This window comes from Primulina eburnea, chromosome 3 (assembly GCF_022965805.1).
Source record: "Primulina eburnea isolate SZY01 chromosome 3, ASM2296580v1, whole genome shotgun sequence".
NCBI classification, from domain to species: Eukaryota; Viridiplantae; Streptophyta; class Magnoliopsida; order Lamiales; family Gesneriaceae; genus Primulina; species Primulina eburnea.
Genome location: NC_133103.1, coordinates 45,736,191 through 45,808,279, shown reverse-complemented (window position 1 = coordinate 45,808,279; position 72,089 = coordinate 45,736,191). Strand labels below are relative to the sequence as shown.

The 72,089-nt window shown below is 35.5% G+C and overlaps 4 protein-coding genes across 5 annotated transcripts; 3 read left to right on the top strand and 1 right to left on the bottom strand.

Annotated features, from left to right (window-relative positions):
* The first annotated feature begins 11,216 nt into the window (after positions 1-11,216).
* LOC140828507 (uncharacterized) lies at positions 11,217-13,224 on the top strand. The gene is made up of 3 exons (XM_073191446.1): positions 11,217-11,745; positions 12,177-12,250; positions 12,723-13,224. The coding sequence occupies exons 1-3, from the start codon at positions 11,610-11,612 to the stop codon at positions 12,888-12,890; spliced, it is 378 nt and encodes a 125-aa protein (XP_073047547.1). The 5' UTR covers positions 11,217-11,609; the 3' UTR covers positions 12,891-13,224.
* Positions 13,225-38,634: 25,410 nt separating this feature from the next.
* On the top strand, positions 38,635-48,264 carry LOC140827643 (QWRF motif-containing protein 2-like). Of its 2 annotated transcripts, XM_073190395.1 has the most exons (7): positions 38,635-40,082; positions 46,450-46,569; positions 46,960-47,073; positions 47,187-47,276; positions 47,538-47,648; positions 47,729-47,922; positions 48,124-48,264. In XM_073190395.1, exons 1-6 carry the CDS (start codon positions 38,802-38,804, stop codon positions 47,783-47,785), a joined length of 1,773 nt encoding a protein of 590 aa, XP_073046496.1. In that variant the 5' UTR covers positions 38,635-38,801; the 3' UTR covers positions 47,786-47,922; positions 48,124-48,264. The 2 variants fall into 2 exon arrangements, with proteins under 2 accessions (XP_073046496.1, XP_073046497.1); XM_073190396.1 differs by lacking the exon at positions 48,124-48,264 and having other exon boundaries at positions 46,960-47,098; positions 47,729-47,919.
* A 999-nt stretch (positions 48,265-49,263) lies between these two features.
* On the bottom strand, positions 49,264-50,440 carry LOC140827642 (zinc finger protein ZAT10-like). The gene has a single exon (XM_073190394.1). The coding sequence runs from the start codon at positions 50,166-50,168 to the stop codon at positions 49,305-49,307; it is 864 nt and encodes a 287-aa protein (XP_073046495.1). The 5' UTR covers positions 50,169-50,440; the 3' UTR covers positions 49,264-49,304.
* A 3,070-nt stretch (positions 50,441-53,510) lies between these two features.
* LOC140827641 (adenine phosphoribosyltransferase 1-like) lies at positions 53,511-57,834 on the top strand. The gene is made up of 6 exons (XM_073190393.1): positions 53,511-53,801; positions 53,900-54,010; positions 54,230-54,322; positions 55,410-55,559; positions 55,906-55,964; positions 57,545-57,834. Exons 1-6 carry the CDS (start codon positions 53,552-53,554, stop codon positions 57,590-57,592), a joined length of 711 nt encoding a protein of 236 aa, XP_073046494.1. The 5' UTR covers positions 53,511-53,551; the 3' UTR covers positions 57,593-57,834.
* The last annotated feature ends 14,255 nt before the right edge of the window (positions 57,835-72,089 follow it).

Here is a 72,089-nt window from a genome sequence, read left to right as displayed (position 1 = left end):
TCTTTGAGAAGCTTCTTTGAACTTCTTTTCAATAGTTATCTCGTAACATCCGATCAGATTCATATCAGTCCTTACATGCAAGGTAAAGACAAATAAATACTTTCACTAAATTACGTTTTATGGTATCTTTTATTAAATAAAAATCAAGTATTTTTGTAATAAATAGGTTTCTTATGAGATGGTCTCACAGATCTATATTTATAATACATGTCGACCCGAACATATTTGCAATGAAAATAATATTTTTTCATGAGTTGATTAAGTCGAAGGTTCATATCACAAAATTGATTCGTAAGACTATTTCATAGAAGTTTTTATGTTTTGTAATATGATAAATATAATTTGATAGTTGAAAAATATAATACTAAGTTGACAAACACGGATCCTTGAGAGTTTTACGTATATCTAGATAACTTTGAATTTACGTTATAGTAGTATTCTTCTGAATCTTCGGGATTCTCGTCCTGATTACTCGATAAGTTGCCGATAAAAACATGTAAAATGTACGAAGGATATGCCATCATAGGACGAATGTTTCCTTTCTACAAAGGATATGCCAGCTGGTTTAATATAAAATCTTAATTTTTAAAACTTATTTAAGGTTTAATATAAGATGTCAATAGATAGAGTTATATTTTTTGTAAGCTAATTTTACGTATTTCTACATCTTTTAAAGCAAATTTATAATAAAGTACTCAGTACTTTATGATAATAAAAAATAAGGTCTTAAATAGATAAATTTGCCCGTATAATTTATTGTATGAGTCTTTCTTTGCTTTATCATGTACAAGTAATTCAGGCAAAGATATTATTATTATTATTATAAAAAAATCAGGTCGAATAATTACCTGCCATTCATTTTATAACAAAATTTATAAATCAGATAACTCAAATTAAAATAATAGTTAATTAGGATTCAGTACATTAAATAAAAAGACTTTGGTTTTAGTATGTGGAGAGAGAAAAAATATTTAGTATGCCAAAATTTCCCTTATTCCCTATTTGATTTTAATTGATATCCTCGCCCCCCGAAAATGATAACAGAACCTTAGGTTGATTTATTTCAAACACATGATTTATTATTATAAAGAAACGAAATGTTTGAGTAGGAAAATTTCGAAAAAATTATGAATCCGAACTTAGGTTCGAGAAAAATAATTTACAAGTATTATTCTAATATTTTGGAATATACACAAGAGCATCTAACTATTTTCAGATATAAGGAGCAGAAAAGGACGCCTCAGCACCCTCAAGTAAACTTATGATTCAAACAAATAAGTTTATGGAGATAATACCAAATTCCTCTAAGCTCTCTTTAGCTCTTAGGGAAATCCAGAAGACAGTACAAAATTATGGCAATATGTTATATTTTGTACCGCAACGAGTTGAAAAAATCCTTGAAAACCAGGAAAAATTTCTTGAAATATTAAAGGATTTCAAACAAGAATTCAGAAAGCTAGAACAACAACTAAGTTCTAGTAAAAGAACTCCAGGAGGATGGTTACCACCATCATTTGGTACTGAACTTTTGTTACATCAACAAGGGAAGGCCAGATTGGTGTCAAAATCGTTGAATGAAGAAGAAAATATGATCAATCTAATTAAATCTGTCTCAGGAAAGAAATTAATCTGATTACAACGTTAGAAAAGATTGGTCTGGAGGATCTACAAGAGCATGCGGAATCTTTCGCAAATCTTAAAGTTGTCACTACAAGAAAAGTTTCAATCAACAACACTGATACGACAACGGTTTTTATTAAAACCGTTGTGTTTTTTCTTTTAACAACGGTTTTAACAAAAACCGTTGTCGTAGCCTAAAAAACCCCGCTTATAGACAACGGTTTTTAAAAAACTGTTGTCTTTTATGTGTTTACGACAACGGTTTTTAAAAACCGTTGTCTTTGATTTTGGGCTACACAACGTTTTTCAAAAACCGTTGTCTACAAACCGTTGTCTTTCAGATGGTTTTTTAACTATGACAACGGTTTTTTAAAACGTTGTCGTTTCTAAGTGTTTTATTTGGTTAAAGACAACGGTTTTTGAAAAAACGTTGTCGTAGTTTTTCTAATTTTTTTAAAAAAAAACGGTTAATATTTAGCGATGGTTTTACAAAATACCTTCGTCGCTAAATTTTGCGACGGTTTAATGTACACCGTCGCGATTTACTTTAGCGACAGTTTTTACATTGCTAAATATAGCGACGGTTTTATTTACACCGTCGCCGATTTCCTTTAGCGACGGTATTTACATAAACAGTCGCTAGTAGCAACGGTTTATTCATATACCGTCGCACAAGTGTCTATAAATATCGGACTCTTTAGTCAGTTTATTCACGCCTCTAAGTCATTTCTTAGTTAGTTTTACTTCTCAATTTTTTTTTTCTTCCACGATTTTCCTTAATTAAATTTTAAGTTAAAGATTATAAATATATTAATTTAGTAAGATTTTTACTATATTTTGTTAGGTTTATAAAATTATAACCGTAATTTTTTTTTTTACGAAAACAATAGCGACGAAAATGATAAACAAACCGTCGTTATGTAGAGACGGCAAGTATAATACAAACCTTCGCTAATATGCGACGGATATCAAAAACCGTCGCGATTAGCGACGGAATTGTTTAGAAAAACTGTCGCACAATTTTTGTTTTACAACGATTTTTCAATACTACGACCACGGTTTTTCACCGTCGTATTTAGACTTCTACGACCACAGTTTTTCACCGTTGTCTTTGAGCACACTCTTTTAACCACAGTGCCTTTAACAACGGTTTTACAAGACCTACGAACAGTTTTTCAACGTCGTCTTTGATGTCTACGACAACGGTTTTTCACCGTTGTCTTGTAGTGTGTAGATCTGAAGATGAATACAGCAGGAAGTGAAATACCTGCTATAACTTGGTCATCTTCTCAAGAACCACCAAGGGAAAGTGTGGGATCTCAGAATGTAAACATGAGATAATCTCAATCTGATTTCCATATTGGTGGAGGATCACACCCAACAGGAATAAGGACAAGGAGAAATCAAATTCCATTGCACCAAACACCTTATGAGAAAACTGTTTTAGATCCTATACATCATTACGGGGTTATGCTAAACCTTGATGTATTAGATTTCAAAAATAGAGAAGATCTAATAGATGAATGGACATCTGCTATGAGAATCGCAGCAGGAACACTTGATCTCAAGAAAGAAGGATTTATTAAACTTTTAGAAATGAGTCTTATGAGATAAGTGAAAATTGCTTGGGACATGACTTCATTAGAAATGAAAGAGTCAGTCCTAGCTGGTGAATCTCTCAGTGAGATCGTTGGAAAAATGACTACCCTATTTAAAACACAATTTATAGGAGTAGACTATTTTAACAGTCAAGATACAGAGAAGAGGACGAAATATACTCAAGCTCTGTATAGTCTTGAATTACATGATTGGTGGATAAATATATTATGTTATTTACTAAATATAGATGGAATTCAGGGGTCGAAGAAGATATAGCGATGCAGCTATTCTTCGCCAAAATACCCAGTCTTTGGAGAAAAATGCTCATAATGGAATACGTCCCTAGTAATCCAGATACGTTGGTAAGAAGTGCCTCTTTCCTTAAAGGAAAATTGGCAGAATGATGTCATTTGGCAGCATTACAAAAGAATTACAAACGTTTCAGGGGTATCAACAAACGTACTCCTTTATGTTGTAAGGAAAATGATCTTCCAACTATTATTGGAAGTAAACCACAGAAGCATAAGAGGAAAAGTTTTAGAACTCATCCTTATGCTCGAAATGGAAAAAGTTCTTGGAAACCATGAACAATATGGTCTAAACAAAAAGCCAGATCTTACAAATATGGACAAAGAAATGGACCATCAAGAAGTAGGATATCCTCTCAAGCATCGAGTACATCTTGAAGCACATGAAAAACACCTACGAAGAAAACTTTCAGAAGAGCTCATACTCAAGCCAACGAAAGTTTCAAAGATTGTAATTGTTGGACATGTGGAGCAAGAGGTCATATCTCGACCAAATATCCAGAAAATGAAAAACGAGATATTAAACGCTTTGATCCTACCCTGGATATTGAAGAAACAATTTATTACCAAGATCTTATTCAGGTATATCGATTCGAGGATATTGCCTCAGATGAAAGTATATATGAAGAAGAAGATGCATTAAGTCAGGAAGAATCTGATGGAACAAAATCGGAATCTGGCTGAGCAAGAGATTTTTCGGCACGAAACACGTGAGGATTTATCTGGTTTTTTTTAGCCAGACAACAATATCTCATAACATGGTCCAAAGGATCATGAGAGAAAATCATAGTTTACAGAAATATCAAGGTTTTTCTGCAGGACAGGTAGAAAAACTCTTAGGAAGTTTTGGCCTAAGAAACTGAAAGTATCATCTAATCTATAAAGTTTCTAGAAGAGAAATGGCAATCCCAATGGAACTTACAGGAAATAGAATGGAGATGCATTTAATTCCTTCTGAAGAAATTAAGGAGGAATTACAAAAACTCAAGATAGAAGTAGCAAGGACTATGTCCTGGATTCATATTGGAGCAATCTAGATCATGATAAAAGCTCATTTCAAAGAAGAAATTGATTCACCCATTGATATTGCTATATGCGATAAAAGAATGGGGAACCTTCAAGATTCAGTACTGGGAACGATCTCAGGAAATCTCTGTGCATGAAAGATTGTAGGAGTAATTTATCCAAGAATAGCCTACAACCTGGCAGATCGAGATTTAGCCGAGCCTTGACAATACATCAAAATTTCAAGGAAAAAAGACTGATGAAAGAAGGTAATAGACCATATTCTATTACCTATCATATTGCATATGCTCTATCTAATACACATCATTCATAGTTGTTTATTAGAAATGAGTTCATTGAAATACCTGAAATATTTGGAAAATTTGCTCAGGCAATTTATCGAGAAAGAATTGAGTTTCCTTTAATACAGAAAACAGATATCTAAATACAAGACAAACCGATTCTACAGAGGAATCAAAGTCTTAGATTATAATCAAATAGACTATCTTTTCAAGGAGATAGATTTAAAGTTACAGGTGGGGAAAACGCCTGTCATAGAAACCCAACAGGAGCTAAAAAAAATTTCTACAATGGGAAAGCTTAGATGTCCAGAATGGTGGAAGGAAGTAGAAATAGTATTTGATATTACAAAAGAAAGGAATCAATTTCCTTATAATATCATATACTATTTGTAAGAATCTACGATAGGAACTTACCAAGGACTGATTAATATCGGAGAATTGGAAGTCCATATCCAAGGAATTCCAGGGAAAGAATCAGACCGACTGATTCTTGGACTAGAGTTTCTCGAGGAACACAAACCTTGGAAACGTCTAGAGTATGGAATGGAGTTTATGACAGAGGATAGGATGTGGAAAATCCAATGACCACAAGTACATTCTCCATATACATTCCAGTAGGAATGTTATATGAACAATATAAGGCAGAATATTTTGCTGCTTATATTGATTCAGGTGCTGGAATCTGTACAGCAAAGCGAGGAGTTTTTCCGAATAATTTGGAAGAAGAATTACCAAAGATTGTTGGAAGGGATTTTTCAAGAAGAATCTTAATCTTATGCAAAGGGATTAAGATGACTGAAATAATGATTGACGGTGCTGGACAAACACCTTGGTACAAAGTAAAAACACCATCAATTTATTTTCATGATACAGGAGCTGACATTTTGCTAAGAAATAATTTTCGACAAATGTTCAAGTCCTATATTCAAGAAAATAAGACTAGACGATTAGTGTTCACAACACCCTCTGATCATATAATCATAGTCCAGCGATTAAGAGAGGCATTTTACAGAAAATTTCCCATCCAATTTCGCAGCAAGCGTGATGATGAAGGAAAACTTCTGAACCAAAAAATGAAGGATTCAAGACGGTTTGGAGAAACAATGCTCCAGTTAAGAGCAGATAAAGAACTCCAACCAGAATATATAGAATGCCTTAAGATAACTCTACATAAGAATGAAGTAGAGTGTGAATCTTAGGTATCACTGAAAGATGTCAAGAAGATGATCAAAGAAAATTATAATGAAGATCCCTTGGCATGGTGAGACAGAAATCAACTCAAAGCTTGTCTTAAAATTAAGAATGGCAAAGAGTATGAATTTGTCCGTTACAAGCCTATCTTAATGAATATAATTGATCAGAAGGATATGCATGTTATAATCAAGGAACATTTGGACATTGGCTTAATCAAAGCAGGAATGTCACCATATAGCAGTCCAGGTTTTCTGGTAAGAAATCATGGTGAAATAAAACGAGAAAAACCCAGATTGGTTATTAATGATCAAGAGATTAATAAAATTCTGGAGTTTGATGTGTATTTTATACCTAGTAAAGAACATCAAATTAGTTGCATACGCAATGCCAATATGTTTTCTAAATTTGATTGTAAGTCCGGATTTTATCAAATACGGATGCATGAAGAAAGCAAGAAATTTATAGCTTTCTCCACACCACAAGGACATTATATCTGGGAAGTATTACCAATGGGATTGGCTAATTCACCTCAGATATTTCAAAGAAAGATGGATAATCTTTTTAAAGATTATTTTAAATTTATGTTTGTCTATATTGATGATGTTTTAATAACGTCTAAAAATATGGAAGAACATGTCAAACATATAGAATTGTTCTCGAATATTTGTAAAAAAGAATGACTGGTTCTATCAGAAAATAAAGCAGTCTTTGCCACAAGGAAGATCGAATTTCTAGGAATAGAAACGATGAGTCTGGAATAATTTTGCAAGATCATATAGTAGAAAAAGTGAAAAATTTTCCAAATGAATTAAAAGAAAAGAAACAACTTCAAAATTTTCTAGGAATTGTTAATTTTTCTGGGATGTTTATTAAAAACCTAGCAAAACAAAAGAATGTGTTCAGTCCATTATTGAAAAAAGAAGCAAGATTTATATGGACAAAAGAATACACCGAAGGACTTATACATTTAAAGGTGGTTTGTAAAATTCTTCCGAAAATGGCTATTTCTTAAGATTAAGATGATCTGGTATTATATATTGATGACAGTGATCATTGGTGGGAAGCATTTATTACTAAGCTCACACAAGAGGGAGAACAACTATGCAGATATTGTAGTGGATTATTCTCAGATGCAGAAGCCATAAGATGACATATTAACGAAAAAGAATTCTACGCAGTAAAAAGGACTTTTGAAAAATGACAATTATTTTTACTTGCAAAGAAATTTACTTTGAAAGTTGATAACACACAGGTGAAAGCTTTCTTAAGGAATATAATTGAATCTAAACCCGAGAAGGCCAGATTATTAAGATGGCAAGCCTTATGTCAAAATTATATTTTTGATATAATTATTATTAAATCTCACGAGAATATTCTTGTAGATTTTTTAACAAGACATGGACAGCACATAGATGCTATCATCAAGATGCAAAGACATTTAAGGGAACACCTTGAAATACTTCAAACCGAGTTCAACAAGTTGGCTTTGAATGCAGAAGTTGCGGGAAGGCTACAACAAGCCGATAAGAGAATTTTTTCTGATCGAATCAAAGAATGTTTACAGGCATATACTCAGTTATGGTCTGTAATGCAAAGGCCTATCCTCCAAGGCATTGAGAAGCCACTGGTTTCCCAAATAGAGAGTTTTCGAGTACATGACTCTATACCTGGAGCATGGGTTCAAGTACCCCTAGCACAAGTGTTAAGACGGGATCATCTTCTGATGATTCGTCCAAAACAAAAATTGAAACTCCAGATTTTAATCTCGAGTCTTCAAGTCAACGCTGAACCTCGGGAATTGAAGAGGGAGAGATCAACTTTAGACCCAATATTGACAGGGACAAAACTAAGGTTGGTACTAATGAAGCTGCAATTTCTCCATTTCAGGTTTACCAACAGAATTGGGAGAAATAAAAAAAAAGAATTGGCATTAACCCACCTACCAATAGGGTTGATGTTTCAAGAAAATATCTTAGGATATGGATGAAACCTAATTCATATCCCAAGGAGGTCAAAGCCTGGTATGAATTCGGGGCCCTTGCCTCAGTTTATACCACATCACCCAGCTTTCCAGAAATTTCAGGACTATCTAAATGGATTCAGGAACCTGTTCACAAAACGTGGGCAAATAACGATTATTTGTCTAGAGGAGATATTCTGGAGCTATACTTCTTCAGTACAGCACCAAAACCAGCAGGAAAACTCTCTCGCGAAGCCTTTCATTTTATCAAGTTAAGGAGGCCATATTCAAATGTCAAAAATATATTAATGATCCTCCATCAGAAGAAACACCCCTTGTTGCTTCAATAACTGAAGACGACATTTCTACTAGAAGAGTATTGGGTTTATGGGTCTGTCTCCGTGAGATAATAAAGTCAAGTTTTCGTTTAAATTTTATCAAAATTCAGTAAACGGATCATTCCTATTAAATACTATGACAGGAAAAACCACAAGTTTTGCAGAAGAGCTATTCGAAAAGAAAAGAAATCTTCTGTGGAATAGTTAGCTTCCGGGGAGTAAAGAAAAACTCGTCGGAAATTCTGTAATATGGCACATGTGGGAAGATGGTCAAAAAACATCTGCCCAGAGTGCATAAACCAGAAAGAACCAGAATTTGGCAAGGGCTTCAAACCTCGAGCAGACAAGAATCATCTTGCAGAAACAAGACCAAGTGGGAAAGGACCAAAATCACGATTTCTTCGGGGATACAGAAAGACATTTCAAAAATCAATGAAAAAAGCTATTGAATTAACTGAACAAGCAGATACAAAGATTCCCCGACAAAGTTAAAAGTAGACATGTGACCAACCCACTAACCAAAAGAAAACCCACCATGTGAGTGGAAGGCAAGGACCACCAATAGTCGGTAGAAAATGACAAAGAACATTGGATTCCCTATCTTTAAAGATAAAGAAAATCTGATAAAAACGGACAAGAAAACTGGACCCAAAATTCATACTATAAATAAGGGTAAATGAGAACCAGTAAACCACCCCAGAAAGAAACCTAAAGAAAATGTATTTCACATATCTAAAGGTTTTAAAGAGAATAATCAAGAAAAATAGAGATCAGCTGGAAGATCTTAGATAGTTAGTTCAACATTTCAAAGAAAATGGAAATGAGATTCAGCAGATTTCTTACAACCTCATCTCTACTGGTATTACGGATAGATAAAAGAAGATGAGAAATTGATTTTTAGATTAATAATCTAAAAAAAAGACATTTCAAGAATATGGAAGGACCTTCTCAAGGGACCACTCAACCACTACATGGTCCATGTGCAAGCTGTAAATGCTTATCATGATTTGGAATCCGAATTTCAAATCCGAAGAAGCTTATCTAAATAAGGCAGGAAGAAAGAAGTGAAGATCATCGAACATTTTCCTCATTTCTTTCAATAAACAAATTGTAATATTTATTTTTCTAGTTTATGTGTTTTTCAAGTTTGGCTACTATAAGTAGCTAAACAAGTTTCTCTTCCTCTACAGGAGGTTTCAATGCAATAATAAATGTTTGTGTTTGAATAAAGAGATCTTTGCTCTAAGCCCCTCTCCTGTATTATTTTCAAAATTTTATTTTCTACTGTACACCCTAAGGTAATAAACGAATTAGAGTTGTGCCAAGTGCTGTTAAAATAATCTGTGTCGGTAACCATCGGTTGCGATTTTGTGGTTGGACTGTGAGGAGCAGTTCGTAAAATACGGTAGATATAACCCGGTGGCACTCCGATTAATGATGCATAAGATTTAATTTATTTTATGGAAACATGATGGACTATTATTTAAAAAAATATTTTTTATTAAAATATAGGTTTGAGGGGTATTTTGGAAAATTGGGTATTAGAACACAAAATGAAAAGATTCATGTACTGAATCGTAAGCTGCCCTTAAAATAACAGATTCTTTTTTTTTGAAAAAAAATCCCAATACGGTTATCACTTTGAAATAAGACAAAAATATGTGTGAGACGGTCTTACTGGTCGTATTTTGTGATACAAATATTTTATTAGGTCATTCATGAAAAAATATTATTTTTTATGTCAATAATATCATTTCTTATTGTAAATATCGGTAGAGTTGATGTATCACACAGATAAAAATTTGTGAGATCGTGCCACAATAGAACTATTCTTGAAATAATTTAATATAATAATATAGCAGCTCTGATTTCGAAATTGTGCATTGCAGTGAATTCCAGCATATATGTACAAAACAGTTTTTTGCTTAATTAATAATAATAAAATAAATACTTTGGTCTTTGGAATTTGATTGCATGCATGGCCTCCCCTCTGTAATTTTATAATATTATTGTGGTGCACTGGTGCTGGCTCATCATTACAAAATTTGTTATATTCACCGCCTAACTTTAAAATAAGTATTAAAATTTAATGCTTCTTGAATAAATATTTTGGAAATTCTTTAAGCATGGTGTATGTGTATATATATATATTATTTCACGTTTGAAAGTTCAAATCTTCGATCTCACGAGCCACAAAAAATTTTTTTCCACTCTATATAATCTATTTTATTATGAAGAATATATATTTATAATATAAACAAATTTGGTATCTTGATACGAGCTTTTTTTTTATTATTATTATTATTTAATCGTTTCAAATCGCAGAAGTTTTAGAATTATGATATCATATTTATTTGTATATAAATCAAATTAATTAAAAAAAATATTATAACAGCTTATATAATATATATTGTTAAAATCAAGTACCTCTGGACCAAAAATTATAGATGTTAGTGATACGTAACTTTATTTCTTTATACTCGTGGCAATACAGAATGCACTTATTTTGGTACTCATAGTTCGGGATGTTTAGTCCATGAATTTAGAGGAGTGCATGTCTATCTACTTGTGTTGTCTTATATCTATTAAAGACCAGTTTTATTATTTTCCTATCGTTAGTCTTATCCCTGCAGATACAGTATTACTCGTTAAGATCTGTACGTCATTCTTTTGCGGCTCATCTAACCAATTCGATAAACCCAAACATGCATCAGCAAATTAACGGATGAAAACTTTTTATCACTCATACATGTTTTACCTAACATATGTATATGTTTGTGTATTACTGGATGAGATCGACGTTAGAGTGAAAATTACTTATAATATATACGATGATAAAAAAAAAAACACGCGATAAACACAAATTTTCAGATATAAAACGAACAAAACAAATAGCAAAGTGGAAAGTGTTTCAGGCTCATAAATTTGAATCCTGAAAAAGGGCTCGAATTCCACCGCCTCCGCAGCACAGCATTCATTCCTCTGAGCAACTGAACCAAAACTTGAATGTCATGAAAACCCTTTTCTATCTTTTCAGTTCCTGCTATCATACTTCATCAATCAATCAATAAAAATATATATAACCGGGAATGGGCATTCGGCCATTATTCCTTCTCGCCACTGCGGATTTTATGGGGTCGAGTCTCTTAAGCAAGATGACGAATTAAAGGCTAGCTGTTCTGTTTGAACAAGACTCAGTTAGTTCGTCTGTTGTGTTCTTCGATCTCTCTATATATACTTCGGTTTTTCTTGGAAATTTCTGCAGTTTCTTGGATCATAATATATGTACAATATCGATCTGTGGGTCAAAACAATGAAGGGATTTGGAATCTTGTTTTGGTTCTTGATGGTGATTGGGGCAGCCGCTTCTTGCGTTTATCTTGGATTTGGAAGCACCTCCTCGGCTACTAGTACTCATGGTAAAAGTAATTTCTTCATTATCAATAATATTCAATTTTACGGCGAAATATTTGACCGAACTCCCATTGATTCTACATTGACAGTTGAGTCGAAATTATTTTGTAATTCGAGTCATGTTTTATTTTATTCTTCATTTTGCATGCGATCTATTGTAAAAAAAAATTTAAATTTATGGTTAATATAAACGAATATTAAGAATATAATTTTATTTTTATTATGTTAATTTTAAAATAATTTTATTTATAGGAGAAAAAAGAGCCACTATACTCTGAAAAAACTTCAGAAGAGGGCTTGTCGTCGTCCCATACAAAATTTTAAAAATTCAATTATTTTTATATAATCGATATTTTTTTATATGAAATTATATATTTAAAATTTATTATCAAAACCCATATTTTTAGCTAAAAACAATTGTGATTAATTAATGCAGGTCCGACCTCCATAACCAAAAAGCTCGTAGTGAAGAATGCGATGGCCTCGAGTATAAAAAGCAGAAAACTTAAGGTACAATCACTCGTACTTATTTAGTATTAATTATAATTATTACTAAGAGAGGAGGAATTAATATTCAAAAGGAAAAAATGAGAGGAGGAAATTATATATATATATATATATATATATATATATATATATATATATATATATATATATATATCCAAATTAACCTTAAATATTCCTCCAAAAAACCACAAGTCACCAAACAGCAAAACACTACTAGTCACTCCTTCTGTGATAGGCTCGATCGAAAAAATATTGATATAAGTGTAGAAGGCTCGATCGAAAAGGTGTTGATAAGAGAATAAGTGAACTTGTGGCTATTTGTCATTCTCTTTTACTTCATCAACTCGGAAGGACGGATATATAAAATTGATTATTTGGCAGATAATTTTCTACCATTACTTCAAGATTTTAAATTATCTTCCTTGTGGATTTTATTTAAAATGAGCTATATATTAAACAAAATTTTTCATTACAGGAAGAAATGGCTCCATCTACTGGGCGAGTTAACTTGAATGACTATGGACTTATCGATCCCGTTCCGAGTTCAATCGCCTCCATAAGGCCGGGACCGATACAGCACGGCACGCCTTTGATGCCATATATCCCGAGATCTACTCCGCCTCCTCCGACCGATCGAGATTAAATTGTATCGTGTCGTGGTTTCTTGGAGACTTGGTTAAGTTAAATTATGATGAATGTGTTATTATACGTTTTATATGTGTAACTATTGTAATGCTTAGGGAGTGTTTGGTTTGAGTGATTAGGCGGGATTATTTTTTTTTATCCTGTCTAGTCAGCTGTTTGGTACGCATGATTATTTAACCAAGTCAATCCCTCCTATGAATGATTAGGTTATATTAGGTAGGTTAAAATAATACCTCCTCACCTCCTAGGATTATTTATCCAACTCTTAATACCTCATATTTTTTCAATTTTACCCTTCTCTTATATTCAAACTCACCACCACTTCCCGCCACCGACCGCCGCCGTCGCCGCCGCCACGACCGCCGCCGGCCGACGGACCGCCGACCGAGCGCCCGCGCCGACCATTTCCGACGCCGGCCGATTTTTCCGGCCGCCGCCCCCGTCAGCCGTTTCCGGTCGGCCGGCCGCCGCAAAGGGGAAGGGCAATTTTGTCTTTTCATCAAAAAATTCAAAATTATCCTACACTTAAAAATCTTACCAAACATAATATTATTTTACACCATATATTACAATTCTACCACAATCATTTTCTTTATCATTTACATATTAATCATTAGTTTATCCTATCCTTCCAACCAAACGTAGCCTTACAATATTATCATGGATCGAACTTGCTCGTGCTTTTGATATATCATGATGTTAGAAAAAATGATCAGTTGGAGTGGACATTCGGGTCCAGTATTTTGGTTTGCGGGTCAACCCGCTCGGATTGTGTTTAATTATTTATCACGTTATAAATCGGGTTTGGGCTTTGTCCAAACACGATACATTTCATTTGCGTTAGGTTTTATGTGGCTAAATCCCACTTGAAAAATTCAAAATATTTGAACATGTATTTAATGATTGGCAAAAACTTGTGTGAGGCGGTCTCACGGATCGTATTTTATGAGACGAGTCTCTATTTGGGTAATCTATGAAAAAGTATTACATTTTATGCTAAGGGTATTACATTTTATTGTGAATATGGGTAGGGTTGACCCGTCTCACAGATTAAGATCCGTGAGACGGTCTCACATAAGACCCATTCTTAATGATTTTACGCAGGGGCGGAGCCAGGATTCAAAATTACCTGGGGCTGATTCCGTCTCATGATGTATTTAATAAAATAAATAATTAACTAAAAATTCAAAATAAAAATATGTAAACATTGAATTCATGAAAACATAGAACAAGAGTATTTAATATTTAATACCTTCAAAAACATGGAGCTAAAACACTACTGAAGTTGTGCTCTTCGATTCTTCTTAGAATAAAACTCATTAATTAATAAATCATTATCAATATTTTCAACCAAATCTCATTCGATGTAGATTAACATAGAATCTCCGAAAAACTCTGCTTTCATCTTGTTACGAAGAGCTGTTTTAACAAGTTTCATTGCTGAAAATGCTCGTTCCGTTGTTGATGTAGAAACGGGGAGAGTTAAAACAAGACGAATCAACCTGTCAGTTAAATAAATATATCAGATTTGATAAATAAGTAAACGAAGTAGATAAAAATATATAAAATCACCTGTCATTCAAATCGTAGGTTCCTGACTTATTTGTCTCAAATAATCTTCGACATAATTCAGAAATAGTTGATAAATTCTTAAATCTTTCATGGCCAACAACATCAAGTTTATAGTGATCCAATTGCATTCTCAAGTGATGCAAATCTTGTGAATCAAAATCAAGATAATAGAATTTCTCAGCAAGTCGATAGATATGATCAACATTAAAAAGCTTAAAAAGCACAACTAAGTTTAAGAAGTTCAACTGCCTCATCCTTGAATCTATTATTAAGCTCTTCAACTTGAAAATCTATTGCAGCTGTAAATACATCAAATCGATAGTGGTGCTCAACTGTGATTGAATCAATATGTTGACAAGAACGGCATGTACCAGATTTATAACGAGCTTCCATGTGAGGCATCTCAATGTCATACTTGACACAAACTTCTTTCACATGACTAAGTAGGAGATCAAATCCTTCTTCTCTCAAAGTACGAAGCAAAGTTTTAGTCGTTGAAACATAATCCATTGCACTTAAAATATCTAGAGATTTCTCTTGCAATGCTCGACAAAGCAGATTTGTCATCCCCATTATCTTATGCATCGAGTGTAATATGAATATGAAATCAAAAGACTTCATCGCAATCAATGCACCACTAGCTTCACTACGATGGAATTAGAAGCTCCATCATTCACCATATTTTCTAACACGGTAGTCACAGAGCTATACATATAAATCATGCTACAAAGTGAGTCGAAATTAAAACTCCAACGAGTCTTTCCTGGGCGTAATAAATTTCCAATTTGTTTACATCCTCTACCTGTATCACGTTCACCAGTAGCTACCATATGTGCAACTTCAATTCTTTGAGCAGAATGTAATTCACCGTGCCGTTTAGAAGATGCATTGATGAGATTACAAATGGAATTCAATTTTGAAAAGAATAACCAAATGGATATCTCTTTTTCAGCAGCTGCAGTTAATGCTAGTTGAAGTCGATGAGCAAAACAATGTACATAATATGCACACGAGCAATCTTTCAAGAAAAGAGCCTGCAATCCATTCCAAGAACCGCGCATATTGCTAGCACCATCATATCCCTGTCCACGCATGTTGTGGATATACAAGTAATAACGACCAAGTGCATCAGATATTTCTTTCTTAAGTATTGCAGCAGTTGTATCTGTAACATGAACAATGGCAAAAAACCGCTCACGTAAAAAGCCTTCAGTATCCACAAATCTTAATACAATAGCCATATGCTCCTTGTTAGATGCATCTCTCGCTTCATCAACTAAAATGCAGAATTTTGCATCCCCAATTTCTTTACGGATCTTGGCTCTCACTTGGTTGGAAATGATATTCAAGACATCTTTCTGTATATCTGATGAAGTATACTTTTCATTCTTAGGAGCTTTCTCTAAGACGATGTCCCCAATACTCTTATTCATTTTTCCTATAAAATTTATCAACTCGATAAAATTTCCACGATTATTAGAAGATGGAGATTCATCATGCCCTCTAAATGCGCATGCTTGCAAAGTGAGACATCGAATGCTTTCAATAGTTGTTGTAAGCCGCAATCTGTTCTTCTGTTTTTCTTCTGAAGATTTTGCATTTATCACTTTGTCAATATGACGAGGTATATTCATCAAATTATCAAGATATTCCACAGCATTGTTATGTGGTGAAAAACTGCATCCTATATGCATAAAAAATGCACATCTATCGCCATCATTAACTCGCTTCCAATATTTGAATCCATCCATTGTAAATGCAGTATTACGAGGATGTTTATGTTCAAACAAGAAGTACGGAAAACAAAATGCAGCATCATTCGAAGAAGAGTACTCTAACCAAGTAAATTTTTTAAACCAGTGACTTTGGAATTGTCGATCTTGACTTCCAAATTTGGTTGGTGGATACTCTTTCTTAATTGTTTGATATGGCCCCATCTTGATATAAGCTCGTCTAATTTCATCCATTTGATTAACAGGATATTTTCATATTGGAGTACGTAATGACGGATCAGGTTCAAGAGAACTCACGTCAACATCAATTCTATATATATATATATATATATATATATATATATATATATATATATATATATATATATATATATATTTATATGGATTAATGCATAATATTTAAAAGATGCATTGTTGACAATTAATTCATTAACTGGGGCATATACAATTATGACTCTTAAACAAAATCTCATCAAACACTATAAACAAAAGATAGTTTCCATTGAGTATTGAGAAACACAAACATCAGATATAATTAGCAGTATCATGAGTTGAGTGGCAGAAATATTATATTTTCTATTTAAATTAGCATATTTATTATATAATGTAAAAGCTTAATCATTGATAAATACTTTTCTTATGTTGGTTGGCCCTTGAGAATCGAGAGTGGAACTGGAGAATGGATTATCAGACCACTGGAGCCTGGAGGCGTGAATTGTGAATGGGAGAATGGGATTTCGGAATTGAGGAGTTAGGACTGGAGGCGTGAATTGTGAATCGGAGAACTGAGAATGGGATTTGGGAATTGAGGGGTTAGGACGTTAGGTTAGAATATTTTTTTTTATTTTGTATATTATTATTATTATTATTATTATTATTATTATTATTATTATTCCAACCATTTATCATGTTCGTTCTCTTTCTTTTTGATAACTATGTAGCCAAAATTTTGATAACTATGTAGCCAAAAATGAAAAATAGAGAAAATGTAACGGAGCTAATCAACAAAATTTTAAAATAAAACATATTTATTTTATTTTTTTTTTTAAATTAGGTGGGGCTGGACCCACATATACCTCCGCCCCTGATTTTACGGTTTAGTTATTAAGCATTGAATCTAAATATATATAAATGAAGAATTTATTATTATATATTGTTGGGCTATATTTTACTTAAGCTGAAAGTTAGACAGACCCAAAACTTAATCAAAGTCAAGAAGAGAAATAGAATAAGCGGATCAGACAAGAAAGTCCATTAATTCAAAATTGGTTCAAATAGTTCAAATGACGTGTAAATAAGAGGAGACTGTGTGAAAGAAACATGGGTAGACTATGAGTCATGGAAAGAGTGAACAAAATCGTATAGTACAAACAAGAAAATGAGTGCATCGGGTCAAAACAAGGTGCACACACATTTTCTTGCACAATTTTAGCAAACTCCCCGCCGAATTTTCCTTGCATTAGTTAAGTATTTTTTTAGTTTTCATTCCAAATTCCAGTAGTATGAGTCATTTTCTTTAATATTTCAGCAACGTTCTTTTGTTATATGTTAATATTTTGTAAATTCATATAATGTATTAAAAATATAAATCATGTTAGGACTTTATCTATCAATTTCTAATAGTTTTCTTTAGTTTTCTTTGTTTACAGCGTCATATTTGTTTATGAGATCATAACGGACAGTCAAATTTAGTATCTACAAACGTTGTGTTCCTAAATATTATATTTTTATCAGTTTTTATACAAATCGGTGCATCTTTACACCTAACACGTCCGCAAATCAAAATAAAAATATTGTGCAAACATATATCTTAACAGATTGTTAACCAAAATCATTTCTGCAACTATATAAAAAGTTTTGGATGGGTAAATATTTTTTTCGGGGCGTATTACTTGTACTCGTTATCTTTTCTTGGTTGTGGACATACGAGTCCACGGTAACATTCATATTGAATCTTATAAAAAAAAATTATGCGTATTAGCTACACATATTTTTGTATATCAAATAATATTATATGCACTTTTTTTATTAAAGAGCTTATAATAAACGTTTTTTTAATAAATTTGGCGAAACATTATCAAATTTACAATTAAATCTTGAGTGAGTCTCATGTGAGACCGTCTCACGGATTATAATCTGTGAGACGGGTCAACCCTACCCATATTCACAATAAAAAGTAATACTCTTAGCATAAAAAGTAATACTTTTTCATGGGTGACCCAAATAAGAGATCCGTCTCACAAATACGACCCGTGAGACCGTCTCACACAAGTTTTTGCCTTAAATCTTTTTTCCTTATATATATATATAAGCATTTCCTATGTTTTCTATGTTTTCTCCGAACTTTCAACTTCCGACCAGCATTTTATCTCAATGCAATTGCATCTCATTCGCACACACGCAACGCGTGTGCGACGGCTGGAACATATACAGAACCATAATCGGGAAGAAATCGAAGGAAGTAGGGGACCAATGTTCCAACTTAAATTTCCATAACCCTCTGTTTTACTTTTGATGGTGGGAAAGTGGGCACTCTACTCGAAATTGAATGACTCTTTGCTATCAATTGCTATTAAGTGTCTTGCAGCTACTTTTTACCTTTTTCTCTGTAGTTGAAGTAATGGGCCTATTCCACTTCGACAATAAACTTTTGCTAACCATGAGAATTTAAGGGTGTTAATTCGGGTAAGTTGGGTCGGATTGAGCAATAGTATTATTTAAAAATTGCTCAACTCGAACACAACCCGAACTCGAGTCAACCGGAAAACTCTCAATCTGATTCTGAACCTGAATCAACCCGGTCAACCCGATTTTAAATTTTTTATAATTTTTTTAAAAGAAAATTAAAAAATATACTTATATTTTAATCTAAACACATAATAATAAAATCTATCATATATATGATTTAAATTTGAAAATCTAATTGTAGAAAAATAAATTATATTTACTAAATCAAATAAAAAAAAATGATCGAAATAAATATTAAATTATGAAAATTTATAATATAAATATACAATAAATATTTTTTTAGACATACAATATATAAATATAGAGAATATTTATTAATTATATTTTTTTTAAAAAAATTAAAATTTTCGGGCAGCTATCGGGTCCAACCCAAACATCATCTATCGGGTTGACCCGAACCCAATCCAACCCAGCCCAATCATATTATTTTCGGGTCAGCTATCGAGTCCAATCCGATCTGACCCAAACCCGAAAACCTGATTTTTTTTTTGTGTTGAACCGTGTCGGATTGATAGGCCGTGTCTGATTTTGACACCCCTATAAGAAATTATGTTTATGCCCCCATATTTAAGTAAAAGACTCGATAGCTATATATTAGGCAAGTACTCCTGGTTTGGTGATACATCGGCGTTGATGTTTCATGATGAGAAATACACTCTACATTCAAGTTTTTTTAATCGTGAGATTTCTTGTTGTCAAATTTTGGGTGTTGGTCTCATTTTCTGGTTTGGCATTTGGTCCATAAAGTACTGAAAATGGTGCCGAACACGTCCGTGTTTTTCGATGTCACGCCGAATTTTTTTTGGAGTCGTGTATTAACTTTGACATAAAAAGAACCGAGAACCAAAACATAATCTAACTTATAGGACCAAAATATAAATAGGCAAATCTAGAGGACTATTTTGACTATTATCCCAAAAATTTATCCGACTTTCAAAAACCAACCACAAATTTGACTATTATCCCAAAAATTTATCCAAAACAAACCACAAATTAGGGAGTGTGACTTAATTGGATGTTTAGTAGAGTCTGCAAATATTTTAAAAAAAAATTATGAACTTTTCATTTACGAAATTACTTACAAACAAATACTATCTTAGTGATTTCAACTTATGAATGGAGGAAGCTGGCGGGGCCCAAACTAACCTTGGGATGAAAGAATTAAAGAAAAGCATAAAAACAATAGTGATGGTAGAGCATAGAGCAGCACTATTAATTAAAGGGTTGGCATGTGATTTATTTCTCTTTTATGCTGGAAAGTGGAGGTTCCATTTCTTGCATTTTGTCAATGGAATAATATGGGGAAAATCCTATTTTACGAGTTTTTTCGGGGTCAGATTCGACTAAGATTAAAAACTCTAACAACTAGGATTAAAGGAGGATGAGTTTATGTTACATCAGGAGTAGATATCTCGGTTTTTGTTTTGTATTTACGAGTTTTTTTGGGTCAGATTCGACTAAGATTACAAACTCTAACAACTATGATTAAAGGATGGTGAGTTTATGTTACATCAGGAGTAGATCTCTCGGTTTTTGTTTTGCATAAGATGATTGGTCGATCATCTCACTTGAAAACAAAAAATGTAGAGTTCATCGATATTTTTTTTATTTTACAATGAAATGATTGACCGACTATATTATACAAACACACCGAAAACTCCCGATGTAACACTGACGCACCTGTTAAAAGGTGTGCCCATACACATCCTATCTTTCCTTTGGCTGCTGTGGTCTTGATATAAATATTTTTAGGTAGTTAGATTAGACAGATGATAACTTGAAGTGTAATATGCTTTGCATTTAGACAAAATCATGGCAACTTAAGTTGTTTCATCATAATAACACTTCCTTTCCCTTAGTTGTCTTTTCAAATGTTTAATGACTTTTGATAACTAAAACCTTTTGTTCTAGACTTTTATGTATATAATAAATATAATATATTGATGAGTATGTTTCTTTTGATACGATCTCACGGATTTTTATTCATGAGATAAGTCAGTCTTATTCATATTTACAATAAAAAGTAATATTTTTAACATAAAATATAATATTTTTTCATGAATGAATCAAATAAATATATGTCTCACAAAATTGAGCTTTAAGATCGTTGACCGACGAATTCGGTTGGGATTAATTCTAGCAAGCGGACTAGGTCAAATTATAGTAAATGGACATATCGATCCCACAGAGACTATTATTTAATTACTAAGATTCAATTATTTTATTTAATCTAGGCAAATAATAGTGAATGATTTGATTATTATTGCAACTACGTAAATTTTAAACTAATTTATGCTAATTAAATGACGGAATCAAATATCAGAGAAGCTTGGGACTTGGGGGTTATTTCAAATTTAAATAGAATGACCGGGACACACGACGGTAACAGACTTTTGATTAATATCATGCAAGGGAATTATTTAACTATAGATCATTTGATGTTACGATGCGATTCTCTATATTAATTATAAATCTAGTTCTAGAATTTATAATCCTATTTTCATTTAACAGTCCAACTATTTCTAATTGAATTTAATTAACCAAAAACGCATTCATCAACGAAAGAATCACAGCTGTCGCCCAAAATCGCACACTGAAACCGAATACTATTTCTAGTCGGTTTAACCGCATGTTGATTAATATTTTTGAAGCTAAATTTAATCAATTCTCTTTCGAGTCAAGATTAAACAACAAACATGCAAATAATTGGCCAAATTAAAAGCACGAAATTTATGCAAACATTAATCAATAACATAAAACAATTTTATAAATCAAACACTTCAATGAATAACAAAAATCAATCGTTTGTTCATATCGTGGTCCCGATCACAAAGGAAAACTACTCCATAAATTCAAAACTAAAATCAAATTTAATAATTGAATTCATGAATAAAACTAGGAAATTAAAAGAGACGAGAAAATCTCAGCGATGGCGCGCAGATCTGCGTGTGAAGCGCGTTGTTTCCTCCCTCGATTTTCTCTCCGAGCCGTTGCCTTCTTCAACAAATCTGAAATCTCCTCTCTTTTCTTAGAAGTCGGCTGCCCTCTCAGTTTTCTGAACAACCCTATTCTATCTTCGAATTTCTCTTTTATTTTTCCTTCAGATTACGCGCAAATCTTTTCCAAAATCTCGATCTGATATTACGCACACGGACCCCGTGCTTGCATCCGGGCAAGGGTCCGTGTAGACTCTGCCTCAAAATTCTTCCGGAATGGTGGACACGGACCCCGTGTCTGGGTCCGTCCTGGGGTCCGTGTACATACTGTATTTTTCTTCTTCCGGATGCAAGCGACACGGACCCCGGATACAGGTCCGGCAAGGGGTCCGTGTAGACTCTGTGATTGTCTTCCTTTGGCTTCAGATGCACGGACCCTTACACGGGGTTCGTGTATGGGTCCGGATTTCCACTTTTGCTATTTTTCCGGCATTTTTGACGTGGCATTGCGGAGTTTGACTTTTCTTTCATTTCTTTGGCTTTCATCCTCTTTTGGTCAAACCTACAATTTGCCATAATGGTACGAATTAAGCGCAAAACTCGGAATAGAACATGCCAGATAAGCACGAAAACGACAAAATAAAGACCCTAAAACACTATATAATTCGTGCTTATCAACTCCCCCACACTTAACCTTTGTTCGTCCTCGAACAAATCAGACAAAAATAAGGATGAGAAATATTTCAGATTCAGAACTCAAGTGACATAATCAAACCTTCTCAATTTGTCAAACTCTTTCACCCCCGGTCAAAAGATCACGCTTCGCATATCACAAGATTCGTTTTCGTCACAATTCAAAATTCAAACATTTACCCAGTAAAGATCAACAGAACAAAATGTGTGTAGTGTGTAGGTCAGACTCGTACTCATCTCCAGCTACTTGGTTTCATGATCACTTATTTTCATTTGTTATCGAAACGCCCCATATGCTTGACTTTCATACCCCTCTCTACTAAATATTGAACGACAGTGACTTGGTTAATAGGTCTTTTTAAGCTTATAACGTAAGGCCAAGGCTCACGGCTACAATAAAAGATAGGGAATCAAAAGTGAGATACAATAAATATTATTCCTGTAGCACATTCATTCAACTTTCGACTCGTCAACAGTTATTGTCTTTTCATCAATTCCAGAGCTCTAGCGTCTCCTTTTCTTTCTCATTGTCCACCAACTTTTACCCACAAAATTTTGTTTCGGGTGCTTTCAACACTATACATTTTCCTCCTTTTTCTTTTTCTTTCCACTTTTTTTTTTTTCTTCATGAATAAAAATTCATCGACTCCTTCACACATATCTCTTCAATCTATTGGAGTATTTCAAACATTTCAATGTGCACAGGAGTTTTATTTCTCTCACATGTAGGTGGGAAAAAGTGTATAGGCTATGATTCAGGTAGTTGATGTGGGACATTGAATAACTGACGAATGGGGGCTAACTGTGTGTCATTGACACACACCATTCGATTTTTTTCAGGCTCAAAAGGGGTCGCTAGGGGCAATGAATGATGTGTCGGTCAGGCTTGAAAGGCTCAAACGGTCTCTCCTTGAAACTACGACTCCTCTCACTCAATACTAGGCATGAAGCAATTTTCCGGGTGATCCCAAAATCTAACAAATTAATCCGATTATCAAGTGAAACACGAGTTCTTAGTCTACAAATAGTTCCATCCTACGTGAAAAGTGCTGTTAAGTGTTGTGCAACGATGTGTAACAAAACTGACTCACCCCCACACTTTGACAACGACACTGCCCTCAGTGTAAAGCAACATAAAAAGAACGATAAAGATAGTTATATCAAATGAAAGAAAACACTTCCCTGGACAAATGTCGAGTTGGTGGTGAGAATGTGAGACAAATCAGCGACTCCTGAAAAAAAAAACGACATCGAGTACACCAGGAAACGTAAAAAGGAAAAGACAATAACACACAAGCGCTCCAATAAAGTCCAAAAGATAATAAACATAAATAGCATGTCCCAAAACATCAATAACAGCGAACGAAATGTCTAAGTGAAACAAAACGAATACAATCCTCCACATAGTCCAAAATAAAGCTATGCCTCATCGTCTGACCCCAGCTCTAAGTCATCTAAGGCATCCAGTGTAGATCTGTCCCAAGGTGGTGCAGAGGCGTCGGGGGACTGTTGCTCGAGTCGAGCCAAGCGGGTGCGAATGTCGTCCATACAATCAAAAATGGCCGAGAAGACCTGACGGGTACCTCTCGGCGCGCTCTGTCGTGGTGGCACATGATGCTGAGGGCCGGCTCCGGCATCTTATGCTGCTTCTTCCTCCCCACGGGCATTCCAGCGCGGTCATCGATGGCAGGGGGAGGCACCGGTGGGTCACGGGGATGATGGTCGATATGTCGACTCTCAGGATTTCGATACCACGCACCCTGCCTGAAAATGAAATACATCCCCTGCATAGCCTGAGGGGTGAGCATCTGTGTAGAAGTGGGGGTGAGGGACGTCTCGCTGGTGAGATCGACGCCGTGGGCTGCTAAAATCCTGGAGATGATGATCGGAAAAGGTGCATATGGGCGCTTGTTCTTGGTGGGGTTAATATGTGCGACAGAGCGCATATGTGCGAGTATGATCGAAGCCACCGGAATCCCAGGAATAGCCCCCAACCCATTCAACATTTTGTCGATAATGTATAAATCTATAATTCTGACCTCGTTGTTCCCTGGTTTCCTTGGTACAATGTTGGCTCCCGTGAAATAACAGATTAAGCTATCAAGCAACGGGAGGGAAGTGGGCAGGACGCTCCAGCGAGACCCGGTCGGAGAAGTAGAGTAGTCGAGACGTTGTCTGGCCTCGGGGATCCGAAAGGAGACGTCAGAGAAGAACAAGTCTAGCTGATTATGACTCACCGGGGGGCCCTCATTCGGTACATTCAACAGAGCGGCCAGATAGGCAGTATCAAACTCAATAGGCACCCCCTTTACGAAAGTGCGGATGCGCTGCAGCCCAGTAGTACTCTTGTCGTCAAAGTTGGCATAAAATTGCCATACCAACTCGGGGAAGTAGGGACCGGTGATGTCCAACAGTGATCCCCACCCAAATTTATCGAATTCAGCTCTCAGTGGTACCTCGTTATCAATCCGGGGGTGGATAGACTTTTCAACAATCATAGCGTTCTCGTGCATGGCCGAGTACCATTCAGAGTTCTCGAGGGATGTGAATCTGGAGGCATCAAACTCTACTCTGGCGCGGCGAGATGATGAGGAAGCCTCGCCTCGTGCACGCTTACTAGTAATACGACGGGGCGGCATTTCTAGAACAAGAGACTGTATCCGAATACCCCACAAAATGAAGTGCAACAATCGCCAGACGACACAACCCAATCACTGATCACCACTCACCAAATGAAACGAACAAAGCACAATATCCCAGCAATTCAATATCGATAATCCAATCAACCAATCCGAAATACCCCAACAAACAGAGCACACCAATATGAATCGATCCAACGAATCTGAATTCAATGAAATAGAGCAACACCCAAGCAACCAAAGAATACACAAATCCACACCAATTCAAGAATTAGAAAATAACGCCCCAATCGACGGTCAATAGCCTCCAATAAACAATCAATCCCAAAACTAAACCACAATGAAGATATAACAGGCCGCCAACAAGCTTAATCCGGTACTCTAATAACCGATGAATGAGACCCACACAATAAGCGAATCGATGGCACGAAATCCCAATGTGGACAACCACTAATGGCGAAAAGGTTTAGCCACTCTTACCAGAAACTTGAAGACGATGGTGACGAAAACTCGGCGAAGGGCTGTGCTCCGGCGGTGGTCGGCGACGGCGTCGGGAGGAGGTGGCCCCGGTGTGTGTGTTGTAGGAAAGTGAAAGTGGAGTGGTGAGGTGCTCAAAAGGATGATAGAGTAGGTGATAATGTGGGAGAGGACGACGGAGGGGTGTGGCGGTGGTGCGGCAGTGGTGCGGCGGTGGTGCGGCGGGAGCGATTGAAAGTTCGATTTTTGGGGATTTAGGGATTTGGGTAGCAGAAATCGCGATTTTATTCTGATATGATGCGGAAATAAGAGACACGGACCCCGTGCTGGGGTCCGTGTAGAGGACCGTGTACACACTGGGTTCGGCTGTTTTGGAAGTGACATACACGGACCCCGTGTATGGGTCCGGGTCAGGGTCCGTGCACCTACTGGATTTGCGAGAGTCTGAGAATAGAAGGAAACGGACCCCGTGCATGGGTCCGTGATAGCATCCGTGTAGGTTCTGGAACTCGACTATTTTGAAAGTAAAGAACACGGACCCCGTGCTGGGATCCGTCCCATGGTCCGTGTATCCACGGTATCAGAATGTATGAAATAAACCCAAATGTGTTGTGTGCATGTACAATTCTATAAATCTAAAGATCAAATTTGACACTCAATAAAGCACACTAGATGCAAGAATTGTACAGAAACTCCCCTGGTCAAAATGGAGGTTTTGAAGATAGATCGCCTTGATAAATTCTCCCACACTGTAGAAATCCCACCGTCAGTAGATAAATTACCTGCACTACCATTCACTGAGATTAACTTACGAATAATGCGAGAAAAACAAAAAGAAAGTAAACTATAACAAATAAAAGAAACCAAAGCAAGAACGAAAAAAATAAAATTAAACACTGGGTTGCCTCCCAGTAAGCGCTAAATTTAGAGTCGATAGCCTGACTGTACTCCCTTGATTTAGTTGGGATCCTGCAGATCCTACTGTGGTCGGCTCATCGGGTATGGCACCACCATGATAGACTTTCAGCCTATGTCCATTCACTTTGAAAAATCCAGTTGCCTCACTAGTGATCTCCACTGTCCCATATGGAAAAACTTGCGTGATGGTGTAAGGACCGGACCACCGAGAACGCAACTTACCTGGCATCAATTTCAGTCGAGAATTATATAATAATACCTGTTGACCCACCACAAATTCTCGACCGACAATGTTCTGGTCATGCCAGCGTTTGGTTTTCTCCTTGTAAAGCTTGGCATTCTCGTACGCCTCCAACCTAAACTCATGCAATTCGTTTAGCTGCAGCACTCTATCATCACCTGTGGCTTTAACATCAAAATTCAGAAATTTAGTTGCCCAATAAGCCTTATGTTCAAGTTCTACAGGTAGGTGACATGACTTTCCATACAGCAATTTAAAAGGGGACATGCCGATGGGGGTTTTAAAAGCAGTGCGGTATGCCCACAGTGCATCGTCAAGTTTGCTAGACCATTCTTTCCTTGAAGTACCGACAGTCTTCTCAAGAATGCGCTTAATCTCTCGATTTGATACCTCGACTTGGCCACTAGTCTGGGGATGGTAAGGTGTAGCCACCTTATGTCGGACCCCATACTTTGCCAACAGACTGTCGAATTGACGATTGCAGAAATGAGTACCCCCATCGCTAATAATGGCTCTAGGTGTTCCGAAACGTGAAAAAATATTTTTCTTTAAAAATTGAACAACCACCTTAGAGTCATTAGTTTTGCATGCTAGTGCTTCCACCCACTTAGATACATAGTCTACAGCCACCAATATATACTTGTTCCCAAAAGAAACCGGGAACGGACCCATGAAATCTATACCCCAAACATCAAATATCTCACATACCAGAATATTATTAAGAGGCATTTCATGTCTTCTAGAGATATTACCTGTGCGCTGACAATTTGAACATTTTGTAACATACTCATGCGCATCCTTAAACAAAGTAGGCCAATAAAAACAAGACTGGAGGACTTTGGACGCAGTTCTAGTTGCCCCAAAGTGGCCTCCAGCCGGACCAGCATGACAATGAAACAAAATTTCGCTTACCTCTTCTTGGGGAACACATCTACGGATTATACCGTCTGCACATATTCTAAACAAATAAGGATCCTCTCACAAATAATACTTCAAATCTGAGAAAAATTTCTTCTTTTGCTGGTATGTAAAATGGGGAGGAATGAACTTACTTGATAGATAATTAACGAAATCGGCATACCATGGTAGACTGTTGATCGCAAACAGTTGCTCATCTGGGAAATCATCGCGAATAATTTCATTACATGTACTTGGATTCTCCAGTCGCGAGAGATGGTCTGCAACTTGGTTCTCTGTTCCCTTCCTATCGATGATCTTCAAGTCAAATTCCTGCAACAGAAGAACCCAACGAATTAGTCTTGGCTTTGCGTCCTTTTTAGCCATCAAATATTTTAAGGCTGAATGATCAGTATGCACGACAACTTTGCTCCCTATCAGATACGATCTAAACTTATCAAGAGCAAAAACCACGGCAAGAAGCTCCTTTTCTGTAGTGGCATAATTCAGTTGGGCCGCGGAAAGTGTCATACTAGCATAGTAGATGACATGAATACATTTATCCCTCTTTTGGCCCAACACTGCCCCTAGAGCGGTGTCGCTTGCGTCACACATCACCTCAAATGGCGACCCCCAATCAGGTGCTATCATCACTGGTGCGGTGATCAATTTCTCCTTCAGGACCTGAAATGCCTGCACACACTCATCAGAAAAATCAAATGGCACATCTTTTATTAGCAAATTGGTCAGTGGCTTAGAAATGCAGGAAAAATCTTTGATAAAACGTCTATAAAACCCTGCATGTCCTAAAAAACTACGCACTCCTCTGATATTTGTTGGGGCAGGGAGTTTCTCTATCACTTCAATCTTAGCCTTATCGACCTCAATCCCATTTTCAGAAATTTTGTGCCCCAACACTATCCCCTCTCTCACCATAAAGTGGCATTTTTCCCAGTTCAGCACCAAATTTGACTCCTCACATCTCTCCAAAACTTTAGACAAATTAATCAAACAAGTATCGAATGAAGAGCCAAATACAGAAAAATCGTCCATAAATATTTCAATGAAATCCTCAATCATATCATGGAAAATTGCCATCATGCACCGTTGGAAAGTTGCTGGTGTATTACATAGACCGAATGGCATTCGTTTATATGCAAATGTCCCATAGGGACAAGTAAAAGTGGTTTTCTCCTGATCTTCAGGGTCAATAGGAATTTGCATATAACCTGAATAACCATCCAGGAAACAGTAAAAAGGATGCCCAGCTAACCTTTCCAACATTTGGTCAATAAAAGGGAGGGGGAAGTGGTCTTTACGGGTGGCGTCATTAAGTTTCCTATAATCAATGCAAACACGCCACCCTGTAACAGTTCTAGTAGGGATTAATTCATTATTCTCATTCTTGACAACAGTGATCCCACCCTTTTTCAGAACTACTTGCACTGGACTAACCCACCTACTATCAGAAATCGGGTAAATAATACCTGCGTCCAGTAGTTTAATCACCTCTTTCTTTACCACCTCTTGCATAGCTGGGTTCAGTCGTCTTTGAGGTTGGGTAGAAGTCTTGTGGTCAGCCTCCATCAGAATTTTGTGCATGCACATGGATGAACTGATCCCCTTGATGTCTGCAATGCTCCAACCAATTGCTTTGATATTATCCCTCAGAACTCGCAGCAGCTTTTCTTCCTCCAAACCTGTCAAAATAGATGAGACAATTACTGGCAGTTTATCATTGTCAAGCAAAAATAGATATTTCAAATGAGAAGGGAGAGGTTTCATCTCTAAGATTGGGGCTTCTTCAATGGATGACCTTAAAGGTCTTGGGACATGCCCAAGTTCCCCAATCCTAGAGTTTACCGTTCTCGAGATCGGTCTGCCTGCTTCCAGATAAAGCATGTATTCCTTAACATCCCCATTCTCCAACTCTCCTGAACATGAATCAGTCAAACAAACCTCCAAAGGATCTTCACCGATCAATTCCTGCAAACTGCACTCAACAAGCTCGTCAGTAGCATCAATTCTAAAACAATCAGATTTATCATTAGGAAATTTGATGGACTGAAAAACATTAAACACGACACTCTCATCATTCAGTCTCAACACCAACTCACCCTTTTGTACATCTATCAGAGCTTTCCCAGTGGCTAAAAATGGTCTTCCTAAAATTAGAGGAATCTCACGATCCTCTTCCATGTCTAACACAACAAAATCCACTGGAAAAATAAACTTGTCAACTTTCACCAACACATCCTCTACAACTCCCCTAGGAAATTTAATTGATCTATCAGCTAACTGTAGAGAAATTGTAGTTGGTTTCACTTCACCTATTCCTAGTTTCTCAAAACATGAATAAGGCATCAAATTAATGCTTGCACCTAAATCACACAAGGCTTTAGCAAAAAATGAAGTTCCTATGGTACAAGGAATAGAGAAACTACCTGGATCCTTAAGCTTTGGAGGTAATTTATTTTGTAAAATAGCAGAACATTCCTCCGAAAGCTTAACTGTCTCAAAGTCAACCAATTTCCTCTTGTTTGATAAGATTTCTTTAAGAAATTTTGCATATGAGGGCATTTGAGCTAAAGCTTCTGCAAATGGGATATTTATGTGCAGCTTTTTGAAAATCTCAAGAAATTTTGAAAATTGAGTATCCAATTGCAGTTGCTTAGCTCTTTGGGGGAAGGGGAGCGAATTTATATCAATATGAGAGTTCGAGTTTAGGGACTTACCTTTCTCCTTCGTGTCATTGGATCCTTGCTTTGATGACTCCTTCTCCTTCACATACTTATCGACATCAACCACCTCTTGCTTTATGGGAGACGTCACCGTGACTGCATTGACACCTTTAGGATTCTTTTCCGTGTCACTAGGTAGTGAACCCGGAGCTCGTGTAGCCATCTGTGTTCGCTAACTGCCCTAGTTGAGTCTCCACTCTTTGCATCATGGCATCATGGTTTTGCCATCTCATCTCATTCCCTGCTATGTACTTTGCAAGCATGTCCTCGAGGTTTGACTTGCCATCTTGTGGCTTGAAACCGGGTGGCATAGAGGGTCCAGCACCTTGTGGAGGCTTAGGTGGTTGTTGAGGAGGCTTTTGCTGCATAGGATGTTGTGGAGGATTAAACTGTAATGGCATAACAGCATTTTCTGATTGTCTCCACCCGAAATTTGGATGATTCCTCCAGCCTGGATTATACGAGAAACTGTATGGATTGTTTTGCTGACGCCCCTGGTTTCCCAAATAATTTACTGAATCCCCTCCAAAACACTGTATCTCCTCACAAGGCATATCTGGCATGAATGGTATGTCACAAGATGGACCACCAACTATTTCAGCATTTCCTTGGATCTGATTCACTGACTTGACTGGTATTGACTTCTGCGCTTGTAACTGTGACATCTGATGTGTCAATCCATCAAGTTTTGCTGTAATCGCTGTCAAAGCATCCATCTCAAGGAATCCTACTTTCTTCTCCCTGCGGTTGTCTTGCCAACCCACATTGCTCTCGGCCATATTAGATATGATTTCGAGCGCTGCAGTTGGCGTTTTCCTGTATAGACTCCCATTTGCTGCCGCATCAAGCATAGATCTCACAGAAGGATCTACCCCATAGTAAAATGTCTCCACCTGCTGGCCTACTGAAAAACCATGTCTCGGGCACATCCTCAACATCTTTTTAAACCTTGCCCACGCTGAATTCAGGGATTCCCCATCTCTCTGTCTAAATGAAGTGATTTCATTTCGCAGTTGTGTAATCTTAGTAGGGGGAAAATACCTGTGCATGAAGAACTCAACTAGCCCATCCCAAGTAGTGATAGAACCAGCTGGAAGGTCGCGAAGCCACTCCATAGCTTCTCCTTGCAAGGAGAATGGAAATAGTCTGAGTCGAATGGCATCAGTACTCACCCCATTGCACTTGATCGTATCACAGATTGACAGAAAATTCTCCAGATGTGCATTGGGGTCTTCAGATGGTGCTCCACCGAACTTTACTTGCATTTGGATCATCTGGATGATGCCTGGCTTCAGCTCGAATGTATTTGCCTGAATCGTAGGGCGGATTATACTAGACCCATAACCTTCGAAGGCTGGTCGATGAAGCTCCATCAATGTACGGTTATCCTCTTCTCCGGCCATTTCCTCAACTTCTGGTTTACGGTCTATTTCGGATTCTGCTTCAGATTCGAATTCCAGAGTCAAGTTGTTGTTCCTTCGGGCTCTGCGGATACTGCGGAGAGTGCTTTCAATCTCAAGATCAAGTGGCACTAGATTCCTGACGTCTTGAGCACGGCTCATATAACACGAGCTAGCCCCTGAAATCAAAAATTTAAGTGCACGATTTAAGCTCCAAGAGAGAATAAGTAGAATAAATAAAGGTAATTAAAATGCTAAAGAAAGAATAAAAACAATTTTAAACTAAGAGTAAAAGCCTAGTCTCAAACAAATAATTTATCCTAATATCAAATAAATAGTCCCCGGCAACGGCGCCAAAAACTTGACCGACGAATTCGGTTGGGATTAATTCTAGCAAGCGGACTAGGTCAAATTATAGTAAATGGACAGACGTCCAAGTATCGATCCCACAGAGACTATTATTTAATTACTAAGATTCAATTATTTTATTTAATCTAGGCAAATAATAGTGAATGATTTGATTATTATTGCAACTACGTAAATTTTAAACTAATTTATGCTAATTAAATGACGGAATCAAATATCAGAGAAGCTTGGGACTTGGGGGTTATTTCAAATTTAAATAGAATGACCGGGACACACGACGGTAACAGACTTTTGATTAATATCATGCAAGGGAATTATTTAACTATAGATCATTTGATGTTACGATGCGATTCTCTATATTAATTATAAATCTAGTTCTAGAATTTATAATCCTATTTTCATTTAACAGTCCAATTATTTCTAATTGAATTTAATTAACCAAAAACGCATTCATCAACGAAAGAATCACAGCTGTCGCCCAAAATCGCACACTGAAACCGAATACTATTTCTAGTCGGTTTAACCGCATGTTGATTAATATTTTTGAAGCTAAATTTAATCAATTCTCTTTCGAGTCAAGATTAAACAACAAACATGCAAATAATTGGCCAAATTAAAAGCACGAAATTTATGCAAACATTAATCAATAACATAAAACAATTTTATAAATCAAACACTTCAATGAATAACAAAAATCAATCGTTTGTTCCTATCGTGGTCCCGATCACAAAGGAAAACTACTCCATAAATTCAAAACTAAAATCAAATTTAATAATTGAATTCATGAATAAAACTAGGAAATTAAAAGAGACGAGAAAATCTCAGCGATGGCGCGCAGATCTGCGTGTGAAGCGCGTTGTTTCCTCCCTCGATTTTCTCTCCGAGCCGTTGCCTTCTTCAACAAATCTGAAATCTCCTCTCTTTTCTTAGAAGTCGGCTGGCTGCCCTCTCAGTTTTCTGAACAACCCTATTCTATCTTCGAATTTCTCTTTTATTTTTCCTTCAGATTACGCGCAAATCTTTTCCAAAATCTCGATCTGATATTACGCACACGGACCCCGTGCTTGCATCCGGGCAAGGGTCCGTGTAGACTCTGCCTCAAAATTCTTCCGGAATGGTGGACACGGACCCCGTGTCTGGGTCCGTCCTGGGGTCCGTGTACATACTGTATTTTTCTTCTTCCGGATGCAAGCGACACGGACCCCGGATACAGGTCCGGCAAGGGGTCCGTGTAGACTCTGTGATTGTCTTCCTTTGGCTTCAGATGCACGGACCCTTACACGGGGTCCGTGTATGGGTCCGGATTTCCACTTTTGCTATTTTTCCGGCATTTTTGACGTGGCATTGCGGAGTTTGACTTTTCTTTCATTTCTTTGGCTTTCATCCTCTTTTGGTCAAACCTACAATTTGCCATAATGGTACGAATTAAGCGCAAAACTCGGAATAAAACATGTCAGATAAGCACGAGAACGACAAAATAAAGACCCTAAAACACTATATAATTCGTGCTTATCAATCGTCTAAGGTAAGTTTTTGTGTAAATTGATAACGATGATTATTATTATTATTATTAAAAGACGAAGTGAATTAACTAAAGTGGATGGGAATTATGACGCATTGTAATGGACCTAATTGCAGTGGAGCGTGGTCCTCTCAGCCTCAACTAGTTAACTAGCTAAATGCTATAAATTTAATTTTTTAAGAAAAATTGGACATAACTTTTAAAATGCCACAATCGCCCACATAATATCACGGAAAATGTTGAATTTACCGAATTTTCGGTACGGTATGGTAACAATACCAAATTTTTTGATACGGTGATGGTATGTAATTTGAAAATTTCGGTATATACAGAATACCGAAATACCGAAAAAATATATAATATTTTAAAACAATAAATTTATAAAATTTAAAAAATGTAAGGTTTTTTCGGTATAAAATGGTATATACCAATATTGTACCGAAATTTCGATATACCGTAAAATTTCAATATAATCGGTATGGTAGTTATATATAACGAAACTTCGATATACCGATTTTCGATATGGTACGGTATATCACCCCTACATCATATAATATATATTACATCATATAACATATATACATTTCATTTTCATCCACTATTTTGACAAAAATGATTAAAATTCATATAACAAAAGCCATCATTTGACCTCGACTCGTTGGCTAGTATAATTTAACAGATTGATATTGGTGTCTTAATGCTAAAAGAAAACATTTAGGCCAGGAATTACTCTTCCCCTTTAGTTTAAGAGTGAGTTTCATGTGAGACCGTCTCACGGATACTAATATGTGAGACGGGTCAACTCTACTCATATTTACAATAAAAAGTAATACTCTTAGCACAAAAGATTATACTTTTTCATGGATAACCCAAATAAGAGATCCGTCTCACAAAGTCGACCCATGAGACCGTTTCACACAAGTTTTTGCTTTAGTTTAAAAAGTAAAAACTTAAAAATAAAAAAAAAGGTGGATATACTTTATTATTTTCTTAAAATGTATGGATAAGTTCGCTTGTCTTTAGAATATGGTTTGCCTTTAGTTAAGAGTGACGCAAACTCTTGTATAATTAGTTGTTAAAATAATGTGCATCGGGTCCGATCACTTTACTTGTTTCTCAATTCCGTCATTTCAACGGTGGCCCTTAGAAATTCTACTTGTTCGAAGGTAGTTTCTTTTTCTTTACTATGGTGCACAATCATCTTTTCGAAATCGGATCAACCGATCTTTTTAATTGAGAATCGATCAGGGTTCGATTCTGATATCGATTAAAAACAGTTTGATTGGTACAATCGATAAAATAACGGTCAAGAACCATTCAGATTGGTATGAACCTGAAAATCGGTTTTGATTTTTTTTTAAGAAAAAATAATTTAATTATTTTTAAAATCTTAAAGGAAACAAAATATCTAGTAAACGAAATACGACGAATACTTAATTACTCGTTCTCGAGTGAAAAATTCCTCAAGTTAATTAATGTTTGTTTTTTCACAAGCCCATTTTCATTGTTAAAATATCCTTGGATTAATGATGGATGACTAATGTTATGACGATGAGAAAGTAAGTATATAGTAAGATAGTCTAACATATTTTTATTGTGAAAGAAGTTGATCTGACTCATAATTATCATGAAAAATAATATTTTTTTATATAAAAGTGATAATTTTTCATAATTTGGGTCGGGTCAAATATTCGTTTAACAGAATTGATCCATGAAACAGTAGCACGAGATTTTTTATATATGATATATTAAATAAATCAACAAAACCTTGACACCAACACCGCGGGTTCCCCACCATCCAAAGTATTTGCATGTCTCCGTCAAAAACTCTACATTACACACGTGAACACCAAAAAAACTTTGGATTTTTGTTTCTTATTTGAGGTATTTAGACTTTTAATTTTGTCCGTGGGATGAGATTATGTTTGTGTTGTATGATATAAGGGTTACAAATTTATGTAGGCAAAAATTTGTGTGAGACGGTCTCACGGGTCATATTTGTGAGACGGATCTCTTATTTGGGTCATCCATGAAAAAGTATTACTTTTTATACTAAGAGTATTACTTTTTATTGTGAATATGAATAGGGTTGACCCGTCTCACAGATTAAGATCCGTGAGACGGTCTCACATGAGATTCACTCATTTATGTGTATGGATTTCACGTGATATATGACTTTAATCATTTGTACAACGAGAGTCAAATGTTGAATAAAACAAATATATAATCTCATATTTTTCACATCAAACGAGCGCGTTCATGAAATCAAAGGAGAATATTATGAATAAAATCATCTTCTTTGTTTTGTACTGAATTTTAGGGGTGGGATTGGGTCAAGACCCGTCCCGTAATCTTCATACCCAATTCTAGTCCCGATAAGAATTGAATTTTTTTTTCTTCCGATCCGTTACCTGACAAGTGTCGGGAACCGATATTCGGGATCCCATCTGGTTAGGAAAAGTTTTCCCGATAAATATTTTTTTAAAAAATTATTTATGGAGACTCTCAAACAACTTCTTGGTGTATTACAAATAAATTAAAACAACTTCTTGTCTCGTAATCATTTAAAACTAAAATATATTCTTAGTATATTACAAATAAACTAAAATAAGTTCTTGGTTAGATAAAGCAAATCTAAAACAAAAAATAACATATCAAAGCATTGTATCATTAATGATTAAAACACCAAATCAACGAGCTATTCTTCCCACCATGAAGCCATTGGAGCTTACACTTGAGGATGATACGTTACTTTTCCTTTGTGCATGAGGATATCTACATATAACAAATATCATATAATCATAATATAAAACAAGTAACAAGATTAAAATTTACAAATGAAAACTAAAACAAAATTTACCCAACCAACGATTAGCTTGAAATGCAACCATCACATAAAACTATAAATATATACGAAGCACCAACTCCAACTTATTGAGTCACATTCTTCTTCATGAACATTAATGACTAAAATAAATAAATGCATTTCGATTCAAACAATTTCTCATTTTGTAAAATTTAATTTAACTTTTGATTGATAAATAATGATAAACAAAAATTCAAGTTAAATTACAAAACAAATTAAATATTGATATATTTATGACCACTTCTTCACAATCCTTATAAAAGTTGAATTCTTCTTATGTTGGATCCTTGTATAAATTAATTTCATCTTTAAGCTAGTCACTAGTACACGCAAGTACTTTCATCATTTGGGATGGAATGTTGCACTAAATGGATCCACAACTCTCATCCCAAAACTAAAAGCATTCTCATTTGCAACAATATATACATGGATTGAATAAACCTTGGCAATCTTTGAAAAGACTAGAAAAATTTCGTTGTATTCCCTTCCACTACTCCAAAACATTGAAGCTTGAGCTTCATTTCACAAAAGGATGTGACAAGTACTTGTCCATTTCATTGGTTATTTAAACTTGATTTTGAGCTTTTCTTAGTTGAGCCATTTTCAGATATTAGTTCAATTTAACCGGATCATTCGTATATATTTCCATCAACTCTTTATCCACATCAACATCATCAATCTTGTGTTTGGTCCCCAAAGTTGAATTCTCTTTATGTGCATGATACAACTCCATTAGACAATTCTTTAAATCGTCGATACATGATTGTATTTTATAGCATCCAATCTCGTATCTCCCAAATGGATCACAATCATTTGGAGTTTATAACGAAGATCTATAATATGACCTAGGAAAACAAGTTTGTTCACCTTCTCAAGATCACGCCAATTTGTCTTAAATTTACTTTCCATTCTATAAGCAACTTCTTGCAATGAAAGATCTGTAGAGTCGAGTATTGTCTCATCAATAATTGTCCTCATTGAAACTATTTCTTCCCAAATCAAGGTTGATGTAGTTGTCTTGCTAGCACTAATTTGCAATGTAGTATAATGTGAAACCTCTTGAGAAAATTGTCAAAGACTCGTGCTTTCTACAAGTCCTTTTCTATAGGAGTCCCTGCACTCTTTTTTCTCCGAACCATCAACCTTCTCAAAGTATTCAGCAAACTGTGCATTCTCTGTCATCCTACCAAATACTTTCTTAAACTTGCATGCAACATAAAACATTGTATAGGTGGAATTCCATCTCGTAAGCACATCCACCAGAACAATTGATATTTTATCCATCTTCAATAGGATAACATACTCCTAAATTGGCCCAACCTTGCCCCAGAAGAGTGAACATGATTCACACAGTTTTTAATAGACTCAGTTGACTCATTAAGAAACTTCAACCAACTCTTGACAATTAAATTATAATACGACAACAACATCTCAAATGCAAGTACTTACCATCAAATAATAGAGAGCTCATTTCCTTTAACCTATTTCCCATATACTCCACTACTTTATCTTTCATGTTAGTCTTATCAACCGTTATAGTGAAAACTTTATTTATCCCCCAGTCGCTCAAATAAAGATAATATTATTAATATAATTGGGCAGGGTCGGGTGTAAATTATTTACCTGTTTCCTCTCCCGACATTGATCAGGTCGGGATCAAGCAATACAAAAATGAATTGTATAACAATTTTAATTGTTAAAAGCTTATTTTCCAAAAAAAAAAAAATGAATGGCATATCATGAAATATAAAGCACGAAGTGATGATGCAAAGCATTTTATGTTTAAAATCTAAATCGTTGTTTTGAAAAATACATTTATATCTTCAATTCAAGATTTAAATCTGCCAAACAATTAATGTTTCTAAATAAATAATTTCGAATGTACAAATTAGTAATTATAACAAATATTCAAGCTCCCACAGTACACGACAGTTATGCTCCAATCCTTGCCCTCCAACACTCTCCAGCGTATAAATATCGTGGCCAGTTTCGTAACGGTCATATTCCCGATCTCTCTCCCCAAAACCACTCATCAATCCTACTCTACTTTCTCTCTCTACTCAATTCCTCCTCTCACACACGCTTCCTGCACCAGAATCAGCTGGATTTGGGTTGAAACTAGGGTTTCAGGGGAGTGTGAGATTCTCCGGACGACGTGTTATGGTTACTGCCGTGGCATCGAATCCTAAGCTGCGTTCATCGCAGAACGAGAAGTGGCCGCCGTTGCTTCCGTCGGATTCCGACAATGAGCCGCCGCGTCGTCCCAAAGGACGCGAAGTTGGCTCCCGCTACCTGTCTCTCTCGGTTTCGTCTTCCAACTCCTCGAACACGACTTCTTCATCTAACACGTCGGGGTCATGGTCTTCTTCCATCTCTTCGAGGAGGTCGCACTCTCCCATGGTCATCAGCAGAGCTGCGGTCACAACTCCGAAGAGCTTCGTTAAGGACAGGGCGGTGTCTGCGGAGAGGCGGCGACCGGTGGTTGCGGCAGCGGCAATACCATCTAATGCGGAGAGGATGTTAACGACGTCTAGGCGGAGCTTATCGGTTTCATTCCAGGGTGAGTCGTATTCATTGCCTGTGAGTAAGGTGAAGCCTCCTCCAACCTCGGTGGGAACCACCGGTAGTTTGAAGAAAGGTACTCCGGAACGGAGGAAAGCGGGACTCACACCAGTTAGAGATAAACGAGCGAGTGACGTAGAGAATTCGAGGCCAAGTGAAAAGCCGAAGCAGCTGTGGCCGGGGAGATTACGTGGGGAGAATTCGAGTTTTTTAAGTAGGAGTTTAGACTACGGTTCTGATAGGGCGAAGGTTAGTGAATCGGGTGCTAGGTTCAAGGAATCGAGACCATCTGTGGCTGATCCATTGAATTCAGATTGTGAGAGTGTCTCATCGGAGAGTACTGCTAGTGGCAGTACGATTCGTTTGAGAAGAGAGCGGCCTGGGATTGTTGTCCCAGCAAATTTTTGGCAAGAGGCAAATATGTTGTGCCATAAAGTACAAGAATCTGCATCACCTGTATCAATTAATGCTTTGAATAGAACAGCTGGTTCCTCAAAACTAAGCGTCGCAAAGAAACTTCTAAATGATAGTCCTGTGTCATCCCCTCGGGGTGTTTTTGCGGGTAAGGGAATGTCACCTCTTCGAGGGGGCGCAAGGGCGGCATCACCAAGCAAGGGTTTGGGTTCATCCACTTGTGTTCTACTGAGGGGTATGGCTAGTCCTACAAGAAGTAGAAGCGGAATGGATAATTCAGTAAATGATTGCAAACCGTGCACATGGATGTTGAGCTCTGCTGCTGATCTCGGGAGAGGGAAGTCTGGGGAGAATCGAATTGCTGATGCACACGAGCTGAGACTACTGTACAACCGCCAGTTACAGTGGCGATTAGCAAATGCAAGGGTAGAGAACACCCTGTTGGGGCAAAAACATACGGCGGAGGTACCAATTTGTCCCCAATTTTTTGACTTTTGATTGAGTTACTAGTGTAACAAATTAGTGATCAACTAGTCTGATGAAAGCAAGCCAAATTCGATTTATAGATGTGCCATCACATCGTGCTTAAGAAATAAATATAACCACTCACGTGTTACTTGGTAACTCAAACAGAAGTTTATCATGTTGCTAACAGCAAATTCATCTTTGATTACCTTTGAGTCAACATTCATATTATGATTCTTTGAAGAAATCATACAAAAGTTTAACTCATATTGTTTTTAGTGATACGAGTTCGAAAAAAAATGTGTAGTTTGTTGTTCCAAAACTGGAATCTGTACGGGTGAAATAAAGGATGAAAGGATTAAAAGATGTTGGGCAGTGGATATTAGACAGTTTTTGTCTTAATGTCGAAGTTTAGGTATATTGATTTTAATAAAAAGAGCTTGTTTTCTGAAAATATATTTATCCTCGTGTAAATTGCTTTTACATTCATCCTTATTATTAATGAGCAGCCGAACTCAAGCTCATGATGCCTAAAGTTTGTGAAAGTTCTTTTTAACCTTTTACTTTAATAATTCACTTTTGTGCATAAGACTAATTGCACACTCTAATTTGCTTTTGATTATGATATGGAGTGAGGTATCCAGTGCAAAACGCTATAAGAAAGATTAATTTGCTTTCTAATGTACAACACACAAGACACATATTAGGTAAGAAGATGCGTTTTTTATTTGTGTTTTTTCTATTAGCATCGTGATGCCTCGCCCTACTAAAATCCCGAACACTGTTACCACTCTGTAAGAGCCTGCGCAATGGCCAATGAAGCCGCGCAAGCTTCGTCACGCATAGCAAATCCTCGGCCTCCAGAGGAAAGGACCAAGACCTCTCACACGGATGTTTCTCAGTGTGAGGATACGAATGGGCCCCACGTGGAGGCTAGGTTTGTAAACAAACCGAATCGAGCTGAATATGACGAAAATTTGAATGCTCGAATTCGGCTCAAATTAGTTCCATTCGAGTTCAAGCTCGATTCGAAGTTCGAAAAATGTAAAATTTTTGGCTCTAATTCGGTTCGAATTAAAGTTCGAGTTCGGCTCGAAATATTTGAACATGTTTGCCAAGTATTTGAATTATTAATTGAAAACAAGTACTCTAAAGGCTCGAAATTTATTTGTCTAATATATAATTATATCATATTAATAATAAAATACTAAAGATCGCAGGCGGCTCGCGAATTATCAAACAAAATTATTTGGTTTCGAGTTTGGCTCGAATTCGATAAACTCGAATATGAATCAAGTATTTTTCATTCATTTACACCCCTAGCGGAGACCCTCTGTGCGGTGAAGAGCCCACCTTTTATTTTATTTATAAAATTTGGCCATTATTAATTTTTAATAGTTAAAAAAATTATTTTTAATTTTAAAAAATATTAAAAAGTAATAAATCAGAAAAAATATAGAAAAATTATAAAAAAAAATCCTAATTGTTTGTACTTTTTAAATATGTGTACTTTTTTTAATTATGTATATTTTTAATCATATAAAAAAACGATTCATCCATTTTTTTATCGTGTTTAATTTTTAATTAAGTGTGTTTTTGTTTTTTTAATTATGTGTAATTTTTAATTATGTTTGAAAATTTAATTATGTGTAATTATATTTATTTAATTATCCGTTTTTTAAATACAAAGTTATTTAATGGAATAAAAAATTCAAATTTCAACTTCATCTCACCATGGCACCACTGCTACACACTTTGAATTTTGTGAAACTAGGTCTCCTTGCCTTTAATGGCAAGTGTTAAATAAATAGAACAATTGTATAAATGATTGTAAAATAGCTTATTGGTCACAAACCAAGAGGTGCACTGAGACATAGTTTATGAACATAAATGAAATAAATAGCACCAAAGGAAAAACTGAATTTTTTATTCCTTTGAAAACTGTTAAATTGTGGTAATCATACAAATTTCAAGTTCTAGCTGAACTCTCGAGCTCTAGTCTTTAGAATTCCCAACACTTATTTATCTCTTCCCAGGATCCTTAACTAAATTTGCCTTCTCGGCGCCTCACCTGAAATACAAAACATATATTTCATGGCAATGGTGTGTCACCAACTCTGCAACCACAATTATCAAACAATCATAGATATCATGGAGACGTTTGAAAATATATGTAGTACGATTTGCATAAATGAGCTGAACAAAAAATGGTATAGAGCTCTAGCACATATGATTGTTGTTTCCAAACACATTATTTATGTTATAGTGATTGAATCATACATAACCTAGATTTTGGTTAAGAGAACAAAGGAGAAAAAAATTCGAAATCTTATTCAATGACCGAAGATTGAACCATTCATTTATACATATCCTGTTAAAATAGAACGTTATCTAATATAAATAATTTAGAATTTAAAATTGCAATAGATAGACTCTTATTGAACTAACAAGTAGTTCGAATAATATCATTATCTAATCTTCAGATTTCAACTACTCCTCAAGTTGGGCAAAATATGTTGGTCATACTCAACTTGGAAATCAAGTCTTCAAAGTTGGGTCTATAAAGTGACTTGGTTAGGATGTCTGCAACTCCTAACCCAGTAGGTAGGTAATTGAGGTTCACTATTATCTTCTCAGTCTTCTCACTTATAAAGTGACGATCAATTTCAACGTACTTGGTTCATTCATAGTGAACTGGGTTCTTGGTAATACTTAAGCAGCTTGATTATCACACATTAGTTCCATTGATTGATGACCTTCTCGATGCAATTCCTTCAATAATCTTTGGAGCCATATCCCTTCGCAAATCTCGTGGGCTAGAGCTTGAAATTCAGCTTCTTTCTACTAGAGACGGCTGCTTGCTTTGCCAAGTTACTAACGTGGAGCGTCTGTCATGAGGAGAACCTTCCTAGTCAGCATCACTGTAGTCTTTGACATTCATAGTGGAGTTCTTGCAAAAAAGTAGTTCTTTTCCGGGGAACCCTTTTAGGAGGTATCTCAACACCTGATACAGTGTCTCTATGTGGTCTTTTGTGGGATTATTAATGAATGAACTGACCGATGATACTTACAATAAATCAAATGTATATCAGTTTGCCTACCAATCTTTGATATCTTCTTTTATCAGCTAGTGGGCTATTCTCTTTCATTCCTACTTTCACATTTGGATCCATAGATGTATTTGCAGGTTTACATCCCAACATCTATTTCTTTCAAAAGATCCAAGACATACTTTCTTTGGGAGATTGAGATTCCACGTGTTGATCTAGCTACTTTCATTTCAAGAAAGTACTTTAAATTTCCTAAATCTTTTATCTCAAATTCTTTTGAGAGCAACAATTTTACATGAGGCATTTCATTCTCATGATTCCCGGTAAGAACAATATCATCAACTTATACTACGATCACAGTGATCTTTCCCTCTTTTGAGTGTTTGACAAACAACGTATGATCAGATTGACATTGTGCGTATCCATATTCTTTCAGAACATTGATGAATTTGTGAAACCAGGCTCGAGGTGATTGTTTCAGATTATAGAGTGACTTCCTCACCTTACGTACTTTGTTGATAGTAGTTTCTGATTCAAATCCTGGAGGTATATCCATGTACATTTCTTCCAATTCTCTTTTCAGAAATGCATTTTTTACATCTAGTTGATATAGCGGTCAATCTAGATTTGCAGCAATTGTCAAGAGTACACATACGGTATTGAGTCCATCATTGCTTTCAATCGTTCAATGCTTCCATCAGCTTTATGTTTAAATGTAAAATCCACTTGCACCCACAAGTCTTTTTCCCAGATGAAAGTTTAGTGATCTGCCAAGTATTATTATTTTCAAGTGCCCGTATTTCATCAAAGGCGTTATTCTTCCACTTAGGATCTGCCTCAGTAATGTTTGCTGGAACTTGTACCTGGTCTAAGTTAGACACAAAGGCTTGATATGCATGTGATAAATAATCAAGAGATACAAAATGACTTATGGGGTGCTGAGTGCAAGATCTGACTCCTTTCCTTTATACAATGGGCCTATCATCGAGATCATTATGTTCAAATGTGGGCGAGTCAGAACTATTCGTGCCTTGATCATTTCCATGGAATCTGGTTGTGAATAAGTGTTATTGGTTGACTGATCTTGTACAAAATCTTTTTGTCCCTCTTTTTTTTCTTTTTCTCTTCAGTGTCTTGTACAAAATCTTGATGACTCCTCATTTGAAGTGGTCTTCTACGAGAATACAAATGGAAAAAGGTCCAATGGCAGGGTAGAATGCTCATGACTAGAATGGGAGTTACTCGGTTGGTTGGTGTGAGTTGGTTTGAGGAATGGTATGGCTGCTGGGGTTTATGAGTTCCCAATTTTGAGGTTCATGCATATGCTCCCCGTAATTGAGGAATTGGGAAAGAATGGTTCGCTCTAAATAAATGTGACATCCATTGAAGTATAAAACTTTCTCGTGACCAGGGAATAACATTTGTTCCCTTTTTGATTTGGAGAATAACCAAGAAAGATGCATTTGATGGATCGTGGGCTTGGATCGGAGTTCGGAAAGTGATGACATGAGAGGACATCGTATTAATGAGGTAAGTTGAAGTGAGAATGACATCACCCTCGAAATGACGACGGACATTTTTAGTGAATAAAAGAGAGTGAGCAACATAAAATAAATGACGGTTTTTTTGTTAATCGACACCATTTTGTTGGGGGGTGAGCTTTGGTGAACAATGCCTTGAATGCTTAGGAAATCACTCAAGACAAAGTTTAGGAAATCTCGCGCTCGGTTAGTTCTTAGGATCTGAATTTTGGTGGAAAATTGCGTTTAAATCATAGTGTTGAAGTTTTTTAAGATTTGTGATGTTTCAGACTATCTTTAATGAGAAATACCTAGGAAAGACGAGTATGGTCATCACAAACAATGAAAACCAGCGAATATCCATAATGTTTTTTGCATGTGATGCCTTGTATGGTTGTGATTTAATGTATTACGTGCATGCTTGGACAATTGACATATATAACAATGAGGACCTTGCATGTTTTAATTACTGAATAAAAGAGAGAACAATTTCTGGAGGTACAAAGAATTCGGATGTCCTAATATATAGTGTCGTAACAACAAATACCATCTTTATTCGAAATGCATCGAATACGTGTCACTTGCTGCGTCCCAGATACCTTTGGCTGTGGAGTAGAGTAGAAAATTCTCACCAATGTCCGGAGTCATGGAATTGATCAACCATGAGATGACCATAAGGAGGTTATCCTTTCCTGAATTTTGGATTGTCGGAAGGAGGACGGGTCACTGTGCCCGAAAGGAGGTCATCCTTTCCTCGCCGGCAGATGTACATCATTACAGATTATGAGTGAGATAAACAGAAATAGGTTTGTTGTCTTAGGTCAGAACATGCATTAACCTGTCATTGGAGCTCAGAGCTCCTTTGTCACATAATTCTTTTTGCTTGGTTACCACAATGTTTCTTGTAATGAGAATCAGAGTTTAAAACATAACAATACTTAAAAATATGTACATTCTGTGCTAGATTTTGTGGCTGTGATAATAAATAAATACACATTTTGAAACTTATTTTACAGCTCTTGATTGAAAAGAAACTAAAACATCAACTAGTACTCTCCTTATTTGGGTAAAGTATGCTCCGTCAGCTAGTATTCCTTATTTGGGTAAAGTATATGTTCATCTCACCATATCATTCATCGTCGAAATGGAAAAATATGATTTTAAAGCCTCCGTGATGAGCAATAATCTTCGTACTTCAATTGCCAGTTTAAGAAGTGCTTACTAGAAAATCTTTTACCATTTTCCTTCGAATGTAGACATATGTCTAGTATTAAATTCAAATATGACCTCTATATTTGACTGATGTATTAAATGAAAGATGGTAATTTGTTGAAGGGAATCACTGGAATATTTTGTGAAATGCCAACTAGAAATTGACTATTTTTTTAACTTACTATACCTGCTTGATGTCAATTTGAATTTAAAAAAATGATGTGTAACACGTTTGGTGTCTTAAGTAGTTATGGTTATCTGACATGCTGGTCTGTGAGCTGTGGATTCAAGTTGATTTGAAGTGCCTCTCAAGTAAAATTTTGCTATGAATGACATTTAGTTGATATTTAACTTTATTCTTGATGATTGATGATGGCACAAGTTTGTAAATTGCTCCGTCTGCAGACATGTGGCCTTTTATTTGAATGATTGATTGTCCCACCCAGTTAACTGATGCTTAACTTTACAAGCATTATCCCATTTACCTAACACAAGATCTTGTATGTTTTATTTGTCCATATTGCTTTCTTTTATTAGATTATGAAAAAAATTGTTTTCACTTGTATCCTTTTTTTACTTCCCTAGAGAAACATTTACAATGCTTGGGTGAGTATCTCAAAATTGCGGCACTCTGTTAAGTCCAAGAGAATTGAGCTGCTGCTATTGAGACATAATCTAAAGATTTATTCGATCTTAAGGGAACAGGTGAGACTTTTTTCTTTTCTTTAGTTACTTTGTTCCGGTACTATTTCAGAGGTTGATTTTAGAATGTGTATTCGCTATTCAGATTCTTTTTGGCGGATTATCTTTCCCTTTCTATGAATTTTGACTAAGCTAAAATGTTAATCACATTTGCAAATCAGTTTCCATGAGATGATTCTTGGAGTCAAATTTATATTTTGATCGTGTTGAAGACATCATCTTTCAGTCCTTTCGTTGTTTGAAACGAATGTGCATGTATTCTTTTTATGTTGTGATGAGTATTCAAGAGTAGTTGTGGTTTTCCAGTACCTTATATACATGCACATGAATTAGATACGAGATTAGTTGACTTCCCAGGACCATGTTTTGTATTCATGAATTTGTTGATGGCAGGAGCCACGTTTGGAGAACTGGTGTCTGTTCGATAGAGAGCACCTGGATTCTTTGTCTGGTGTTATCGTTGCCTTGGAAGCGAATACTATTCGTCTCCCTGTTGTTGGAGCGAGGGTCTGGTGTTTTCTTTACCCAATGAGTAACAATGAATTTGGTGCCTTTGGAAAATTTATCATTATAGAACTTTGCGGACCTTATCACTCCTTTGTTGTTTTTAACATGTTCAGGCAGATGTTCACAAGGTGCGAGAAGCTATCGCTTCAGCTGTTGACCTAATGCAAGCATTGGCATCTTCAATTCAGCCTTCACCACCAAAAGTAATTTATTTATTTTGAAACCATACAGTTACATTAATTTTTCAGCCATATTCTTAGCTTAGGCTTCTTTTGAAAGTTATGAACGGGTCTCCAAATTATTTTCGTAGTGTGTAGTTTTCGAAATTTTTACCTATATCAATTTGATTACTGTGGTAATTTGTGATGGCACCCTATATAAACCACAGTCGTGCTTTTAAAGTTTTTGTGGACTGTGTTCTCTGGAAACGCCTTTTGACCGGAGATAACCTTTGGCATCCACAGGTGGAGCAGATGAACTTACTGGTGTCAGAACTTTCTAATCTAAGCGCAAGGGAACGCAAGCTGCTCCAGGAATGCAAAGAATTTTTGACAACGACCTTCATACCCCTGCAGGTGAACAAAAATCCCCTTTCACTTCGACAATCACTGAAAGAAATTGTATTGTTGCATTTTAACATGAGTTATCATCCCAGGTGATGCATTGTCACCTGAAGACCCATGCATTACAAGTTCAACGTCGACAAACTTGACAAATATGAGAAGATTGACCTCTTTTTAATCGCTCACACGAAGCGCTAACTCAGAAATGGTGACCAACAAGTATGGTATACAATCTAGAGCAATCTTTAACAAAAATAACAACACATTATATACATGTAAATGTTTCGGGGATGGATCCTCTGATGTGCTGAAAACACAGCACCAAGTGCTGTGCATTTTTTACACGAGATGATCATGTGATCATCTCGTTTAATCTGACAACTTTTTAAATTTCCACAAGATGATCACGTGATTATCTTGTGTAAAAAGTGCACAGCACCTGGTGCTGTGTTTTCAGCACAGCAGAGGATCCATCCCCAAATGTTTCTAGTTTAAATTTCTATCATACAGTAGCCACTTTCTCGAATACCATGTCTCGAGATTCTATAGATGAAGCAATCCAATAAATTTGAATCATACGTGGGTTGTGTGTTTCATCTGATATAATATAAAACCATGTTATCCGCCATTTGTTTTTTTATAAACATGTCTTCATGGTTAAACAATCATCATAAAAAAGACCTTACACAATGGTGGAACGATGCAAGTGTGACACATGCATGCATTTAAACAGAAATGGGATATTGCTGCCGCAAATATTATTTATAAATTATGAAGAAGAGAGAGGCGACCATTTGTCCTACGCCAGGACGGTAACATATTTTAGTATCTATCCTCTTATCCACCCACATCAAGATTATGTGTATATGTCGTTACAAGATGCTCCATGTTGGATTATATTGATAAATTCTAACATAGAATAAAATAAGGTAACAAAGACGTGTCTTCCTATGACACAAGAGGTTTATGTAATTTGGTGGCAACATTGATTTGTAGTTATTAATTTTATATCCGAATCTAAATACACAATTTATGGAGAATGATTCATTCATCTACCATGTTAATGGGAAAACGATCATGGGTTGGTTATCCATGCCTGGTAGTGAATAGAGCAAGTTACTGAAATATTGAATGTCTAAGCTCATAAAAATAGCAAACACTTGTGTAAGATAGTCTCACGGGTGATATTTTGTGAGACGGATTTTTTGTTTTGATCATCCATGAAAAAATATTATTTTTATTGTGAAAATCGATAAAGATTCGTTAGACCGTCTCACAATAGACCTACTCCATAAATAAGACCGTCTCACAATAGACATACTCCATAAATATTGTGTCTTTTCACATATAACACGTTGGATTTCCAAGTAATTCGTTCTAAATTCTATCATAATTGCTATTTTCCTTTCCATTATATCCGTCTAAAGCAGCGTTAGTGCGTTACTAGTTCTGAACAATTGTATACATATTTCTTTATTTTATTTTATATTACACGACCTATTCTAACTAAAATATTTTTCCTGCAGAAATTATTAAAGTACCATAAATATTTTTCATCGGATCGTGAAATGTATGTAGTAAATCAATGAATTATTGTAATAATCATCAACATGAATATGACTATTAATGAAGCAAAACCATTAAATAATGAATATTAAATACCATCGATTACAAAGTCTTATGTACAACAATGAATTTCCACCAACCAAAATGTTTTTTAAAAAAACAAATAAAAACAATGAATTTCCCAATATTAATTAATTTCCTAATTCTGCAGCTGTGCTGATTTTCTTCAGAATATTTCCGATTTGTTGCCAGCGAGAGACGCGATTTCTTGGCAGGGTGTGGGCTTTCAACTTCATCTTCAACGCCGGAGCCAAATCCCGACCAGAAATTCGGCAAAGCTGGCAGATTCAAGTCGAAGTCTCTGTGTGTAACGGTGGATCCCGCACCCTCCGAAGACGTCACCGCGCTGTTCCCTGCACCGACGTTGCCTTCGTAGTGGCGGCGTTTGTGGCCTCCCAAGGCCTGCCCTGTGGGGAAGCGCTTGTGACAGATGGAACATTCGTGGGTCTTCCCGCTCACTGCTGTAGCAGAACTAGTTGAGGTCGTGGCGGCGGAGGTGGAGGTAGCAGAGTTCTCATCCCCGCCGTTAAGCTTGCGGTGGCTGGCTTTGTGTCCACCCAAAGCTTGGTAGGATCCAAACGCCTTGTTACAAACAGAACACTTGTAAATTAACTTAGCCGAGTCCACCGCAACTGGAGGAGGCGGTGGAGTTCTGGTCCGAGTTTGTGAATCCTTATCCATCATCACTGGGACAGAGCTACAAGTGGCACCGCGAGCGAGCATGATAAGACAAAGAGCCAAGTACTCTTCCTCAGTGGGTTCCTGCGTTTCCACGCTTCGTGGACGCTTGGATCTCTTGCCTTTGGTCCATGAATCAAGTTGATACATCAGACTGGCATGATCATTCTCGTATAGAAACGAGGGAGGCGCAGGAGTAGTCGGAGAATTCAAAGCTTCAAGCGCCATGTTCAAGTTATCAAGAAAACGTAGAGAGAAGACCAGAAAGATACTGAATGAATTCGATATCCGAATGTGAAGTGCAATTGGGTTTTATATAAAGAAGAAGAAGAATAGCCACGGTGGGAAAGGGGAGAGGAAGCTGCGTGACAAGTGTGAGGAAAAGAAGAGCTCCACTCAACCTTGCAGCCGAAGTACAAGAAGAATCCATGGATTCCACAACACGTTTTATATATATTTAATTAAAAGAATAAATATAACAAAATCTGGAAGCCAAGTGGGTTAGTTGCGTGGGAGCAAACAGGGTAAGTGACGAGTAGTCGGGGCCTGCGGCAGTACTATCGACTCAGTCCAAGTCAAACCTTGTACGCGGCTGCCGCGTTCATATCACGTATGTGCGTTGAATGAGGATATTGTGATCAAATTTTACTTGAATTCTCTTTGGATATATCCGTAGAATACCGACGCACTATCGGGCTACTATTTTTTAGAACGAAGAATATGCTAATATACAACAAATTAAGAGCACCTAAACTTAGAAATTTCAGAAGTTGATCTCTTCACTCGTCATTTCGGTGTAATAATGCAGTAATTTTTTTATTTTGACTATGTTGGGATCCTCAAATCTGACTTCTATCAATCTGACTTTGACTTCTCAGGATCACACCATCCTAGAGCTTGCCACAACTTTTTCAATACTTTTTTTTCTTCCCCTTGTGAATCTTCCAATTTTTAAAAGAACATGTATTTTGTGAGACGGTCTCACGAATCTTTATCCGTGAGACGGGTCAATCCTACTGATATTTACAATAAAAAATAATATTCTTAACATAAAAAGTAATATTCTTAACATAAAAAGTAAGGATATATCTCTTGTTAGACAATCTTACGAATCTTTATCTGTGATATTGGTCAACCCTACTGATATTCACAATAAAAATTAATACTATTAGCATAAAAAGTAATATTTTTTCATGAATGACCCAAATAAGAAATTCGTCTAAAAAATACGACCCGTGAAACCGTCTCACACAAGTTTTTACATTCTTAAAAAACTATTTTATAAATAGTTTTTTTCTTCCGCTGATAAATTCATAGATATTATCATTATTATTATTATTATTCATGTTGTATGAGGTCGATTTTTTTGGTTATCAGCTTGAATCCAAGTTTCTCCTCTGTCAATGCCACTATACTAGTAGTGGAGTGACAAATATGATATTCTTTTAAAAACTCGACTATACAGAAGGCAATCTATAATAAGTAGGTCTCTTATGAGACGATCTCACGGATCTTTATTTATGAGATGAGTCAACTATGATCTTATTTATAATAAATATTCTATTTTTGTGACTTTTTTATGGGTGACCCAAATAAAATATACGTCTTACAAAATTGACTCATTAGATACTCCCATATGAGTTTTTGTGGCATAGTTTTGTGCTTGAGTACATCATAATGAAGTCTGATCTAACTTGTTTGGTTTGAATATTGATAATGGTGGTCAAAACCCAAATTTTTATGGCGCATAAGGTAATAGGAGTTGAATTAAGACAGGGTTGGTTGTTGTATGGACTTTGATGTCTTACGAATATCGATTTGGTTAATAATTCTGATAAGATTTGATTATCAAAATTTCAGAGTTAAATTAAACTAATATATAATTTGATGGGCATTTAAGATTTATTTATGTTTCTAAAAATAAAATTCATCAAGGGACAGAGTGTGTGTGACATAGAAAATTGATATTGATTAGATTTAGATACTTTCAATTCATAAGTTCTTTCATAATTTTTTTTTTTTGGTTTTAGGATTGCGTTTGGGCCAAGTTGACCCGAACAGGTAATGTGACATTAAAATAGCCCAAGTTTTCAATGGAAATTGGACAATGAGATCCAACAACCGAGTATGAAAACAAAAAGCCATTTGCAACTAATTAATTTACGCAACGATTCTCTAGTCATGTAACATGCATATGTCATTGACATCTTAACACACACACACACACACATATACACGAGTCAATTTTGTGAGATTGTCCCACGAGTCAATTTTGTGAGACAAATTTTATATTTGGATAACAAATAAAAATTATTACTTTTATAATAACAATATATTATTAAAAATATGGACATTGTTACACGTCTCACAGATACATATCCTATTTTACGTACTATGCATGAATCACGAATAAGAGGTCGATACTGATACAAGCATGAAAGTATACAGGGACGGACCTATGCTTGGTCCGTCCTAGGCTGTAGCCCAGCCCAATTTTTTTTACAAGGAGTTATATAGATTCGAGCCAATTCTATTTTTTTTTGTAAATATATATAGAGATTTAAGCAAATCTAATTTTTTTAAATGATATCACAGTGCAAATAACTCATAAAAGTTAATATCTAGAATACCTATTTAACTTTCATAGTGAATAAATGTAGATTTTCGATGTTTCTAAGAGGGTTTGGTACAAATAATTCATAAAAGTAGTAAATTTATTTTATCAATTATTTTATTTAATAGAATTTAATTTCGAAAGTAAATTTAAAATATATTAAAAATAGTTTTAAATGTAAATTTTGAATCTAGGTGAAACTTATCTTATATTACACGGGTTAAATATTAATTTAAATAATATATAAATTTTTAAAAATGATATTGATTAAATTTATTTTTTTGAAAATTAACTCTCTTATTTCGAATACGATAAGAACAATAAGTTTTTTTTATAAAAAAAAAAATACCAAGGTCATTTTGCTAACTATTTTCATATTAATATCTCATATTTGATATATATATATATATATATATAATAATAATAATAATAATAATAATAATAACTTATTATATTAAGTTAAAGTTCATTTCAACTTTAATTTATGAATCCGTCATGTAAAATAACCTGGCCAGGTAAATCTTACCAACTCTCTTGATGATATTTGTTTTCTTATATTAAAATCCAATTGTGGTAACATTTCCTCTATCCCCACGTTTTTAATATGAAAAGAGAAAAGAAATTTGTGCATAAAATGAAGAGCCTCTCTCTCTCCTCAAACAAGATGTGAAATTGTGAATAGCTGAGTGCAAGATATAATCAATAATTGATAGCATTTTCTATCCATATGAATATGTTTTATGGTTTCTTGTGAGACGGTCACGAATATTTATCTGTGAGACATGTCAATCATACCGATATTCATAATAAAAAATAATACTCTTAGCATAAAAAGTAATATTTCTTTATGTATGACCAAAATAACAAATCCGTCACAAAATACAACTCGTAAGACCATGTCAAGAACCTTAGTAATTATTTCTTCCGTGTACCCTTAGCTTCCCCAACTATTTTCATTTCACGCATTTACCCCCAACACCTATTTAAATCCCTCGGCATGTATTGCCTACCGAGTCCCACTCCCCTCAGCGCAACCGGCGATAAATTCGTCAAATCAAATTGCTTTTTACCTAACACTAGCTTCTCCACCGCCGCAAGGGGTACTCAGCTGACCTACTGCGCGTCGACTGGCGGAGCATCCTTGGATAGCGCCGCGCGGATGGCTTCCTTAAGTGTTGATGCTAAAGATGATCGGATCCTGCGAATCTCCTCAACCATTCGGGTCATACCCGACTTCCCAAAGCCAGGTGATGGATGCTCTTGCATTTGTTGAATTTATGAGTATTTGAAGATCTTGCTGTTGTTGAATGGGAATTGATTTTTTTTTTTTTTTTTTTTATGTTAGGGATTTTGTTTCAAGATATAACTACGCTGCTCCTTGATCCGAAGGCGTTTAAGGATACGATTGATTTGTTTGTTGAGAGGTACAAAGACAAAAACATCAGTGTCATTGCAGGTGAATTATCCTCTCTGTTGAATATTTTTTGAAACTTCCGTTTCTACTTGACTAATTTTTTTGTTATTTGTGGGATTATTTGCTGCAGTTTTGCGGTTTGAGTTTTTTAAACCAAAATCTGAAGTAGTTTTTGCAGATAATTCATCATTCAGTATAATACATGCATGATGCAATTGGTTTTGAATTTCGATCTTATAGTGATTCTTGAATTTGTTATAGGTGTTGAGGCAAGAGGTTTTATATTTGGTCCTCCTATAGCATTGGCCATCGGCGCGAAATTTGTTCCTTTGAGAAAGCCTAAGAAACTCCCTGGTAAAGTTTCTGCTGATGTCTTTATGATTCAACAAATGAATTCATTGGTCAATCATAGATGAGGTGCGTAAAGTGTTATGAACTTGGATGATAAGTGGCTTTGTACAAAACACACATAGATGTAAGGGCATAGTACATAAATCATCGGTTTAGATAATTAGACAGATGATTAGTTTCTGACTTGAAGCGTGAGTGATATTCATTAGTGGGTTCTGATCTACGCAAATGAACATTTATCTCAGATGTCATAGCATTGCTTTCCTACTTGGGCATACTTTTGAAGTATTGACAAGTCATATGGATGTAAGTGCATGGCGCACAGATCATCGGTTTAGATATTTAGATAGATGATTAGTTTCTGACTTGAAGCGTGAGTGATTTTCATTGCTGGGTCCTGATTTAACGCCAATGAATATTTATCTCAGATGTCATAGCATTGTTTTCCTACTTAGGCATGCTTTTGAAATTATAAATCTTAAAAATTCATGAGGCAACAAAAGATGTCAACCTTTAGCATTTTTAGTTGTGGAATTGAGCTTTATCCTAAAAAAGAAGGCTCACTATTTATTCATGTGAGGTTATTTCACTCGTAGGTTTTACAATTAGAATGTGCTAGGTGGCATGAAAATGTTGGGAGATAAAACGAGGTCTAAACAATATAGAAGTGATAATCTTAGTATACATCAATTGTATTCGCATAAGGTCTGCTGCTGTAAAGCAGACGTTTTATCAAACATTTTGATTTGAAGTGTTCAAGCGACACCTGTAAACACATTCTGCTCGTTATTCTGACTTGTTCTATGCTGTTAATCTTCTGGCATAAGTTTATGTTTTATTCTTTGTCATGTTATTTAATCAACATCCTTGCTTCACGCAATTCTTTTCACCCTTATTTCCTCGTGAATCATAGGCATCATTTTACTTTGTTCGTGCGAGGTGATTTATATTGGGTTAAAGCTTCTTTTGCAGCTATTTGTCATTGTGCTTCTTTTATTTTCTTTAGCATAGATTTATCAGTTTTATATGAACTACTTTTTGTTTAGTATATTGGCTATACCAAATAACTTAATCTTTCTTATGCTATTAGGGGAAGTAATATCAGAAGAGTACTCCTTGGAATATGGAACTGACAAAATGGAGATGCATGTTGGAGCTGTACAACCTGGAGAGTGTGCTGTTGTAGTAGATGATCTAATTGCGACGGGAGGGACCTTAAATGCTGCAATCCGTCTTCTTGGTATGATGCATTACTTTACTGGAGTTTTAGTTTTGATTTCCTCTCTCAATGTGCTGATAAAACAATCCAACCAATTAAAGTTCTTGAAGAGATTTCCTTGTTTATGGGAAAGACAATCAGCATTTTTCATTGTATAGTCTGACCATTCAGAGGTTATGCATATGAATGAACTTTAGCAGAAGTCATGGGGCAACCTATTGACATTTTCCTTTAGTTTTAATGCGTGTTTAACAATGTAAAAACGAGTTGTGGAAAAAAATGTAAAAATTAAAAGTCATGTGCTATGCTAATGTTATTTGAAAATGCTTAATATTTAATACCTAAGCTCTATTATTTTTTATTGCAGAGCGTGTTGGTGCCCATGTGGTTGAGTGTGCGTGTATTATAGAATTGCCAGAATTGAAGGTATGAAACCATGTACCATATCAATCTACTTCATAGATGTTTCATGGTAAAATGTTGGTCCCTTGAGTTTTGCTAATGCTTAGCTAGGATGTCCTGCACCATAGTTCGAACTCTAGATAGATGTCTCTGTAGCAAGAAAAGCAATGACCATGAACATGCATGGATATTCCTAGCGATAAAATCATGACAATGTAGTGTTGTACAATTGAATCATCTGTGTATAGTGAATTCCCATGACACTCAAAGTACCGGTTAAAATAAAATACAAACTGCCTCCTTGAATGTGTAAAGCTGACATTATTATTCTTCAAATTATCTATATGATATAATTCAGCAACAGGCACCTAAAGTAGCCGCCTTTAATCTGTTTGTTGTAGCTGTTTTGCTTTCTAAAATACATATATTCTTATTTCTTATATTATATGACACCGTTTGGCTCATGTGATTGGATAGTAAAAGGTTTAAATATCGGAATGGTAATTTGAAAGATATGGATGATATAATTATTTATAACTTCAATTATTGTATAATTTTTTGTCAAATGCTTGATGAAACAGGGATGCAGATTCTTGTCATTCGCACCAAACGGTGCCTATCTGTATATATTTCTAGATTCATTAAACTCTTAGTGAATTTGGTTTTTCTTTCACTTCTAAAATAATATTCACTTAAATATTTGTATGCAACTTTAAATTTATATCATGTTATGTTAATATATATCTTGAAATGCTTATTCATTTCCTAAAATATTATAGTTACAATGGGGAGTGGAGAGTTTTGTTTTAACGTGGATTCAAAACCTTGCTCCTCCCCTATTGGGAGATGTTTATGTCACTGCAACACGAGGGTGTTGGCTATAATTCAAGGTTGTCTTCAAAGAATACGGGTTTAAGGAACTATATTTGTTCATATATCCTTGTGAATTTCATTTCTATATTCGTAATTTCATCTTTCTAATTAGTAGAATTGGGGGAAAGTTTTGTCCCCCTTTCCGAAATATCGACAGAACATATCCCCTTGCCCATCCTCGAGGTCTGTGTATTTTCCTCTTTACAGCACAGCTGTGTAAGTAGAGAACACATAGGCACAACAAAAAAGCGAGCTCAGATATAATCAACAATAGATGGGGGAATGTTAGAAAGTTTGGATCAATGTTGAATTGCTGTTGATAAGGCAACAATGATGATAAAATGAGCTTAAGTAGCCACAGAAGTCATTAGTGGTCGGGCATTCTGAGCATGATTCAAAGTTGGTGTTCACAATGAGGGGAGTAGACGAGATTCAAAATAGGAGGAATGCTATTAGAAATTGCGAAATGGATTGAAAGTCGAAGATCTATTATGTAATTCACTTTTCAGGTGACGGATTTGAGTTAATATGCTTGCACATAAACCGTTTTAATTTTTCCTCCTAGACAATATTTGTTTCATCAATGGGCCAATAATAGTTTCTGTGAATGTCCAGTGTCTTTGTTTGTTCCTTTGCGCTTCATTCGTTTGTATCACTTTAGCACCATCCAGTTCGAAAGATTTGATCACAGTGTAGCTGAAACGTGGCTGACCAATTTCCCTCCAATACAGGGTCGTGATAAGCTAGGAGACAAATCACTGTTTGTCCTTGTAAGCTAGTATAGATGCAACACAACCATGGAACACAGATGGGTACGAGGTATGCCAAAAATAATAGTAGTTATGGCTTGTGCCATTCATTTCTGAGTATTGTCAACTTGTGATTTGTCCTTTGCAACCGGATCTTAATGTGGTAATGCTTTCATTCGATGAAGACGTTGGTTGCTTGTAATATTGTCTTATATTCTGATTTAAAACCATGTAGAAATTATTATGTTTTGAGGAAGATTAATCTCTGCACAGCCGCGATCGTATGAATGATTGCATCAATGAGATCTATGGGGCAGAAAGGATAGTTGCATCTGCTCATCTAAAATGTCTTGTTATAATTTTTAAAATACAACTGTAGTTATCCGTAAAGCTTGTGTTGTAGTTTTTTAAACTGCAAACATGGTTCTCAGTTTCATCATAATTTTTTTTTCCCAAATGATGTGGGATATAGCTACTTCATTTACATGACAGGACTGGCAAGAATTTGAAAATCAGTGGTTTAAATTTTGAAACTGGTGCTTGTGATTTCCATCGAGGGTAGATTTTGAACTGAATATTAATAAAATATACACATGCGTTGCATCTGTTATTAATATTTTTAACTTGACCAAATAATACTAAACAATTAAAACAAAATTATTTTCAATTTAGAAAAATTGTTTGATTTAAAAATAAAATTTTGTTTAGATTTTTTTTTATGTAAAATATAAGGTGACTTCAGGAGGTTTGTAGGAGGATAAAAATGATAATTATGGAATTAAATGTTTTGGTGTCATCTAAGGTAATTTATTTTAAGTGTCTCAAATTTAATAATATAGTATAGATGGATATGGTTTGATTTCGGTTTATGATGTTTTCGATTTTGAATCCGGTTTTGTTATCTTTCAAATTAATTGTATTTAACCTTGTTCATTTAAATTACAACCAGCTGAGAAATAATAGTACGGTTTTGTGAGGCCATCAAACTATTTGAAGTGTATTTTATTATTATTATTTTTTTAAAAGTTAGGATTTGAATAACAAAAAAATTCGAATTGTGGTTAGCTCATATTAAACTCCAAGAATGAGGTAAACTGAGGGTGGCCGTAGGGGCTCGAAAGCGGAGGCTGCAAGGCGAACTCCCCGTTAGATCAGAGCTTACCATACCCGAATAATATTTATTCAAGGAGTGAGACTGGTCAACCCTACCGATATTCAAAATAAAAAGTAATACTATTAGCATAAAAAGTAATACTTTTTCATGGATGACTCAAATAAAAGATCTGTCACAAATACGACATGTGAGACCGTCTCAAACAAGTTTTTGCCTTATTCTAGTTAGTCACTAATTTATGTTCACCACTTCAGAATAAATTAATATTACTCAAATCAAAGTAATTCATTGTAATTGAAAAGTACTTTCAATTCATTATGGTTAACAGATAGGATTGATCCGAAACCAATTCGGAATCGATATGATAAAATCATGTTCGATCTAGAATTCTTTAAATCAGTTTCAGGTCGAACCAAATCCAAAGTTCTATTCGAATAAGATAGGTTTTGAGAAATTTGATCCAAACTGAAACCAATCCGATTTGAAACCAATTCCAATCTATGCTGGACTTGTTTCTATTATCACTTGCACTACATTAATGGATGAGAGAAAATATTTATCATAATACATTTTTTCTAAAATAACAATTATTTTTTAATGTATTGTTTTATTATAAAATATGGTCTACAATATTAAAAAAACAATAAAATCAAGAACTTCGAAATTATAAGGTCGATTCATATTATTTATGATCAATGATGTTTTTTTATTTTTTTAAAAAAATTAGTTACTTTGTTGTTTGATATTTGTCCTTTGCAGTTCTAAATTTATAGATAAAATTGTTTAATTTGGTTAAAATCCAAGTTCTCTTGCAATTAATAGCACATTGAAAGAATAAACTCTCATTACGCATAGGGATGACATCTGGGTAGGTTTGGCCAAATTGGAGACCTGAACCTCCCTCCCCATGAAACTAACGACTATAATCTAGGTTGAAGTAGTTCCATCTGTCCAAATTATATTATTTTTATATTTTATTGAATAAAAAATTTAAAAGTTTAAAAACTAATAAATCATTAAAATAATTTTCCAAATTTATATTAATAATATTTTAAAACTATATTATCACAAATTAAAATATATCAATTTTTATTCAATTAATAATTAATATAAAAAATTATAATTATATATTTTCATATTAAACATATCACATAATATAATATTAAAATATTATAAAATAAAATTATGGATAAAATTATTTTCATATTATACATTAGCACTCAATTAGTTGCACACACACACTCTTAAACCCAAGACATGACGCGAACCCGGTTGTGGGCCTGTTTCATTAGGATTAACCGACCTCGAACAGATTTGCATGTTGGAGCGAATGTTTGTCATTTTACTAAAAAAAATAATTAGTGGTAATTGTGCAACTCAAATCTTTTAAACTATACATTAGCAAAAGCGTTGCGTTTCGATTATTTTCCCTGTTGGGAAAATTATTGTACCCCGATAATCTTCATCCTAATAATTACACTAATTGCAATCAATTGAATCGAACCAGTGAGTTTGGCTCTAATACTAATTGTCAGAATCAAGCTCATGCCACTAGGCCAAAAACTATATCTGTTAGCCAAAACATAAATTTATTTCCTTATACTCGTGACAGTGCATAGTGTAATTAATTGAGTGCTAATGGGTCAGGTTGTTGAGCCAATGAATTTGGGGAGGTGCGTGTCTATATGCTAATGTTCAGTCTTACAATTTTCTTACCATCAGTCTTGTTCCTACCAGAGACCCTATTGCTCGTTAGCTGCTTGACAATGAGAACATCTTAAGAGGTCAGTCATCCTGATACTACTTATATTTAGGGATGAAGTCAAGAATTAGACTTGGGGTGTGCTTGAAACTAATGTGATAAATTATATATTGTAAAAATTTTGGATTAGACAAAAATATTAGCAAGAGTAAGAGTGTTTGGAAATTTTTCATTTATTTATAAAAATATCAGAATAAATTTGAAGAATCAGAAATTACATGAGAGCGACCTCTGAATTTGAATCAATTGAGCAAAAGCAGAAGAAAAATTTGGGGATAAGCAACACAAAAATAGTTTTTTTTTATTTAAAAAATTAAAAATTGAAGAATCAAATTTAGTTAGAGGTTGCAATATTCATTAAATTTTATAAAATCACACATATATGTGAAAAAAACCTTGACATGACTTCTCACTATATGACATTTGTGTCCCATTATAAAGATGAGGTCTTGGTTCAAGACTTCATATTGTAATCGTCTCCACCAAATATTTTCTAAAAAAGAAAAAGAAAAAGAAAAATCATTCTCATGTTGTATGTATACAATCATGTAGTGGTGTTAAACCATTTATTGGACTGACAACTTGCAAAAAATAAATCGATTAGGATAAACCAACCATTTAAAATAAATATCGGGTCACAAATAACGTGCATACAAAACTATAAAATAAATTAATCAGAACTTTGAAAAAAAACTTCATTAACCAATTTAGACACAAATATGTATAAGTAACATATTGGATAATATATTACATAAAAAAAAAAACTACAGAACAAAAAGTGGGCGATTTGTTTTTGCGATGACCCATCACCTTTAAATTTATAATCAGTTATTATTATTATTATCATCATCAAATAGCTAGGTTGGGTTGGATCGAGTTTTTTACTTCACTACAAGAAAATGTGAATTTAACAACACTCAAAAAACAATGATTTTCATTAAAACCGTTGTCTTTTTTCTTTTAATAACGGTTTTAATAAAAACATCTGTCTTTGAGCGGTTTTTATGATAAAAAACAACCGTTGTCTTAGATCGTTGTCTTTGTGTGTCTAAGACAACGATTTTGTAAAAATCGTTGTCTATTAACGGGTATTTTGAGACACGACAACGGTTTTTTAAAATGTTGTCTTTGAGCAGGTTTTCTGAGTATAAGACAATGTTAAAACCGTTATCTTTGAGCGGGTTTTTTGGGACCACAACAACAGTTTTAAAAAAATCGTTGTCTTTGAGCGAATTTTTTTAGGTTTAAGACAACGGTTTTACGAAAGAAAGGAAATCTATTTTCCATCCCAAACCAATTCCTGTAAGAAAGAAATCCCCAATCCCCAGTCCCAAACCCCCATCCCCTCAGCCATTTTCTCCCACTCTCCAAATTGTGATGGCTTGCACCACCAGAAATGGGTCGGTCGAGCACCCTACTACACCTAGACCAGGACCTATAGCTTGCATCTATGGTAGAATAGAGGAAAATGAGCTTGAATCGTTGGTGATGAACCGCGGGCTATTTCTGTCCGATTTTGGTGAGTTTTTCGTTTGTTTTGCTTGGATATTTTTTGGTTTGTTTTTAGGTCGTGAATGTAACTCCGGAGAGATTCTGGCGTGTTACAAGCTCGAGACCAATAGCGATTAGTTCAAGCTCCGATCTTGGTAAACATTGGACTCTGTTAGGATCGGTTGGGAGTGAAAAAATGTTTAGAAAGGGGGGTTGAATTAATACTTTACAATTTTCACAACTTCTTCAAATAATGAGTCAGTTTAGTGATAAAATGAATTCGCGAATCTTGTTGTCAATATCAATACTAATGAAAGTGCATAAATAAACTGAATGACAGATAGAATAAAACTGAAATTAAGGGACAAAAGATTTGTGGATGTTCGGAGATTTCAAACACTCCCACGTCACCTCCCTTCTATCTCGAAAATATGATATTTACTAAAAGACTTTGATCTATACAAAGATTTGTACAAATTCACTTCAGTTTGGATTTAACAATGTCAAAACTGAAACTCTTAGATTCAATACAATTTATCAGTACTCAACTGATATGTAACTTTCTTAGCACAACCGATCTCTACAAGATCGAATAATATAACAATAAGTGTTTGTGCTTTTAAGCTTAAGGTATAGCCTGAAAGTTATGAATGTGTATGCTAAGCGTGAGCTTTTGAGAGCTTTTAAACTGAAAGAGTATGCACATAGTTCTGCTTGATAACTTAAACAATTTCGTAGCTTGATTACTCTTGTTAGGTTTATTTTGTCCGACAGATATCGAAAATAATAAAGATATCAGTATAGGATGTAAAATAGTAAATTTGTGTTTTGTCAGAATTATGTGTTGTTCCAGATGTTACAACATCCGAGACAACATGCAGCGGAATATTATATTTTGTAACACAAATTGACTTAACATAAACAGATGGACGAGATTAAATATGCACAAGTATAAATACTTGTGCGGTGCCTTATGGCAAAAATCAATCACTAGAAAATCAAACCGATTACAAAAATTTATCACTAGTGAATATTACAAAAATCAATTTCCTCAACAAGTTGAGAAAACAAAGCTTTCTAAAACAACCAACAATATTAAAACGTGAACAAGAAAGCAAAACTTGATCCCGAAAAACACGATCAATTAGATGTAATCTTCAGTCAACATCGTTACGGATGTTGTCTGTAGATATTGGCAACATTCAGAGCAACACGAGATCAACACTCTTCAAAACACAACAACATATTTATAGAATTATTTGTCTCTGAAATCTCGACGTGCAAAAGTGCATCAGTTATGCATTCATGAAAACCTCCAAGCGAAGAGTGAAAAAAAAAAACGGACGACTCCTCTTCAAAACAGCAACGCCTTTGTAGGATGTTTTTCTATGAGAACCATGACGTGCACAGTGCGTGTATATTGATTGAGAAGAGAGAGCAGCCGCATCAATGTCCTTGATCTCTTATATATAGACATAGACTTTATCTTCACAAGGAAACCTATTTTACAAGGAAATCTACAAAATCAAGAGTTAAACCAATAATATTATATCTTCAAGATCTTTATCATATCTACAAAAGACAAACCCAATATTCCATACAATCTTATCAAGAATGAAATTAGATTTAAGGAAGATATTATATCACAATAAAATCTTAACATAATTACCTAGAAAGACAAAACCACAATTAAATTTATACTCAATCAAATCAACAAGAAAAAGATAATATTAGAGAAATCAATTTAATATGGAAATTATATTTCCCTTCAACTCTTCTTCAGCTGATCTTCTTGGCTATTTATAGGCTTTACTTCCAATGGTAACAATTAATGCATTTTGAATTTTTATATCCGTTGTATAGCCATGTAAACATTCTTCTATCAGTCGTATATTGAAACTTTTCTGAAATGCGGAGTTCCCACTACATGTTGCAGTCTGATCTTTGTACAATTGTCGGTTGATATCTACATTCATTAACTGATGACACGTCAAAATGATTTATCAGTTGACAAAGCCGATAGGATTGACTGATTGCTCTCAACTGATCATCCAGTTGACTACATAGATCAGTTAGCTTAGTTCAGTTGCCATTGATTATATACGCACTAATCTTCAGTTCGGACAACTATCAGTTTACGAATATTCAATTCAATTATCTTCAGTTTTCTCGACCAATTGTTCAATCGTATCACGTTTAATTTGTCAAACTCTGAAATCAAGATCTCAACAGGCTCAAATTCCTGCCTTGTTCATTTAAGTAGGCTGCCGATTTTTGAGTTTTTGATCGCTTCGATTTAAATTCGTTTTGTCAATTTTAATGCTTTATATTGAGTATATATCGGATTTATGTTGCAGGTTTAGAGAATTTTGAACACGGAGGTAAATTCGGTAATTACGATTTATGCTCGAATTTAGCCTTCTGTTTTGGGGTTGCTACGATTAATGTGTTTGTATTTTGTGATTATGGGATGAAGTAAAGCTGTAGAGCTATGTTTATCTTCAAAATAACAACAAAATCTTTTAATTCTATGAAGAATTGAGAGTGTTATGAATATTTTACTGGAATTGCCCATGTTTTGAATCTGTACCCGAGCTCATGTGGATGTAGTTTGTTCTATTGAATTCTATGAGTTAGCGACTATGATTTTGAATTCAGTTTTAATAAAAAAAATTATTGATCAAGTTTTCTTTCATTTTCATTGGCGAATCTTCATTTGAGTGAAAAATGAGCAAGATATTAATTTTATGCTATCAAGTGACAAATCTAAATCTGTTTCAAGAAGTATTGTACAAAGTTTCTGTTTTGTGCGACTTAGCCTATCAAAATGAACGAATTTCAATTCAATATCTTTTAATGAAGGGTTAATTGATCATAAATCCCCAAACCTAAACTCAACTTTACCCAAACTCCCTATACCTCAAAACCTTTCTTTTAACTCCCTAATACCTTAAAATAGACAAAAAATACCCTTATTCCTATTTTAAATTTAATTGATCCTCACGCTTTCAAAATGGTATCAGAGCTTTAGGTGTAGTTATTTCAAACACAAATTTAATTATTACTAGTAACTAATTGTATGAGAAGGAGAATTTTGAAAAAATTATGAATACGAACTTCGGTTCGAGAAAAATAATTTACAAGGAATATTCCAGAATTTTGGAATATAAACAAGTGCATCTAACTATTGTTAGATATCAGAAACAGAAAGGGAAGTCACTGCACCCTCAGGTAAAATCTCAGGTAAACTTATGATTCAAACAAATAAGTTTCTGGAGATAGTTCCAGATTCCTCTAAGCTCTCTTCAGATCTTAGAGAAATTCAGAAGACAGTACAAAATTATGGCAATATGCTATATTTTGTACCACAACGAGTTGAGAAAATCATTGAAACCCAGGAAGAAATTCTTGGAATATTAAAGGATATTCAAACAAGAATTCAGAAACTGGAACAACAACCCAGTTCCAGTAGACGAACTTCAGGAGATTGGTTACCACCATCCTTTGGTACTGAACCTTTGTTACATCAACAAGGGAAGGCCAGAGTGGTGTCAAAACCTTTGACTGAAGAAGAAAAGATGATCAATCTAATCAAGTCTGTCTCAGAAAAGAAATTTATCTGATGACAACTTTAGAAAGGATTGGTTTAGAGGATCTACAAGAGCTTGCGGAATCTTTCGCAAATCTCAAAGTAGTAGATCTAAAGATGAACACACCAGTAGGTGAAACACCACCTGCTATAACTTGGTCATCTTCTCAAGAGCCACCTAGGAAAAGTGTGGGATCTCAAAATGTAAACATGAGAGAATCTCAATCTGATTTCCATACTGGTGGAGGATCACACCCAGCAGGGACAAGGGCAAGGAGAAATCAAATTCCTTTGCACCAAATACCCTATGGGAAAACTGTTTTGGATCCTATACATCCTTACGGGGTTATGCTTAACCTTGATGTATTAGACTTCAAAAACAAAGAAGATCTCATGGATGATTGGACATCTGCTATGAGAATTGCAGCAGGAACACTCGATCTCAACAAAGAAGGATTCATTAAACTTTTGGAAATGAGTCTTATGGGATCAGTGAAAATTGCTTGGGACATGACTTCATTAGACATGAAGGAATCAGTCCTAACTGGTGAATCTCTTAGTGATATTGCTGGAAAAATGGCTACCCTATTTAAAGCACACTTCATAGGAGTAGATTATTTCAACAGTCAAGATACAGAGAAGAAGAAGAAGAAAGATACTCAAGCGCTGTATAGTCTGGAATTACATGATATATGTTTGGTGGATGAATATATTATGTTATTCACTAAATATAGATGGAATTCTGGAGTCGAAGAAGATATAGCTATGCAGCTTTTCTTCGCAAAAATACCAAGTCCCTGGAGAGAAATGCTCATTAGGGAATATGTACCTGGAAATCCAGATACGTTGGCACGAAGAGCCTCTTTCCTCAAAGGAAAATTGGCAGAATGGTGCCATATGGCAGCATTAGAAAAGAATTACAAACGCTTAAGGGGTATCAACAAAAGAACTCCTTTGTGTTGTAAGGAAAATGATCTTCCAACAATTATTGGAAGTAAACCACAGAAGCATAAGAGAAAAAGTTTTAGGACTCATCCTTATGCACGAAGTGGAAGAAGTTCTTGGAAACCAAGAACTGTATGGTCTAGACAGAAAGCCAGATCTTATAAATCTGGACAAAGAAGCGGACCATCAAGGAGTAGGATATCATCCCAAGCATCGAGTACATCTCGAAGCACAGGAAGAACATCTACCAAGAAAACTTTCAGAAGAGCTCATACTCGGGCCAATGAAAGTTTCAAGGACTGTAATTGCTGGACATGTGGAGCAAGAGGTCATATCTCGACCAATTGTCCAGAAAATGAAAAAAGAGGTATTAAACGCTTTGATCCTACCCCGGATATTGAAGAAGCAGTTTATTACCAAGATCTTATTCAAGTATACCGATTTGAGGACATTGCCTCAGATGAAAGTATATATGAAGAAGAAGAAGTCTTAAGTCAGGAAGAATCTGATGGAACAGAATCGGAATTTGACTGAAGACGAGGTGTTTCGACACGAAACACATGAAGATCTGTCTGGGTTTTTCAGCCAGACAACAATATCTCATAACATGGTTCAAAGAATCATGAGAGAAAATCCGAGTCTACAGAGATATCAAGGTTTCTCTGCAGGACAGGTAGAAAAATTCTTAGGAAGTCTTGGCCTAAGAAACAGAAAGCATCATCTAATCTATAAAGTATCTAGAAGGGAAATGGCAATCCCGATGGAACTTACAGGAAATGGAATGGAGATGCAGTTAATTTCTTCCAAAGAAATTAAGGAAGAATTACAAAAACTCAAAATAGAAGTAGTAAGGACTATATCCTGGATTCATATTGGAGCAATCCAGATTATGATAAAGGCTACTTTCAAAGAAGGGATAGATTCGCCTATTGATATTGCTATATGCGATAAAAGAATGGGGAATCTACAAGATTCAGTACTGGGAACAATCTCAAGAAATCTCTGTGCAGGAAAGATTGTCGGAGTAATCTATCCAAGGATAGCCTACAACCTGGCAGATCGAGATTTCAGCCGAGCCTTGACATTGCATCAGAACTTCAAGGAAAAAAGGCTGATGAAAGAAGGTAATATGCCATATTCTATTACCTATCAAATTTCATATGCTCTGTCTAATACACATCATTCTGAACTGTTTATTAGAAATGAGTTTATTGAAATCCCTGAAATATTCGGAAAAGTTGCTCAGGCAGTTTATCCAGAACGAGTAGAGTTTCCATTAATACAGGAAACAAATATCCAAATACAAGATAAACCGATTCTACAAAGGAATCAAAGTCTTAGATTGGAATCAAGAAGACTATCTTTTCAGGGAGATAGAATAACAAGTTACAGGTGGGAAAAAACGTCTGTCATAGAAACTCAACAGGAGCCAAAAAGTTTTTCTACAATGGGAAAACTTAGATGCCCAGAAGGCTGGAAGGAAGTAGAAATAGTATTTGATATTACAAAACAAAGGAATCAATTTCCTTGTAATTCAATATACTATTTGGAACAACCGATTATAGGAACTTACTAAGGACTGATTAATATCGGAGAATTGGAGGTTCACATTCAAGGAATTTCAGGGAAAGAATCAGATCGACTGATTCTTGGACTAGAGTTTCTTGAGGAACACAAACCTTGGAAACATCTAGAGTATGGAATGGAGTTTATGGCAGAGGATAAAATGTGGAAAACCCAATGAACACAAGTCCATTCTCCATATACATTCCAGTAGGAATGTTGTATGAACAATATAAGGCATAATACTTTGCTGCATATATTGATTCAGGTGCTGGAATATGTACAGCAAAACGAGGAGTTTTTCCAAATAATCTGGAAGAAGAATTACCCCAGATTGCTGGAAGAGATTTTTCCAGACGAATCTTAATTCTATGTAAAGAGATTAAGATGATTGAAATAATGATTGGCGGTGCTGGGCAAACACCTTGGTACAAGGTGAAGACACCACCAATTTATTTTCATGATACAGGAGCTGACATATTGTTAGGAAATAATTTCCTACAAATGTTCAAGTCCTATACACAAGAAAATGAGACTAGAAGATTAGTGTTCACAACACCATGTGATCACAAAATCATAGTCCAGAGACTACGAGAGGCATTTTAAAGAAAATTGCTGATCCAGTTTCGCAGCAAGCGTGGTGATTCAGGACAACTTCTGAACCCAAAAATGAAGGATTCTAGACGGTTTGGAGAAACAATGCTCCAGTTAAGAGCAGATCAAGTACTCCAACCAGAAGATATAGAATGCCTTAAGATAACTCTACAAACAAATGAAGTAGAGTTCGAATCTAAGGTATCATTGGAAGATGTCAAGAAGAGGATCAAAGAAAATTACAATGAAGATCCTTTGGCATGGTGGGACAGAAATCAACTCAGGGCTTGCTTTAAGATCAAAGAAGGCAAAGAGTATGAATTTGTCCGATGCAAACCCATCCCAATGAACATCATTGATCAAAGGGATATGCAGATTATAATCAAGGAACATTTGGACCTTAGTTTGATCAAAGCAGGTATGTCACCATATAGCAGTCCAGGTTTTCTGGTAAGAAATCATGGTGAGATAAAACGAGGTAAACCCAGATTGGTTATTAATTATCAAGAAATTAATAAAACTCTGGAGTTTGATGGGTATTTTATACCAAGCAGAGAACATCTAATCAGTTGCATATGCAGTGCAAATATATTCTCTAAATTTGATTGTAAGTCCGGATTTTATCAGATTCGGATGGAGGAAGGAAGCAAGAAATTCACAGCTTTCTCCACACCTCAAGGACATTATATTTGGGAAGTGTTACCAATGGGATTGGCTAATTCACCCCAGATATTTCAAAGGAAAATGGATAATCTTTTCAAAGATTATTTTAAGTTTATGTTTGTTTATATTGATGATGTTTTAATAACATCTAAAGATATGAATGAACATGTCAAGCATTTGGAGATTTTCTCTAATGTTTGCAAGAAAGAAGGACTGGTTTTATCTGAAAAGAAAGCAGTCATTGCTACAAGAAAGATTGAATTCCTTGGAATTGAAATCGATGAGTCGGGAATAATTCTGCAAGACCACATAGTCGAAAAGGTGCAGAATTTTCCAGAAAGTCTCAAAGAGAATAAACAACTTCAAAGTTTCTTAGGAGTTGTTAATTTTGCTGGGATGTTTATCAAAATCCTAGCAAAACACAGGAAGGTGTTCAGTCCATTATTGAAAAAAGGTGCAAGGTTTATATGGACAAAAGAACAAACAGAAGGACTTATTCATTTAAAGGAGGTTTGTAAAAATCTTCCAAAAATGGCTATTCCTCAAGATGAAGATGATCTGGTATTATATACCGATGCCAGTGATCATTGGTGGGCAGCAGTTCTTACTAAGCTCACACCAGACGGAGAACAACCATGCAGATATTGCAATGGGTTATTCTCAGATGCAGAAGCCATCAGATGGCATATCAATGAAAAGGAATTTTATGCAGTAAAAAGAGCTTTTGAAAAATGGCCATTATTTTTACTTGCAAAGAAATTTACTTTAAAAGTTGATAACACACAGGTAGAAGCTTTCTTAAGGAATAGAATTGAGTCTAAACCTGAGAAGGCAAGATTATTAAGATGGCAGACATTATGTCAGAATTAGATTTTTGATATTGTGATAATAAAATCTCATGAAAATATTCTTGCAGATTTTTTAAAAAGAGATGGACAGCATTGACATTGATGCTATTATCAAGATGCAGAGGCATTTGAGGGAACACCTTGAAATGCTTCAAACCGAGTTCAACAAGTTAGCCGTTAACGCAGAAGTTGCGGGAAGGCTACAACAAGCTGATAAGAGAATTGTCTCTGATCGAATTACAGGTTGTTTACATACATATACTCAGTTATGGTCTGTAATGCAAAGGCCTATCCTCCAAGGCATTGAGAAGCCATTGGTTTCCCAAAAGGAGAGTTTTCGAGTACAGGACTCTATACCTGTAGCGGGGGATTCAAATACCCCTTGCACAAGTGTTAAGTCGGGATCATCACCAGATGAGTCGACTGAAACAAAAATTGAGACTCCTGATCCTTATCTTGAGTCATCAAGTCAACCCTTCACCTCGGGGATTGAAGAGGGAGAGATCAACCTTATGCCTCGCATTGATAAAGTCAAATCTAAGGTTGGTACTAACGAAGCAACAATTTCTCCATTTCAGGTCTATCAGCAGAATTGGGAGAAACTGAAAACAAGAATTGGAATCAACCCAGCTACTAACAGGGTTGATGTTTCAGGAAAATATCCAAGGGTATGGATGAAACAAAATTCATATCCAAAGGAGGTCAAAGCTTGGTATGAATTCGGGGCTCTTGCCTCAGTTTATACTACATCACCCAGCTTTCCGGAAATTTCAGGTCTACCAAAATGGATCCAGGAAGCTGTTCATGAAACTTGGGCGAATAATGATTATTTGTCCAGAGGAGATGTTTTGGAGCTATACTTTTTCAGTGCAGCACCAGAACCAGCAGGGAAAGGTACTCATGAAGCCTTTCATTTCATCAAGTTAAGGAGGCCGGATACAAATGTTCAAAAATTTATAAAGGACCCTCCAACAGAAGAAACACCCCTGGTTGCTTCAATTACTGAAGATGATATTTCTACCAAAAGAGCTTGGGGTTTATGGGTCTGTCTCACTGAGATGGACAAATTCAAGTTCCCGTTCAAATTTTATAATCATTCAGTGATCGGATCATTCCTGTTAAATACCATGACAGGAAAAACAACAAGTTTTGCAGAAGATTTATTTGAGAAAAAGAGAAATCTTTTGTGGAACAGCAAGCTGCCGGCTAGTAAAGAGACTCGCCGAAAATTCTGTAACATGGCACATATAGGAAGATGATCAGAAAACATCTTCCTTGAATGCCAAAACCAGAAGGAACCTGAATTCGGTAAAGGATTCAAACCGAGATCTGATCGGAAACACTTTACCGACACAAGCACGAGTGGGGATGGACCACCTTCACGTTTTCCTTGAGGACAACAAAAACCGAAGATTCCTCGACAAAATTAAAGGTGTACAGGTGACAAGCCCACTAGCAATAAAGAAAACCCACCATGTGAGTGGATGGACAAGGACCACCAATAATAGGTGGTAGATGACACAGAAAACCACTAATGAGTGGTAAAAGACAAGAGAACATTGAATACTTTATTTAAAAAGGAATCCAATAAAGAAAACAAGTAAACTGGACCCAAACTTTATACTATAAATAAGGGTACCAGTTAAACACACCGAAATCAAAACTTAAAAATGTACCGTGTATATCTGAAAGTTTTGAAAAAAAGGATCAATTACAAGAGAAAGCAGGCGGATGCTCTTAAATGGCTAGTCCATCGTTTCCAGGAAAAAGGAGACGAAATTACCGCAGATATCTTGTATACTCATCGTCAATGGTATATCAAGGAGATAAAAGAAGATGAGAAGTTAATTTCTAGATTAATAATCTAGAAAAAGACAGGTCGTGAAGGGACCACTCAACCACTATAGGGTCCCCAAGCAAGCTGTAAAGGCTTATGAAGATTTGAAGTCCGAGTTTCA

What these genes read in the sequence shown, in the direction of transcription:
- LOC140827642 (XM_073190394.1), bottom strand. Translation starts at nt 50,168, where the DNA reads ATGGCGCTTGAAGCTTTGAATTCTCCGACTACTCCTGCGCCTCCCTCG.
- LOC140827641 (XM_073190393.1), top strand. Translation starts at nt 53,552, where the DNA reads ATGTATTGCCTACCGAGTCCCACTCCCCTCAGCGCAACCGGCGATAAA. An exon ending in ACCCGACTTCCCAAAGCCAG is followed by an intron (nt 53,802 to 53,899) that starts GTGATGGATGCT and finishes TTTTTATGTTAG; the next exon opens with GGATTTTGTTTCAAGATATA. An exon ending in TAGAATTGCCAGAATTGAAG is followed by an intron (nt 55,965 to 57,544) that starts GTATGAAACCAT and finishes CCTCCAATACAG; the next exon opens with GGTCGTGATAAGCTAGGAGA.
- LOC140827643 (XM_073190395.1), top strand. Translation starts at nt 38,802, where the DNA reads ATGGTTACTGCCGTGGCATCGAATCCTAAGCTGCGTTCATCGCAGAAC. An exon ending in GGCAAAAACATACGGCGGAG is followed by an intron (nt 40,083 to 46,449) that starts GTACCAATTTGT and finishes TTACTTCCCTAG; the next exon opens with AGAAACATTTACAATGCTTG. An exon ending in TCCCTGTTGTTGGAGCGAGG is followed by an intron (nt 47,074 to 47,186) that starts GTCTGGTGTTTT and finishes TAACATGTTCAG; the next exon opens with GCAGATGTTCACAAGGTGCG.
- LOC140828507 (XM_073191446.1), top strand. Translation starts at nt 11,610, where the DNA reads ATGTACAATATCGATCTGTGGGTCAAAACAATGAAGGGATTTGGAATC. An exon ending in CTCGGCTACTAGTACTCATG is followed by an intron (nt 11,746 to 12,176) that starts GTAAAAGTAATT and finishes TAATTAATGCAG; the next exon opens with GTCCGACCTCCATAACCAAA. An exon ending in TAAAAAGCAGAAAACTTAAG is followed by an intron (nt 12,251 to 12,722) that starts GTACAATCACTC and finishes TTTTCATTACAG; the next exon opens with GAAGAAATGGCTCCATCTAC.